Source organism: Haliotis rufescens, unplaced genomic scaffold (assembly GCF_023055435.1).
Source record: "Haliotis rufescens isolate VD_foot unplaced genomic scaffold, xgHalRufe1.0.p SCAF_29, whole genome shotgun sequence".
In the NCBI taxonomy this organism is placed as follows: Eukaryota; Metazoa; Mollusca; class Gastropoda; order Lepetellida; family Haliotidae; genus Haliotis; species Haliotis rufescens.
The window spans coordinates 706,632-778,720 of NW_025963990.1; the positions used below are offsets into that span (position 1 = coordinate 706,632).

Sequence of the window (72,089 nt, forward strand, 5' to 3'; positions counted from 1 at the left end):
CCACCTACATCAGCAGGAACACCACCTACATCAGCTGGAACACCACATACATCATCAGGAACGCCACATACATCAGCTGGAACACCACATACATCAGCAGGAACTCCACATACATCAGCAGGAACACCACATACATCAGCTGGAACACCACCTACATCAGCAGGAGCGCCACATACATCAGCTGGAACACCACTTACATCAGCTGGAACACCACATACATCAGCAGGAACACCACATACATCAGCTGGAACACCACCTTCATCAGCTGGAACACCACCTACAACAGCTTGACACCACCTACATCAGCTGAAACACCACATACATCAGCTGGAACACCACATACATCAGCTGGAACACCACATACATCAGCTGGAACGCCACCTACATCAGCAGGAACGCCACATACATCAGCTGGAACACCACCTACATCAGCAGGAACACCACATACATCAGCTGGAACACCACATACATCAGCAGGAACACCACATACATCAGCTGGAACACCACATACATCAGCTGGAACACCACCTACAACAGCGTGAACACCACCTACATCAGCTGGAACACCACATACATCAGATGGAACACCACCTACATCAGCAGGAACGCCACATACATCAGCAGGAACGCCACATACATCAGCAGGAACACCACATACATCAGCAGGAACACCACATACATCAGCTGGAACACCACCTACATCAGCTGGAACACCACCTACAACAGCTGGAACACCACATACATCATCTGGAACACCACCTACATCAGCAGGAACACCACATACATCAGATGGAACACCACATACATCAGCAGGAACGCCACATACATCAGCAGGAACGCCACATACATCAGCAGGAACACCACATACATCAGCAGGAACGCCACATACATCAGCTGGAACACCACATACATCAGCTGGAACACCACCTACATCAGCAGGAACACCACCTACATCAGCTGGAACACCACATACAACAGCTGGAACACCACCTACATCAGCTGGAACACCACCTTCATCAGCTGGAACACCACCTACATCAGCAGGAACGCCACATACATCAGCTGGAACACCACATACATCAGCTGGAACACCACCTACATCAGCAGGAACGCCACATACATCAGCTGGAACACCACATACATCAGCAGGAACACCACATACATCAGCAGCAGTTTGGGGTATACGTTAAAGACACAATTTAGTAAATCCCAGTACTAGCATCTGGTCATAATACAAGAACAACACTATCTATCAGACGTGTCACAAGGTCACGCCAATCCTAGAGTTTAGTTCTCAACACCTACGCACGAAACAAACATTAATGGCATTGTGTGGCGGATCTCCGGGTTCCATTGACGAGACATGGTGTCGCAGTCTGTAAATCCATCAAATAAAGACAGAACAGGATGTCTTTGTCAACAATAAAAACATATGGTGTGTCTTTGGAAATATTCATAATAGTTGAGTATTGTTTTTTATTGTATATTGCATTTATAATTCTTATCCTACTCAATGGCTAATTATTACCAGAAAGGTCCACTTTACAATCTCAGGTCACATGTACCCACTGCACCCCCGTGGAGAATGTCAGACCTATTGAGAGTAGTAATGAAATGATGGATAGTGTTGGCTATCACAGGAACCCTGTCCAGTCGTTCAGCGAGCGACATATGTGGGTGATCCTAAAAAGCAGCTTAGTACACTTACTGGACCTCAGCCTTGCTGGTCCAGCCGTCATGTACCCAATGACAACTCTCCTGATCCATATGAAGTAAATATTTTGACACAGCTGTCTAACTCTGTATCAAATCTGTCCTAAAGAGTTAACTCTATGCCCGTCAGACAGTTAACCCTCTGGAGCGCGTATTTCTCTGCAGTTACCTAATTTTAATGACAAGTGAGATTCTGCTGCTTTTGAAGCACAGTTTAAGATAATGACTTCTCAGTCAAACTGGGGTGATTACCAATCAGCTCCAAAAGCTGTGCCATGGAGGGCGTTGCACAGCCATGTTATGCACGTCTGCCTCAACAGGAGCGCGTGAATTATGCTTGGCTCAATTCAACTTTAAAAAAAACCCGGTATGGTTCCGCACGTCCTGATGTGGGAAAGCTGCTACACTAATCCAGGTCAGAAGATTGCTGATCTTCGCAATAATCTTTGGATATTTGCTCAGGAAGCATACCCTGATCTGATTTACCTTCTGCACGAGCGTATATGGCTCTCGATGCTCTTAACCCTCATGGCGCCTGCCCGTCAGCTGGCGTTGCATGCTGCTCAGTAGCCCTGCACCATGACCGTGGAATATATTTATTTTATGAATAAATAATAATCTAGAAATGCATACAAAAGCAAGTCTAGCCAGCTCAAGCTAGCTCTATTCCACATAGGGATTTTTTAAAATATTTTTAGAGTCAAGAAGGATATTGTGTAATATAAGATTTCAGAGACTAAACGTGAGTCTGGCCGCTCAGTGCCCAGTGTGATGACACCGCGCGTATACATTGTATAACAAGTGTTACAACGTTCTTATTGCTGCACACAGTGTAACCAAATAGCATACCTTCAACTAGAGTTGATTGTCTCTCCAAAAGTATCTGAAGTCACCAAATCCCAAAGGCATATGCACTGCGTAACTAACGATGAATGTGGCGGTATTCTTAGTTTGCTATGTATATTACATACTGTAATATTGAAGCGCATGAATGAGGCTGTTTCAAAGACAATGTTACAATCCGACCAACAGTTTGGATTATATATCTTGGAGAACCAGAAATGTTTCAGTGTCAGAGCTCTTTCATTAGTGAGAAAAGAAACTTCGGGGTTAACATCGGACATTTTCAAAGGACAAAACATGAAACATAACTCAACAGCTAAAACAATCCTCAAATTGACATTGCTCAAAATAGGACATCATTATCATTTCTTAATAATTAACAAGATTATACTAATGTACTATCACCCAAGAGTAAGTATACGTATATTTCATCAATATCATTGAAACGTTTTCATTAGACTACATTGGCAGCAAATATTTTCAACAAACTAGTTTTCAATCACTCGTAACACGGGCACCATGTCATAGAAGCATCAATTCCTTGTGCAATGATGCAGACTGCTTATTTATACTTCGGGTGTTATGATGTGTTGTTATGGGTTAAAACCTAATTTATAAATAACTTGAAACGTAAAATAATTGGACAGTTTAAATACTTAAATTTGAAAGCTCAAGAACTGTGGACTAATACAAGGAAACGATAGCCTAACCTTTGCAGGAAATAATATTGTATTTACAGTACAATTATAAGTAACATCTAGATTAAGTAAAAGAGAACATTACGGAAATGTGAATTACCTCGATTAATTTATTGTTATTTTTTTTCTTTAATTCATATTATTGTTTGTTTAATATTGGTAAATTTACACCTTGATAATTATATGCATATTACATTTAAAGATGTTACGTTTATTTTAAGTTTCCCATTTCATCCCATTCTACAGAAGGAAAAGTTTGAAATCGATAGTGATAGTTGATCAATGAAACTAATTGAATTATTGGTCATAAAAAAGGAAGCAGAATATGAAACTGAATTACGAAAACAAGATTAGCAACATCGTTAATATAACTCGTTTTTGATAATTATATCTTTCCCCTTTTTCCTTTGCCCTAGCGACAGCAAGTAGGGAACCTATATGATTTAAACTTGAATTATGATTTAAACTAAAACAACAACAATCTAAATAAAACACAAGAATGCATCTTGCTTCTAGGCAAGATGTCTCTTTTACACATTCATTATTGTATTAAGGATACAAAATAAACAAGAAAACAGCGTTATCACTATCCCACACCACGGGGCACAGAGGTTTGTTCGTATAGTAGTGACCAACAAGAACGTTAATGTTAACTAAAAAACCCAGTCTTATAAATCGGAACTGGGGTCTCTTTACGTTGTCAGAATAAATGATGACAGGTGAAATTAATACACACGAAATACCCCTTCTCTGGGAAAATAATTGATGGTACCAATTTTCGAACTCAATCTTGACAAGTATCTCTTATAGGAGCATGCAAGCTTTCATTCATGTAACCTCAGTATTTTATGAGAAATCTTTTTCCTATGTGACATAGTATGCACTTAGCTGTATGCAAGGGCCCTATGTCTGTAGAAACTTCATTTAGGACACCGTGTTTTGAACTCATTTGAGATCGTGAATAGTTAAACCAGTGTGTAAAATGTCATTTCTCTAACTCAAATAGTTTTAGAGAAAATTGGTCCCTAGAGGGAAGGGGTGAAAGAACGAACCCAGTTCCAATATCCACCACCCGACTTCGTGGCGGGGGTAACTAAATATCACAGAAAACGTATGTAAATCACATGGCATTGATGGAAGTATCTGATAATTTAGATAATGCAGGATAAAAAATATATAATGAAAACTGTTTCAAACATCAAAACGAAATCATATTTACAATTTACAAATTTTGTCAGTCAGAAATAGATTATCTATAAGTTTTGTGTAATTATTGTAGCTGTTTGTTTATTAATTCAACCATTTGTGTTGTGTATGGATAAAATATTAAAAAGGCTGTTTAACCTTGGGTCCATGTTGACAGCATTCTCTCTGTAAAAGACTCTGTTCTGTTTTCAATTATATGCTCATTATTCTTTTTGGAATATCACGCCTTGGTGTGAAAAGCACATGTCAAAATACCAATATTAGTAAACTGCGCCAAATTCTGATGTGTTAGTCAAGCGTCACATTTACTCGATGGTCGCTGTGGAAATCTTCCCAATCATGCTGTGCTAGATCTGCGTTCTAGTTCAGATCAGTTCTGTCAAAGAGAATATTATTATTTAGGAACTGAAAACACCCGCATATGACCATCATGTGACCACAACATTACATCAGCTGTTTGACGTGACGTCATCCACAACACCACACTCGAGGTCAAGCCACTTGCACCTGCCCAGCCGAATCACCGACCGTCTGTTAGCCTACACAAATATAACTGCAGAGAGCAATATCGTTGAACGAAAAATCAAAGTGTTTACTCATTGCTGACATTACAGATAACATATCAATTAAAAGTTAAAGACTTGTGATTGACTATCATTATCAACCATAGACATAAATAAACATAAATCTAAAATTAATTAGATCTCAAATCTATTGTAGAATGTTGGAAATACGAAACCTATCCTGTTATGATAATCCTTTCAATTTCTGAAGAGATTTATTATGTGTATTTGATAATATTTATATAGACATACATAATTATAGCTATCTATTATCTTGTACAATCACAGCATGTACCCTGTACATTAGACTCACGGAAAATACAATTTCAGCAAACCAGTCATTGTGCCATTATTACAGTTTCAATGAAGAAAAAATAATCGAACTCGAATCAGTCATTTGTCATACTGACTGACACATTTGCGACAAAACTGTGTTATGCTCCTTGGTCTATGGAAAGCCAGTTAATGGGGGTTATTCGTATATTTTATGATATTCGTATCTTTACTGTATGGGAGCTGTAAACTGCAGACTTGCCATATTATCTACCAGATCATGCACTTTGTGTTTCACAAAAGGAAAGTCCCTACATGATCCCTTGATCTCACTTTGAACATTTTGTAAATCTTTGTTTTTGAAAGAATGTTTATTATAAGCAGACCATCCTTGCAGACCATCCTTGTATTCAGGTCACATATCCATTTTCACAACAGTCCCACTCATCATATCATCATAATTAACAGAACCGAAAAGATGACACTATTTTGGAGAGTGTATAGAATAAAAGCCATCAGTAGGATCTCATTGGGCATCTTTTGTTATGGGATTTAATATTGTTATAGAAGTCCAATATAAACAGTAATTGTAATCAGAGTACATTAAGTAAACCTTGTCCATCATAAGTGTCACCTATTTTCGTTACATCACGATCTATCTGCAAATGTCGATTCACAATTTTCACAGTCATAGATTCATGATAAAATATTTTTCTGCAGTCTAATCTAGATTTGCAATATTCAGACACATAGAGGACAACATATACGTTCCCATATTTCTTGCATTTGTACCTGCAATATGACAGTCGTTCTGTGTTATGACATTTCATTGCCGACAGTTCAAGGCAATATTGACCATCTGTTTGTCTGTTTCCCTGTTAATATTTGCCAAGTATTTAAATGAATCGTGTTACTGTTCGAATTATTAAAGGACTTATAGGACAACATCAATACTTGGAATGAGGGCATATTTTCTCCTATAGGCCTATATTTGTGAATGGTCTTAGCGTACGTTTGACGTCTGTCAAACTGTCCTCCCAGTCTGAATCTATCCTTGTCCTAAATATCATTGTATCAGATATTTTCACAAATTCTGTTTGTTCAACATGTTAGATCTATTCGAACACTTTGTACAGTATAAGGACAATACCAATTGATAAAAGAAACTGATTGTTTGTAAATGTCACTTGTAACGGAGATGACCACCAACCAAGATGGCGGCCACTGACGCAACGTTGGCGTAAAGATATTGTCCATTTATTTATAACAAATTGTCTCCATGTCCTGATTATTTCTACTGTGTCCTAATTGTATTCGGGCAAATAGGACAAAACAAGGACATTTTGTAATCACTTACTTGTGTTGGAAATGACATTACCTATGCCATGCTTGTGATATGAAAGGCATCCAACTTGTGTTCTGATTGGCTAAGAAAGGTCACATGACATGTTAATTATGCCTATAAATACGATCACGGGTCAAGGTGTAGGACTTCTACTTATCATTCACTACCACTAGGTACATATTTTGATACATTTTTAGGCCAAATTTGGAAGAAATCTCTTGACATTTTATTACTTAAAATAACATTTGCTCAAAACAATAAAGCTAATATAACTTAATATTATTACTTCTTTGGAGACTGAGCCCTGTTAATAAAATCTAATAGACTTAATAGTAGCTGATCAAAACTGGGGGTATTTATTGGCATCATTTGTTTATCACATTGTTAATAATTTGTGTCCACATTGTTGACATTTAAAACCAAAATTAAACATAAAGTTTGTGAACGCCATTACAAACTTGGACTGCCAAACTTCATCTTTGCTCGTGTTATTTGTGCTTTCACTATATAGCTAGCACCCTAAGGGTGTTACAATATAGAACATCCAGCTGTAATATCTAACAATGGTTATCTTGATACCATGTATGTAATGTTCAACATTGTCGAACATTATCAAGAGCAAAACGTCAATTCGTCCTTCCCAGCCCATACGATATGAGTTTTATTCACCTCTACCATAAATATAACTTGTAAACTTGAAAAACCTGTTTCAATGTTGTTGCATTGTCAGAAGGTGTTGAATTTGTCTCTTATTATCTGTAAGTAACCTATTAATTGTTAAAACAGGTTTATGGCCATGGGGGACTTTCAACGTCAGTGAGTGAGAAACAACCTTGTACTTCTCTGTAAGAAAGATCATACTCCACTAGTGTTACATAATTTTCACATTATGTGAAATGACATTTTCATGTCGGTTTCATATTTACGTTCATTTAAGTTCATATTTACGTTCATTTAAGTTCATGTTAGTTAATTGGGGAATAAACGTGCGCTTTTCGACATATAGCGAAAACGTATTTCGCACACAGTGTACGCCATGTAAAGCCATTTTTTATTGATAGTTAAAATAGTGCGCTGAGAATTGGTTGAGTTTATATGAATATAACATACCATCCAACGAATAGGTATGCTCTTTACTTTTTCGAATCTATCAAACGTAATTGTCTTTGTGGTTTAGGATTCTTTTGTGTATATACAAAACTTGAAATAATATGAAATGTGTGGATTTCATTTTAGGCCCTGGGGAGAAAATCTGGTAGGTAAATAAAGGGAATTGAGAGCCCATAACCAGATATTTCAAGTACGAATATTGTGTGTCTATTATTCAGTGTCCTTTCAAGGCAAGTCATACACAACGCATACGCAACAGCACTATAACGCGAAAGGCTTTCTCCCGTGGAAATAAGTGTATTGTATACATACTTACCCAAATGATATTATGATGGATTCTCAGGAGATATCCCAAGTACAAATATTGTGTGTCTATTATTACACGTCTTTTGTAAATCACCAAACGAGACAATTCTGTGCCTTTTCAAGGCAAGTCGTACACAGCGCATACGCAACAGCACTATAACGTGAAAGGCTTTTTCTCCCGTGGAAATAAGTGTATCGTATACATACTTATCCAAATGATAGTATGGTGGTTTCTCAGGAGATATTCCAAGTACGAATATTGTGTGTCTATTATTACGCGTCTTTCGTAACTCACCAAACGAGACAATTATATGCCATTTCAAGGCAAGTCGTACACAGCGCATACACAACAGCACTATAAAGTGAAAGGCTATTTCTCCTGTGTTAATAAGTGTATTGTATACATACTTACCCAAATGAAAGTATAATGGCTTCTTAGGTGATATTCCAAGTACGAATATTGTGTGTCTATTATTACGCGTCTTTCGTAAATCATCAAACGAGACAATTCTATGCCATTTCAAGGCAAGTTGTACACAGCGCATACACAACAGCGCTATAAAGTGAAAGGCTATTTCTCCAGTGGAAATAAGTGTATCTTATACATACGTACCCAAATGATAGTATGATGGCTTCTCAGGAGATATCCCAAGTACAAATATTGTGTGTCTATTATTACGCGTCTTTCGTAAATCACCAAACGAGACAATTCTACGCCATTTTAAGGCAAGTCGTACACATCGCAAACGCAACAGCACTATAAAGTGAAAGGCTATTTCTCCCGTGGAAATAAGTGTATCGTATACATACTTACCCAAATGATAGTATGATGGCTTCTCAGGAGATATTCCAAGTACAAATATTGTGTGTCTATTATTACGCGTCCTTCGTAAATCTCCAAACGAGACAATTCTACGCCATTTCAAGGCAAGTCGTACACAGCGCATACACAGCGCATACACAACAGCACTATAACGCGAAAGGCTATTTCTCCCGTGGAAATAAGTGTATCGTAAACATACTTACCCAAATGATAGTATGATGGCTTCTTAGGAGATATTCCAAGTACGAATATTGTGTGTCTATTATTACGCGTCTTTCGTAAATCACCAAACGAGACAATTCTACGCCATTTTAAGGCAAGTCGTACACATCGCAAACGCAACAGCACTATAAAGTGAAAGGCTATTTCTCCCGTGGAAATAAGTGTATCGTATACATACTTACCCAAATGATAGTATGATGGCTTCTCAGGAGATATTCCAAGTACAAATATTGTGTGTCTATTATTACGCGTCCTTCGTAAATCTCCAAACGAGACAATTCTACGCCATTTCAAGGCAAGTCGTACACAGCGCATACACAGCGCATACACAACAGCACTATAACGTGAAAGGCTATTTCTCCCGTGGAAATAAGTGTATCGTAAACATACTTACCCAAATGATAGTATGATGGCTTCTTAGGAGATATTCCAAGTACGAATATTGTGTGTCTATTATTACGCGTCCTTCGTAAATCTCCAAACGAGACAATTCTACGCCATTTCAAGGCAAGTCGTACAAATGCAACAGTAGTATAGCTGGAAAGGCTATTTATTATAGACTTTAAACAGCGTGAAAGAATGAGTTTCTGAAGTTGAGAAAAGTGATATTTTCACTCGCCTAGCCCTCACCACCATGAATCTGTACCCGACCACCCCTCACCACCGTGTATCTGTACCCGACCATCCCACACCACCATGTATCTGTACCCGCCCACCCCTCACCACCATGAATCTGCACCCGCCCACCCCACACCACCATGAATCTGTACCCGCCCACCCCACACCACCGTGTATCTGTACCCGACCACCCCTCACCACCATGAATCTGCACCCGCCCACCCCACACCACCATGAATCTGTACCCGCCCACCCCACACCACCGTGTATCTGTACCCACCCACCCAAGACCACCGTGTATCTGTACCCGCCCACCGCTCACCACCATGAATCTGTACCCGCCCACCCCACACTGCCGTGTATCTGTACCCACCCACCCACCCACCCCTCACCACCATGAATCTGTACCCACCCACCCCACACCACCGTGTATCTGTACCCGACCACCCCTCACCACCATGTATCTGGACCCACCCACCCCACACCACCGTGTATCTGTACCCACCCACCCCTCACCACCATGAATCTGTACCCACCCACCCCACACCACCGTGTATCTGTACCAGACCACCCCTCACCACCATGTATCTGTACCCACCCACCCCAGACCACCGTGTATCTGTACCCGACCACCGCTCACCACCATGAATCTGTACCCGCCCACCCAACACTGCCGTGTATCTGTACACGCCCACCCCTCACCACCATGAATCTGCACCCGCCCACCCCACACCACCATGAATCTGTACCCGCCCACCCCACACCACCGTGTATCTGTACCCGACCACCCCTCACCACCATGTATCTGGACCCACCCACCCCAGACCACCGTGTATCTGTACCCGCCCACCCCAGACCACCATGAATCTGTACCCGCCCACCCCACACTGCCGTGTATCTGTACCCACCCACCCACCCACCCACCCACCCACCCACCAACCCACCATGAATCTGTACCCACCCACCCCACACCACCGTGTATCTGTACCCACCCACCCCTCACCACCATGAATCTGTACCCACCCACCCCACACCGCCATGAATCTGTACCCACCCACCCATCCACCCACCCCACACCGCCATTAATCTGTACCCACCCGGCCCTCACCACCATGAATCTGTACCCACCCGGCCCTCACCACCATGAATCTGTACCCACCCGGCCCTCACCACCATGCATCTGTAAATACACCACCATGAATCTGTACCCACCCGGCCCTCACCACCATGAATCTGTACCCACCCGGCCCTCAACACCATGAATCTGTACCGACCCACCCCTCACCACCATGCATCTGTACCCGCCCACCCACCCTACACCACCATGAATCTGTACCCACCCGGCCCTCACCACCATGAATCTGTACCCACCCGGCCCTCACCACCATGAATCTGTACCCACCCATCCCTCACCACAATGAATCTGTACCCGGCCAACCCACACCGCCATGAATCTGTATCCAACCACCCCTCACCACCATGTATCTGTACCTACCCACCCACCCCTCCCCAGCATGTATCTGTAAATATTTTCCATCAACAAAATTGACGGAAACGTTTTTTTAACGCATTTCAGTGACTCGATAGGTTTATTAAAAAAAACCCAACAGTTTACCAAAATTTGACTTTGGGAAACACCCAAAATAGGTCCAATCCAAGATGGCCACCATCAAAACAAACGAAAATCGAAAAAGTGAAAACATTGAATCAATCAAAATCTTAACATGGATGATGAGTCTATTTATAATCAACTTGCTAGGATCAACACAGAGGAATGTTTATTTAACAAATTGTTTGAAGTGAAATCTTTCACAGAAATAAATTATGGCTGCCTGAAAAGTGAAACAAATGCAACTGTTCCATATCGGACTATAAAATACTTAACACAGGCCTATAAAGAGTGAATAACCCTGCAATACTAAAGTTTACAAGTCAAACTTAGTATCAATTTAAATGTCTAAAGTTCAAGATAGTCTTTATATTCACACTCATATACTGGACATGAAGAGACGATTATTCAGTAATGTCAGAACAGTCATGACTGGGTCCATTTAAACATGTCACCCCTTTGCATTGTCCACATGCTTCAAAACACTGTCTGCTCGGCCGCCATTTTGAAGAAGGGGATACTTTGGGATTTTTATTTTCTAACTTGATTATTTATGTGAAGACAATACACTGTATGCTTATATATGTAAAACGTCAACATTATAATAAATCGGTTCATCTTCTGCAAGAATTACTGATATTAACACATTTGTGTACTTTTTCGTCATTTTGAGGCATTATTTTAACTTTCTATGTGAATTTTCAGTTCAACATTGATAAATATACATTCCTTTGCATTTATCCTGTCAAGCTGATATAGAAAGAATCATCATAAATGTTTTTATTGCTATTGGTTCCATTTTTATGACTATAATTACTTTTGTTGGCGGCCATCTTGGATTTGACCTATTTTCAGATAGTTCCCCACGTCCGATTTTGGTAAACTATTTTTGTTTTAATGTATAGGTGTCAAGGCACCAAAATCCAGCAATAAACCTTTCCGACAATTTTGTTGAACCTTGACCTTTTAATTACTGGACTATAAGGGCGTTAGAACCTGTACTGAAACGTCAATCCTTATTCCATATATCTTATCCTTACTCATGAGAACACCGTTTCGTACGGACAATAGTTCTCAATTATCCTGACGGGGATGGCAATTGTCTTGATACACTCAGTTCATTGTCAAACAAGTTAAAGGACAGTTCTTCACATCCAAGTTTAACATTGGACTCCAAGCATTCTGTAAATCAGTTTCCTGCATGAGTCAATGTATGTGGGAGATCTGGTGCAGGTCCAGTTAGGAGCTGGTATAGCGTCTCCATGGCGACGTTTAGATTTGTCACCGAGCCATCTGATTGATTGACAGATTATAGCACGGAAACTTTGAAACAGACATACACTTGGTAGCCTCTGGTGAGAGGCTCCCGTATCCAACAGTTTGCTCATGAGGCCACAACAAATGATTTACTTGTTGGTCGGATATATTTTGTTTGGTAAATGTATAATTATACCTGTGGCCACGGGTGTATTTAACAAACCATTGCAGCACATTATAAAGCAACGTGTGATGTAATTAATGACACCCAAATCACTAAATATTTTACAAACTTGCAAGTTAATTGTATCTTGTTTGTTTGATGTTTAACGCCACATTCAGCAATTTTCTAATTATAATTGTATCTTAATTTAACTGAGTGTATTTTAGACAATAATTGGGACATTTTAAATCATGAATATTTACAATCGGTTCTCCAGGCATGTTTTGGGGCCATGGAGTATTTAATCAGTGTTATCACATTAGGTGTTGATTGTTTTGTTTGGGTATCAAATATGTTATTTTATTCTTGGGCTAAGTCTATATCATGCTTTTGTAAGCCAATGGGCAGACCTTTAAAAAGAATACTGCTGAAAAGGCTTTTATGTGACTTCTAATGTGCATCATGCGCTTCCTAAAGCGTGTCACGTGTCAAGCTCACAACTATATCCAACACTATAAGCAAGACGTACATAGCCGGGGTAGAATAGGTCTTCAGCAACCCATACTTGCTGTAAAAGGCGACTATGCTTGTTGTTAGAGGCAACTAACGGGATCGGGTGGTCAGGCTCGCTGACTTGGTTGATACATGTGATCGTAAAACAGTTGCATAGATCGATGCTCATGATGTCAATCACTGGATTGTCTGGTTCAGACTCGATTATTTACAGACCGCCGTCATATAGCTGGGATATTGCTGAGTGCGGCGTTGCACAACAAACAAACAAACAAACAAACAAACAAACAGACATGTATATAGTTGCCTACAGTTTCCAGTTCTTTTTCCCAAATGTAGAATAAAATCTTTGTGAGTGAGTGAGTGAGTGAGTGAGTGAGGGAGGGAGGAAGCAAGAAGTAGCAAGCAGCATCTATATCCACCTCTTTGTATCTGACTTTGTCTAAATCTATCTGCATCCTTGGCTGCCAGTGATGAGGCCAGGATATGGCCAGTGGAATGGGACACGTGAATGTCATGTACCAGTGTCACTTTAGTTTCAACAGAGCCTGTCTCTTATCATGGCTGCTCGGAACGTAAAAACACGAGGCATGGTTCACAGTGGCTGACCCTGTCAATGTCAGATAAACCCACGCATTGATAACCTGTGTAACACTGTATGCATTTGAACAAAATCTTGAAACTGTCCAAATTACGATGGGGTTGTCTTTTGATATTGTATGTGTAAGCTACATGTATATAAAGAGTTACATTTTGATATATATCAACTACCGGTAGCCCTACCCGTCTGGGTTCCGGATAGGAATATAGGTCAGGCTCAGTGACTTGGTTGATTGTCTGTCCTGGAATCTCATTTAAGTGGATCGATGATCATAGTGTTGATCACAAGATTGTCTGATCCAAAATCGATTATTTACAGATGGCCGTCATGTAGCTGGAATATTACTAAGTGTGGCGTTCAACAACAACACCAACCTGAAATAGCTATAAAAAGATAACATTCGGTATATGTCTACAAAACACATATCATCGAATGTATAAATGATTTACTTCTTATTATAGATAAAAGTGTTCATTATTTGTGAGTCTTACTTTATTAAAATAGATTGTGCTTTCCTTGTGGGAGGGAGGTGTGTGTGTGTGTGTGTGTGTGTGGGGGGGGGGGGGGGGGGGGGGATGTTTGGGGGTGTTTGGGGTGGGGTGGGGTGTTTGGGGGTGGGGGTGGGGTGGGGTGGGGTGTTTGGGGGTGGGGGTGGGGTGGGGTGGGGTGGGGTGTTTGGGGGTGGGGGTGGGGTGGGGTGGGGTGGGGTGGGTGAGGTTGGGTGGGGTGGTGTTGGGGTGGGGTGGGGGGGTGTTTGGGGTCGGGGTGGGGGGGAGGTGGGGGGGGGGGGGGTGTTTGGGGGTGTTTGGGGTGGGGGTGGGGGGGTGTTTGGGGGTGCGGGTGGTGGTTGTACTCGGTACTCAGGGGTAGAATTGATCCCCATCAACCTGTGCCAGTGGCAGTGGAAGGAGGCACGTCAATGGATGGGTTGGTCTGCAGGCTCAGTGAGTAGGCTGACAGCCTGTTACTCGTTACACCAATCACTGGATTGTCTGGTCCAAATATGATTGTTTACACACAGTGCAGATTTTCTTAAACTATAGAGTCGACACCAGTAGGTAATTCCGCTTACTTCCGGACGCCACGTGACAGGCAGTCGGAACGAGCAGAAGGGAGTGAGTGAGTGAGTGAGTTAGTTAAAGTTTAACGTCACATCGGCAGTATTTCTGCCATATAGTGACGAAACAAAATTTGACATTAACAATAGACCAGAAGGGAATAGAATAGCCATTTGACATTAGCCAATTACAGACGGGAAATTATTCAACGTCACCAGTCCTTCGTCATAAAACGTCAACAATAATAGCTATAAAAGGACAGGTAATCCAGCTGGTCGTGTTACTGGCAATGCTTCAGTTTCTACAAATTCCGCTCACCTTGGCGTGTAATTCCCCTCATACTTGTAATAATAAATTGTGATTTGATCACCTCGACACAAGCCTAATAATTAAAATATGTGAATTGTTTGGCATGACATATATTTCACCATAGCTTAAATATTTCATTTTACCATACTTATATTTTACGTTCAAAAGAATTTACAAAATCTATGTTAGATTTTGTGATTTGAAAGTGTGTTGCTGGAGTATGGTAGAAAATGTGGATTATAAAGTTTAAAAGCTTTTACAAAATGAAGTTCCAGGATCTTATATGGAGAGTATGGGGACGTGCAAGAGTATTTTATCCCCAATTCCCCTGGCTGTTTGCATTATATACAGACAACAGGAGTTTATATTGCCAAGTTTCTGCTGTTCAGTGTACCCCCAACTGTGTCATGTCAAGCACGTTTCAACCACGTGCAATACAGTCGCTCCAACTCACGGTGGACGAGAAGTCTATGGTGAATCTGCCCTAGCCACGTTATAACACTTGGACAGACTGTAGACAGGTGCGTGAGCCTGTATGGATGTAATACCCATGTGGATTGAAAGGTTTGACAAGCAATATACGAATTTGACTACCGGGTGTTTTGGGTGTATGGGGTAGTGGATTGTGGATTGTGGATTTGCCTTTGGAAGTTTAATCCAGGTGACCATGCAGGTTCACAATATTCTTTGTGCCTACAGCCAATGGGAACAGTTATGGGCGTCAGTCATTTTATCCACCAATAATGACCACTGTCCACGTGGTCATTGATTCATTCCAGGCTCTACACTGTGTAAAATGTGTTTGGAACAAATGTTCCTTGTCCCATAATTTTGACATGTTTAGGCCTAACTTAACAATGTTTAGTGCCTATTGCGGTAAGCAGGTATAACTTCATTGCCACCAGAGAGAAGTGTCGTTAGTTATAGCCAACAAGACACTGATGGAATATGTTTAATAATAGTTTTACATACGGACCTGCAAGCTCTTGGTTGGTAGTCCTTCTTACTACCTGTGCTACGGAGACTGTTGTCGTTGTTGTTGTTGTCGTTGTTGTTTATAGATCTAAACATGTCTTGTGTGTTTACATTCTAAACACAGTTTTTACAGTGTAATGTAATTATCTGTTACAGTACTCTACACCATTTCGTCACTTACAGGACCCTCATATTGTCTGCAAGGACCCTTAAAATTCATTATTAGGGGTCCCCTTGGCCCCCACTTTTGTAAGTCAAGGTAAAACCTGACTATAAGGTATATGATCAACTGTACAAGGCCTCACCAAGTTGGTATGTAAGATGTAGGCTGTAGATTGCACGTAGCTGAAAGCCTGACAAAGTAAAAATGTATCTACAATATTAAGCTAAACTTTGTTGTAACTACTGAGTCACTGTCAAAGTCAAACAAAAGAATCAACTCAAATAATTGAAGTAAAAGTAACACTGTAAGTTGACTAACGTTTACTCTAAACACGACAAATGACGTGAATTTATTGATTCATCTCATTGTATCCCAGTTACCTAGACCGATGTTCATTATGTCAATCACTGGATTGTCTGGTCCAGACTCGATTATTTACAGAACGCCATCCTATCGCTAGAATATTGCTGAGTTTGGCGTTAAACAACAAACACCCCCCACCGCCACCCCCACCCCACCCCACCCCAAATAAAAAAAATAAAATAAATTAGCAGCCAAGTAAATGGGAAGGATGCATTCAGATTTAGTCAGAAATCGATCATTTTGCTTTTGAAGCCACGCTCTTTACCCAAGGTCATGCTATCCTTGGGGCATCAATTAGGAAAGTTGTGTATGGCAATTTAATGATAACAATAGTAGGTCAGTGTGACTTTCTTCCAGTATCTGTCGATCGCCTGTTACTGTAACTGTCTGGTGACATGACATTGTGTCTCACCCTGGAGACCAGATCCATGGGATGGGATGACACCCCCAACCCACCCCAGGTGACAGAAACGACCGCTCCCCCTCTCCCTCCTCTACCAAACCCCCTCCCCTTCCTGCTCCTTTGTGGAACTTGTGAGTCCTGGTATCTTCATAGGGTACATACTGGATACATGTAATGCCTATTGCTATTGTTTTCACTATACACTGTGCGAGGTGAGCTGGGTGTGCCTGCCTGCCTGCCTGCCTGCCTGCCTGCATTCCACTTCCATTGTGCCTGATGTCCGGTTCCAGTGTGCCTGATTTCCAGTTCCGGTTTGGCTTATTTCTGGTTCCGGTGTCAGGGCATGGGTTGGGCTCCATTTTGTGTCTTAGGGTTAGGGAACCAGGGCATGGGTTGGGCTCCATTTTGTGTCTTAGGGTTAGGGAACCAGGGCAAGGGTTGGGGTCCATTTTGTGTCTTAGGGTTAGGGAACCAGGGCAAGGGTTGGGCTCCATTTTGTGTCTTAGGGTTAGGGAACCAGGGCATGGGTTGGGCTCCATTTTGTGTCTTAGGGTTAGGGAACCAGGGCATGGGTTGGGCTCCATTTTGTGTCTTAGGGTTAGGGAACCAGGGCATTTGTTGGGTTCCATTTTGTGTCTTAGGGTTAGGGAACCAGGGCAAGGGTTGGGTTCCATTTTGTGTCTTAGGGTTAGGGAACCAGGGCAAGGTTGGGCTCCATTTTGTGTCTTAGGGTTAGGGAACCAGGGCATTTGTTGGGCTCCATTTTGTGTCTTAGGGTTAGGGAACCAGGGCAAGGGTTGGGCTCCATTTAGTGTCTTAGGGTTAGGGAGCCAGGGCAAGGGTTGGGCTCCATTTTGTGTCTTAGGGTTAGGGAACCAGGGCATGGGTTGGGCTCCATTTTGTGTCTTAGGGTTAGGGAACCAGGGCATGGGTTGGGTTTCATTTTGTGTCTTAGGGTTAGGGAACCAGGGCAAGGGTTGGGTTCCATTTTGTGTCTTAGGGTTAGGGAACCAGGGCAAGGGTTGGGCTCCATTTTGTGTCTTAGGGTTAGGGAACCAGGGCATGGGTTGGGCTCCATTTTGTGTCTTAGGGTTAGGGAACCAGGGCATGGGTTGGGCTCCATTTTGTGTCTTAGGGTTAGGGAACCAGGGCAAGGGTTGGGCTCCATTTTGTGTCTTAGGGTTAGGGAACCAGGGCATGGGTTGGGCTCCATTTTGTGTCTTAGGGTTAGGGAACCAGGGCATGGGTTGGGCTCCATTTTGTGTCTTAGGGTTAGGGAACCAGGGCAAGGGTTGGGCTCCATTTTGAGTGTGCTTGGGAACTATGGCTAATTTGGCTACCCCTTTTGGCATCCTTTGACCAAATGTTCCAAAAAATCTTCTTAGGTTAGCTGTTGTTTGGGTGATGTGATCCTTAGAATCAGAACAAACATCACATGCGCATGCTTGCAAAGTGTGACACAGGTACTGAGTCATTCTCGATGGATTATTAGGATTTAGTCCTGTTTTGAACTATATATTTATGAACTATAGACACACTCAGCACCACAGACCAGCTGCCCTGGCAAGGCTTCGTATCCTGCACAGCTGGACACTTCAGACCTGTGAACCATTGGGCCAACACAGAATGTGTTATTTTATCCTCTTTATGAAAACCTGCAAACAGGATAGAATGTTGATAGAAACTTTAAATGCCTTGATACATTGAACATGAACAAAGTTGGCACTTCAAAACACATTTAAATTTGATTCAGAAATCAAATCAAAATCATGAATTTAAATTATTTGTTGTTAGGGTGTCTACAAGGCCACTATTGGCATCACTCTCACAGTTTAAACTTATATACACACGAACCTTTGTAATAAAGATTCTACTTGAATCCAGGCCGTCGATGTTAACAATAGTTATTCAATTATTAATACGTGTAAAAGAGGAGAAAACATATGGCCCTTCTTCAATTCCGAAACAACTTACACATAATGACGCATTGGGCACCAAACGTCCCCTCAAACTGACCAGTTGCCTGGCCGAAATCAGGATCAGGCACGACGGAACCGGAAATCAAGCAAACCGGAACCGGAACCGGAAATAAGCCACACCGGAAATAGGCCACACCGGAACTGGAAATAGGGCAAACCGGAACCAGAAATCAGGCAAACCGGATCCGAAAATAATGCCCCTTGAACCACGGGAACCACGGGAACCAGAAATCAGGGAAACCGGATCCGGAAGTCCGACAGACCGGAACCGGAAATAATGCACACCGGAACCGGAAATCAGGCAAACCTGAACCGGAAATAGCCACACCGGAACCGAAAATCATGCACACCGGAACAGGAAATAAGGCACACGAGAACAAGAAATCAGGCAAACCGGAACCGGAAATAAGCCACACCGGAACCGGAAATCATGCACACCGGAACAGGAAATAAGGCACACGAGAACAAGAAATCAGGCAAACCGGAACCGGAAATAAGCCACACCGGAACCGGAAATAATGCACACCGGAACCGGAAATCAGGCAAACCGTATGCGGAAATCAGACACACGGGAACCAGAATTCAGGCAAACCGGAACCGGAAATCAGACAAACCGGAACAGGAAATCAGGCAAACCGGAACCGGAAATCAGACAAACCGGACAAACCGGAACAGGAAATCAGGCAAACCGTATGCGGAAATCAGACACACGGGAACCAGAATTCAGGCAAACCGGAACCGGAAATCAGACAAACCGGAACAGGAAATCAGGCAAACCGTATCCGGAAATCAGGCAAACCGTATCTGGAAATAAGCCACACCGGAACCATAAATAAGGCAAACCGGAAGTCGACATCAGCCAAACCGAAGTAATTATTTGCTTGCTTGCTTGCTTTCTTGCTTGCTTGCTAGACTTCAAATCTAGGATTAGGCTTGAAGCCGCAGTATTCAAGTTGGTTTCGGTGAACGGCTTTTTCAGATATTTTTCTGCCGCTTCACTCAGTTCAGTCCTATCCACAACCCCTGTTACGACAAGGACAGGCCCGGGCCATTTTTAGTATTGTCTGTCTACAAAAGGTCTCTCAGACACAGGAGAGACGCCGCACAAGCACCTGTCTCGTGTGGACGTGTGTATGGATGTTCCGGGCCAGTACACTTATGCCTTTCCCAGCTGACAATCATCTGACAACAGATGAAACTTTAGTAGCTATGATGAATATCATGTGCAACATTGTGCAACATTGTGCAACATTATCCAGCAAAAGCCATTCAGTCTCCCTAACTGATACTGTATGAGTTTTAGTCACCTCTTTCTTTAACACAAGTTCACAAGGCAACTGTGGCCTGAAGCCACAACGTGGAACCACTGCACAGCAAGGTGTTTCAATGTTACGTTCTCAGAGGAAACTGTCTTTAATCAGTAACACGCTATTTCAACATCATGGTAGGGCCATCCGTAACATCCAACAGCTTTCCTGTAGCAAATGCAGCACATAGTCAAGCACTGTCCACATGTTTCATGGCTTTCGCATTATATCAAACAACAGTTGTCATGACATCAACGAAACGTATTTTTTTTATTTATACTTCATAAAGTGCCCTGAGATGTGGTAAGGCCTATGTAAATATAACATATACCATTCCATAAAAATTACTCATATCCAGCAAACAGTGTTGCTCTTTCTGCTTTCAAATCAATCGATAGCATCTGTCTTTGTGGTTTAGGCATCTTTGGCGTATTTAAAAAACTTGAAATATCATGCAACGTGCATCGTACCTGTGCTATTCAATTGGAGGCCCCAGGACGCAAACCTGCACCGGTGGTTAAGAGAGCATGCTGCGAGGTTATAACCTCCAAGGAAATTATTCCATGGCCAGACAAACGATCCTGTGGCACATAAGCCAGAACGTGTTGTTTCACAGCCCTAATGTCGCCACCAGTCATCTTATTAATCTCGCGTTATATCCGAACGTTTATTAATAGAAAGGGTGTTTTCCAGACATTTCACACCCGTCTGGAAATCAACTTCGGGCTCCTTTTCGGTCCTTTCGGAAGTGCTTGTGCCTCCAGGTTTAGTCGTCGGTCTCTTGGCACCGCTTGCTTTGGCTCGGGGACACCCTGACTGGGTGCAAACCCCCTTTTTAATAGGAACTCTTTTTTCAAGGGACTTCTTACATACTACATGAACCCCGTACTCAACTCTCAACCCTCAACCCGAGCCAATCGAATCGCTCTCTTTTCATCGGCCGACTAATCGCTTTTCTCCCTTTCCCTTCTTTCGGCTCCATTACCCGGGCCCCGCTTTTACCCCGCTCCGGCCCCGCTTTTACGCCCATGGTTACCGCTTCGCTTTCGAACAGAACACGATATAGTTACAAATATTCTCACTTCACTTCACTTCACTTCACTTCACTTCACTTCACTTCACTTCACTTCACTTCACTTGAGTTTCATCACATTTTTAAAAAAAAAATCTCCACAACCAAAATATATTTTTTTTTAGCAACTATTTTACAGTGTTTCAGAACGAAGTCAGTATATTGAGTCTACTTTCATTTTACTTCTTGGACGTTCGTGGCATACTTATTTCTTGTCTTTCTTGCCTTTCCTGTTTTTCGGGCTATTTCGGCTTTTTGCTATTCAATGCAGCTTTAACTCTCTTTCCAATTGTCACCATTTATTTTACACCTCGTCTTCAGGTTTTATACTCTGCATTATTTTACCTTCACATCTTCAATTCGGTTGTCTGTAAAACAAATTATTGCATAATCATACTTTATTTTTCCCAACATAGGAAATATCTTTTATTCATCGTACATGTAGATCCACTTTTGTCGACTTCTTTCCATTTTTGACCACTTCTTTCCACTTTTCGCGCAAATCCACCACGTGGCCACACCGGCTACACTAAGAGCATCTCGGCACTGCACCGACCGCCAAAAAACGCAGTTTAGCCAGCCGGTACCAAGCCACTCAAAGGCCACCGGCTACGCCGAGAGCATCTGGGCACTGCACCGACCGCCAAAAAACGCAGTTTAGACAGCCGGCACCAAGCCACCCGGAAGGAAGCGGCAAAGCACCAATCACAGTCGAGATCACTAATGTCAAGGCCGTCATTTCCTCCGTCAGCTGGCAATGGCGACACACGGAATTTCTCTCTGGCTGGCATCGTCAAACACACGCGTGCTCCCTCGGTCTTGTCGCGTCTCCATCGACGGAGGGAACGATTATGCACATGCATCTGAAGGTAAGTTCATTCATATATTTCACTCAACGTCTTTATTTCCCGCACAGAGCGGCCATTCTGTCAAAACAGGGACGAAGCATGCATCATTGCATGTTCCAAACCTTGTCCTTCCTTTGGCCGTTTGCAACTTCTTAACTTTCATCACAGAAAGTGTCACCTGTTTCTGCCGCTCTCTGGTGCACGTTGCAAGTGTTTTCGTTGCGAAGAAGCAGGCAGTGTGCTTCCTGTATTCTTGTATGGATGGATGATCAATGCCTACCTTCACACACTGACCGCGCCCTATAACAGTTTAAACAATATTATTAACGTATTTCATCCGACATAAGAACGGCACTCTGCTATCATTAATCAACATGCACCATTCATCACGCCCTTCAGTGTAAACAAACCTAAGTGTTCAACTACCGTATTTCTGACAAAAACACGACCCTTTATAATGAGTATGTGTTGTATAAAGTACTTTTCTTCTGTTGGAAATGTATTTGTTCAAGGCCCCTACCCCTCACATTCAAACTAACACTGGTGTCTCATACTGGTGTCCCATTGCTGGAAATCTTGCCCAGAGTAATTCTTTAAGCATGTATCATTTGTCTTGGCAATGGGCTAAGGGGAACAACTCTGTCAGTCTTCCAGGTTCATGCAACTTAATTAGCGTCACATCACGACCAAATGTGTTTACCTCATTGGCTGATGCAGCTTTGTCAGCCATGTTCTTAACAATACAAAGATACTGACCCAGATTTCTTCATTGTTTTCTGGCTTGTATTACAATTTATGGTCGAAATAAGGCTGCACTATAAGTAATAAAGTACCTAATAATATAATAAGGTAACCTAGATTTGAAAATACTATATTTGTAAACACTGGAAAATGGTTAGTTCGAATAATTTCATTATTTCATGTTCGCACTACCCGCACGGTATGTAGGCGTTGACAGACGACATGGTAGAGAAGGTTCTTCATGGTAAAGACCCTAGTTTTAGGGCTCCAGTTATGCATATAGGATGATTATGTTGCCTAACCTGTATAAACTTTCTGTTTGGCAATATGTTCTAAGTTAGTGTAGGATGCAAGCAGTATTTTGTCCAAAGACAGGTGTTTGTGGGTTACTCAGGTCACGTGACTTTCCACCATGTCACGTACACATCTAGTAGATATTGAAGCTTGAAGAATCAAAGTATAAACTATGTCCCTGGCTAGTGTACATGTTGTTAGTTTTCCCCTCTATGTCATTTGGTATATCTATCTGTCCCAGGGGTATGGGAGACAACTCTGGTTGTCTTGTTTAAGTAATGATTTGCAGGGCGCTTCAATTGTACTGTAATGTTATAATGTTATGTTCTTCACTCAAAATCCATTTATTATAATTCATGTGTAATGTCTTGATATCCATAATTAATCATAGTACATTTTGGGGTATTATTCTGTAGTATATTTCCATGTAAAACACTTGATATTTAAAGAAGAGTTTCTGTCAAACTCATTTCCAAGTGCATGCTGCTTGAAGTATAGCTACTTTTCTTGTACTGTAAATAATGGATAATATATAATAATGATAGGATTTATGGTTCTGATGTTTATTGAAAGTTAATGTTGATCCTGTTAACCATTCTGTTGATCAATAACTATTGTAAAAGGGGTTCATGTCATCTAGACCAGTGTTGCTATACATAACAGAGAGAACTAAGTAGGTACATAGACACTTTACTGAAACTATCCCTTTAATAGTCGATGAGTTGTATGCTATATCGTTGCACCATGCCAAGTTGTAAACTTGATGACAATACAAGTTTTGTGAGCCATGTTCTTACGAATACAAAGATACTGACCCAGATGCCTTCATTGTTTTCAGTCAGTCTGAGTGATTGTGAGCTGGGTAACATATGCATTCATTATGCTCCATTCATGATATCAATCACTGGATTGTCTGGGACTCGATTATTTACAGACCGCCGTCATATAGCTGGATTATTGCTGAGTGCGGCGTTAAACAACAAACCAAACCAAACCAAACCAAACCAAACCATTATGCTCCATTCATTGATCAAGTTCTTTGTCTTTAGTCCATTGCTGCTGTACAGGCCTGCCGAACTGATGTCACACAACCTCGTCCCTCTCCCCCCTGGTTCCCCTCCCGCCCTCCCTCTCCCAATCCTGTCCTGTTCGTTGTATCATGGATTATTACTTTAACATCTGTTTTTTTTCTAAAAACCTTATGTAAAAGTCAATAATATTGTTGACATTAGTCTCTTTGTGTTACCACTTGATTGTAACCATGGTAACAGTTCTGTAATTATTCCAGTTTCATGAACCAGGAAAAGTGACGTCTTTATTAAGACCTTTATATCTAAATTTCCAAGAAATTGATGTTTTGGTTGGTTACCAAGGTATCAGAGCATGAAGAGTGGTGGAGTAATTATGTTTCAACTTGTTTTGGCCGTGAATCACTTGTGCTCATTTTGTTGGACATTCTTGCAGACCCAAGATGGCTGAGCGGCGCCGACACAATCTCCTGACACAACTTACCACAGCCCTGATATTTTCTTCTTTATGGAAGATTGTGAAAGGTAGGCGATTTTATACTTTGGTCTCCTTGTACTCAATAGTATTTTTCATGAGGTATACTGTATTTGTGGTATTAAGCATCCCGCTCTACTAAAAGCAAGGATTTATCTGGAATTCCAAACAAGGTTCTGTTTGTTCCCTTGGCAATCCAATTGGGAAAGAAATTGTAAGATTGTTCCAATTTGGGAATTTGTACTGTCTTTTGCTGCGGACTTGGGGTCGAATATAGATAATCCTGAAATAGATTTACATAACAGGTCCTTTTTAGCTTGTGTATATTACAGCAATGGTGAAGGAGTAACTGTTATTGTCAAGAATGCAGTTTACTGGGCCCAGCTTAATTAGCGCTAATTGGCTCAGGCTCTTGATTGTAGCTCTTAGTTCACAGGTTTCGTAGTGTTCGGGTAGGGTGGGCTACCTACAACCCTTTCCTATCAAGCACCCCTTTACGATCATTGGTTAGGCACCCCTTTACGATCATGTACCCCTTTACAATCATTACGGTTAGGTACCCCTTTACGATCAATTTCCCCTATACGATCATTAGGGTTAGGTACCCCTTTACGATCAAGTAACCCTTTACAATTAGGGTTAGGCACCCCTTTACGATCATGTACCCCTTTACAATCATTAGGGTTAGGTACCCCTTTACGATCAATTTCCCCTATACGATCATTAGGGTTAGGTACCCCTTTCCGATTAAGCACCCCTTTACGATCATTAGGGTTAGGTACCCCTTTACGATCAAGCACCCCTATACGATCCTTAGGGTTAGGTACCTCTTTCTGATCAAGCACCCCTTTACGATCCTTAGGGTTAGGTACCTCTTTCCGATCAAGCACCCCTATACGATCCTTAGGGTTAGGTATGTGGTAGGGCATGGGTTAGCTATCTCTTTTTTTTTATCCAAAGTCATTTATCTAAAATCCATACCATTTCTTTAAAGTTTCGGGTGTCTCGATGTCTCTGGCAACAAATGTAACTTGTGGTTTCAATAAGCGCCCCCCTACCTTTGTCAATTTGCCAATCAGCCGGGGTGCTTACTACCGCTGACATTTAGGTCTATATTGATGTTTTTTGTTTTTTCAATTGTCTTGCAACCATGGCAACATATGAGACAAAGGATTCCAGAAAATCTCTTCTTTTTCAGGAGAAATCTAGATTTGCCATAGTTTTGTACACTTGCTTGGGAGCTTTCTGATATTTCAGTCAATGTCTGTCAGAGGGACAAGTGCTGTTGTGCCTGACAAAGTATGACAGCAACATCTGAAGTGTTTCATCACTACATGTCCATATACCATGTCCATATACCTGTCCATATACCATGTCCATATACCATGCCCATATACCATGTCCATATACCATGCCCATATACCATGTCCAAGACTCGTTTATGTACTGCCGTGGTAATGCTGGAATATTGCTGACTTCAGTGTTCAACTTTCACTCACTCACTCACTCACTCACTCACTCACTCACTCACTCACTCATGTGCTTATAAGACTGGGAGAGTAGAAGGTCGGTGGTTCGATCCCCGGGTGGGACAGTAAAGGATGGTGCTTGTTGTTACCCTGTCTGGGGCTGGGCATTGAGGAGCAAAACCAAGTACTGGCCTAGTACTATAACATGGGTTTGTTCATGGGTTTGAATCCTGGTTCGACCCGATTACGTTTCTAGGTTTTTCCCCACCATACCCAAGCTCATGGTTTTTGACAAAGTGGTGAACATCTTAGACCCACCTACATCACATCGGGATTACCGAGGACTGATTTCTTCCCTCAATGAACTAAACTGCACTCCTTCATAAGATGGGATAACAGTATGAATGTCCTGTTAATGATGTAATTTCAGTAACATTTGACAGAAAAATGGGGCACTTATTACGGCGAATACGGTGCTAACCTTTTTTCTTTGACATGAAAGTGTGTTTATATTTTTTGCTTGAATTGCCTTGTGATGTATCATACAAAGGAATCCATAGAATCTCAACATTTTCAGGAGAAACCTACATTTGGCAAAGCATTATAGACTTGCTTTGGACATTTTTCATACCAATATTTTTATTTCAGTGCAGTGTCTTACTATCCCTGTTGTACATGTGAAAGTAGGTGTGGGTCTTTGCATCTGTTTCAGTATTACTTGTCCGTATACCATGTATACCCATGTGTATATTCCTATATCAAACCATTGCTGTTGGGGTGAATATAGCCTTGCTCCAAGTCTGTACTGAATGATAAGTCCATGTATGTATAGTCATTCTTTACTTTTGATAGGCAAGTCTAGATAAGCGTACAGTAATCTTAGGAACAGCTTGTTTATATTATGTTTATAATCTAGGAATTATCATTTAGACTAATAATCATTTCCTTGTAGACTTGTGCAAGACAGTGTTGTCAGTGTGTATACACGGGTGATAATACCGTACATCCTGTGATTAACTGACTGGCACATAAAGAGTCCTGTTTATGTCTTGAACCTTGGAGTATTTTCAAGTACTTTTGCCATCTTATGCCAAACACAATAGCTTGGCTGTGAACACAACTGATTTCATTCTATAATATAACATACAAAATACTTTGGACCAGTCCACAATTAATGTAAGGGGTGCATCTTTCATTGTGTAGGCAAAGTGCACTGATAACAGCTTTAACTGTAGGTGATCGGCACTGTAGGCTTAATGCTCTGTTGGAGAATAGAGATGGAACTGTCAGTGATGTTATCAGTATGGACTAGTTTGTCTGCATCAGACAACACAAGGGATCAAAGTGAGTGTGTGTGTGTTGGGGGGGGGGGGGGGGGAGATGTGTGTGTGTGTGTGGGATATGTGTGTGGGGGGGGGGGGATGTGTGTGTGTGTGTGTGTTATTGATTGTGACTTGGAGTGAGATGTACATTTCTGTATTAATCCTATCAATGTTAATGTGTGTTTGGTTTGTCATCTTTACTGAACACAAAGGTCATTATCTGGGGTTGCTGGGTGAGAACTGGTCCCTAGCAACCTGTGCTGGTCCCTAGCAACATGTGCTTGTCCCTAGCAACCTGTGCTGGTCATAAGAGGCCACCACACGGGATGGGTGGGCAGGCTTGGTGACTTGGATGATTGTGTTTCATTGTACACCGGCGATGTGGATCACTGCTTACAATATCAATCACTGGTTTGTCTGGTCTAGATTATCTTTAGGATGTAGTCATGGAGCTGAGTGTGGTGTAAACAAACAAATCAGAAATAAGGACACAGGCTGAGGTCAGTGGGTGCACGATGCAGTACAGCAGGTGGCCAAGCATGGGTCGGGTGGTCAGGCTCGCTGACTTGGGGGATGCAGGTCATTGTATCCCAGTTGCATAGATCGATTATTCATATCAGTCACAGGATTGTCCGGTCCAGATGCGACTGTTTCAAAGGCATGGGTCATTATTCATATCAGTCACTGGATTGTCTGGACCAGATGCGACTGTTTCAAAGGATGCTGTCATACAGTGGAATACTGCTGAGTGTGGCGTTAAACAACAAACAATGATGGCATGGGTCATTATTCATATCAGTCACTGGATCTGATCTGATGTGTTTGTAGCAGCTTTTTAAATCTAATGGAGGCATTATAGTTTTTCTACGAGAAAAGATTCTAATTGGAATGGACAGTGTTATGATATTGTCAAGAATAAAATTCCAATATGGATCATAATTTACAATACATGTGTCATATGGAAATAAAGTTTCTCTTAAAATTCATTCTATTTTATTGGAATCAACAGTGTTATGATATTGTCAAGAATAGACATGATGGAACACAAAAATGTACAATACATACTGTGTCCATATGGAAATAAGATTCTTTGAGCTGAATCAGTGTTCAAAACTCAGCATTGATGTTAAGACCTTAGTGGTTCTTGTCTTAACCCTGATCAGGATAATTCTGTTGAATGTAGGAGATTGAGGGGACCATCCACCTCCCTTAGCTTGGCACTAAATAGTAATCAAGGGAGGACTTTGTGACTTTAACAATGACAATTTGTTTTCAGGAGATAGCATCTGTGCTGATAGCATTCGATCGTCACAAAGAATGGCAGATCAGAGAACTCAAAATCAGGTATTTTCAATGTGTGCTATTTGGTGCAGTGAAATAGTTCTATCTATGATGCACAATTTATTAGAAAAAATGTTAATAATAATTGTCTATATGTGAATTCCTCATAACAGTGTATAATCTGCATGCAATATGGCTTGCCAGAGGCTCATGTTTATTTGATGTCGTATTAAATGTCACGGTGAAGAGATGGAATTTCAGTATGAATGGAAAGTAGAGAGTTTGTGGTTGGAATTGACATGTCCCTTGATACTAAAACATAGACATTATATATTTTCAATATTCATTTATTTAATGGAATTGATGAAAGGATTCCAGTAAACTGACCATTAACCTGAGGCCAGTGATTAACATGATTAATGTTACAAGTTGACACTAGTCTGCTAGTCTGAGGCAAGTTCAAATTAAAAGGGCAAGTCAATAATGTTGGACATTAACCCTCATCGTCTTGTCGAAAGTAAATGAAGTTTGTTACAGCTAGCTGGGTTTGAACTAAATGCTAAAATGCTTTCCAGGGTTTGCATCATTAGCATTAGAAATTAACACTGGTTTGCAAACCTGATGCAAATTAACATTTTTTGGAAGGGCATTAGAAATTAACACTGGTTTGCAAATCTGATGCAAATTAACATTTTTTGGAAGGGCATTAGAAATTACACTGCTCTGCTAGCCAGAGCCAAAAAGAAGTTTGAATGGGCCAGTGATTAGAAAATCAACACTGGCATGCTAGGTTGAAACAGTGAAATTTTGGAAGGGCCTGGCAATAATTAGTGTTAGAAATGGTGTGGCAACTTTAGATTAGTGAAATTTAGAAGGCCCAGTGATTAGTGTTAGAGATTGTGTGCCAACTTCAGACACGTTAAATGTTTGAAGAGCCAGGTATTAGTGTTAAAAATGGTATGCCAACTTGAGACAGGTGAAATTTTGGAAGGGCCATTGATTAGCATTAGAAGGGCCAATTTTGATTAGTGTTACATTAACGCTGGACTGCTAGCATGAGTCAAGTGAAGTGTGGGAAGGGGAAATGGAACGTGGATGGTTGTTCAGCATTGGTTCATGGTTTCAGGCCTCCGAGTGGCTCCATGCTGCTGTACAGTCGGAACAAGGTGAGGTACCGCAAGGACGGCTACTGCTGGAAGAAGCGGCGCGATGGCAAAACCATCAGGGAGGATCACATGAAGCTCAAAGTGCAGGGGGTGGAGGTGAGGGGAACTACTGGGGCGTTGTGCTGTCACTCTGGCTTCACGCCCCACTCTGTAATAGTCTATCTGTATGACAGGTGTCCGATACATCAGGGTTGGAAATAATACTAGCCCACTTTCCCACTAACCAGGGGCTACTACAAATGCCTCTGGGCTAGTACAAATTCCTGTGTGCTTGTACAAATTTCCTAATTTCCCCTTTGTTTTGATCCCACCACTCTGCTGGTTGTAAGCGTTGACCAGAATTGATCAGGGGGTCAGGCTCAGACGTGTCATTGTGCCCAGCTGGCATGGTTCGGTACTCGCAACATCATCACCGGATTGTCTGACCCAGACAGGATCATTTGGCCATTGATCTCCCCTCTAAAAAACATATGACCTCCCGTTCATGAACAATATGGGTTCCTGACCCTATGTATCTGATACCCACCAACCCTTTTGACAGGTAATTGGGACCCATGAAGATCTGGGGTAGAATAGGTCTTCAGCAAACCATGCTTGTCATAACAGGCAACTATGCTTGTCTGAAGAGGCAACTAACGGCAACAGGTGGTCAGGTTCGCTGGCTTGGTTGATGCATGTCTTTGTATTTCCATTGCGTAGATCGATGCTCATGATGTCAATCACTGGATTATCTGGTCCAGACTCGATTATTTACAGACTGCCGTCATGCATTAATCAACAAGCGAACAATTAAATGTTGGTGGACACATGAATAATTTGTTGATATTCAATTGATTGAGTCCTGATTGTGTTTGTTTTCAGTGTATCTATGGCTCATATGTGCACTCGGCGATCCTCCCTACTTTCCATAGACGCTGTTATTGGTTGCTCCAGGTGGGTGTAATGTGTAGTTTCTTACTGTTCAGTAAATAATAGTGACAGGTCCCTTTCCATGTTCACCTGAAATTCACCAAAAGCAGAGTCGGTTGTACGATTCCGACAATGTCACGAGCATGTGTATATGAATCACTATCAAATAGTGATGATACCATGTTTCGCAAAAAGGTGAGTGTATTTTGTTTCACAGGTGGCACCCGTCACCAATACATGCAAAGACAAGTCAAGTGTTTACCTGAAAAAACACAGGAAGATATGGTGTAAGTCAAAATAGGTAATTGCATCAGACACCATTTTTGTCACTGATGTGTCACATTTTTAAAACATTTTGAAAGCTTTACGGAGGCCTTGAATGTTGTAACCTTGATCAAACAACTTCTGACCAAGAGTCGTATGACGCTCTTTGAAATCTTGGAAGAAAGGGCATGCTCGATTGTAGCTCAAAGACATAAGGGAAAGTTGACTATTGGAAAGACACTCACATTACATTATGTTTCGCAACCCACACACCTGTATTAGTTTAAATAATGTTGAAATGGACAATTTGCGATATATTGTACCTGTGTACCTGTATGGCCTGACCTGTTTCAGAATCCTGACATCGTTCTTGTCCACTACCTGAATGTCCCCTACCCTGACAACACCAAACTGAGCATTCCTGTTTTATCTTACGACATGGAGAAGAAAGAATGGACCAAGGAGGAACTTGTTGATCAGCTCAGGCCGATGTGTGAGTTGACAGAGGGCTTCGGAATTAGCTTTCTTGTTTAACGCCACACTCATCAATGTTCCAGCTGTATGATGTCAAACTGAAAATAATCGAATCTGGACCAGACAATCCAGTGTTTGACATCATGAGCATCAATCTAAGCATTTGGGATATGGTGACATGAATCAAGCAAGTCAGCGAGTCGGAGCACCTGTTAACCTGGGTTGCTGAAGACCGATTCTAATTGAAATGTTATCTCTTAGTCCAAGACTGATAAACTTCAGGAAGGACTCATTTCCTATCGTTGACTGCCGTGGTTACCATGGCAATTGTGGAGTGGTTGGGTAGCCTATTGGTTAAAGCGTTCGCTCGTCACACCGAAGACCCGGGTTCGAATCCTGACATGGGTACAATGTGTGAAGCCCATTTCTGGTGTCCCCCGCCGTGATATTGCTGGAATATTGCTAAAAGCGGCGTAAAACCAAACTCACTCACTCACTCACTCACTATGGCAATTGTAAAGCAGATCATTTGTACAGACTAGTAGAAACAAAGATTAGTTAATTACCCTGGACTATGTTTTGAAGCAGTGAAAGAGTGTATTGTTTATTTGTGTGTTCATTGCAAGACACTGAAAAACAACTTGTTTTATATAGGGTAAGATCCAAACTGAGGCACGACGCCTAGCGTATATGCCAATAAACATAGTTACAAATTCTGATACATATTCTATGAAGCTACGTCATAATACTAAAAGAATTAAAAGACAAAATACCTGTATCCCAGGAACCATTCCCATCTTTGTGAAACTGGGAGATACTAAGGGAGATAATTTGGGCAGTTAATATGCAACCCACTGGTGACACAATGTCAGACATTGTCTGATGTTGAAAGCTTACATGAGTTCAATTGTTGATGTCAGAAACTGACAGAAAGAATTAAAAGCTTAAGACATTGTTGTATTCCTTGTATAGATGTTGATATTGTAACAACAGTCATACTCCTTGAAATGAATCTGTAACTGTGTTTCTTGTAGTGGCGTGTGGCAGGAGAGTGGATCTTGGTCCTGAGCAAGAACACATGGTGAGAGCATTCATCTTGATGACGAGAGTAATTACTGTCAGGACTTGACTGATTCCCAGAAATACTGATTAACATCACAGGCATTGGTGGTCCAGTAGTCCAAGGCACTAAATATACCGTGCAGAGTTGCATCCCTTAGGGTTGCCAGGAACCTATGATCGTTGGTTTGAATCCTGGATTCACTCTGATTATGTTTCTAGGTTTGTCCACACGTTTATAGCTTTCACTAAAGTGGTGAACATCTAAGACCTGCATCGGGGCGGCCGGGGAGTCTAGTGGTTAAAGCATTCGCTCGTCACACCGAAGACCCAGGTTCGATTCCCGACATGTGTACAATGTGTGAAGCCCATCGTCGTGATAGTGCTGGAATATTGCTAAACGCGGCGTAATACCATATTCACTAAGACCTGCATCACTTTGGGTTTTCCTCCCACATTAAGGTGACAAGCCGTAATATAACTGAAATACTGTTGAACGAGGTGTTAAACCCAACTGAGTGATTCTCCCTAAGTTCCAGTCTACGACTTTACCACTCACTGTGCACTTCCTCTGTGGTGTAGTGGATGGAGCACCTGCAAAGAGAGGAGAAGGTTCTGGCCACGTTTTACCAAAAGTGTTACCAGAGTGTTACCAGAGTGTTACCCTGCCTGGCACTCGGCATCAAAGGAATGAAACATTGATTGGTGGGCTCAGAGTCAGTATGCTGTATCTGAGTGTACTTGAAATGGTACTTGTTGTTACCCTGCCTGGCACTCGGCATCAAAGGAATGAAACAAGGACTGGTGGGCTCAGAGTCAGTATGCTGTATCTGAGTGTACTTGAGATGGTACTTGTTGTTACCCTGCCTGGCGCTCTGCATCAAAGGAATGAAACAAGGACTGGTGGGCTCAGAGTCAGTATGCTGTATCTGAGTGTACTTGAGATGGTACTTGTTGTTACCCTGCCTGGCGCTCTGCATCAAAGGAATGAAACAAGGACTGGTGGGCTCAGAGTCAGTATGCTGTATCTGAGTGTACTTGAGATGGTACTTGTTGTTACCTTGCCTGGTGATTGGCATTAAGGGGATGAAACAAGAACTAGTCAGATATTCAGTTTGCCAGTAACAAACTGACGTCTAATCACTATTGTTGTGTTGATGTTGTGTTAATATCACTTAGGGTTGATATTCCTAGAAAAGGTTTTGTTGCACGGTTACAATATTGTTCCTTTTCTTGCAGGTTGAAGAAACAATTGAAGACTTTGTTCAACAGTTGATTAACCTTCGGCAGGACAAATCAGGAAAAGCCAAACCCCACAAATGCACTCCTTCCTGTGACAAAAACTTTCCTCATTCCAAATGCACCAAGGACTCATCACCTCCTAACACAGCCAGCCTGGCACACAATCGCCTAGTGTCCATGTTGCAGCGCCACACCCAACGCAGCGCCACCCAGTCGGTAGCCCCGCCCACTCCCGAGCTTCACACCAGCCAGGTGGTGATCACGCCCACTACGGCCCCCTCGTCCAACTCCACTCAAGACTTGAACCACACAGCTGCAGCTCCTGCTCCTCTCATTCTAAACCTAGCAAGTCTCCACGGCAGTAACGGTCTGATCTTTGTCAGCGGACATAACACATCACCCATCTCCATCATCAACAACTCTCTCACCACGCCCATTCACACCATCACCGCGGCAACCCTGGACACGCAGGGCCGTTTCCCTCAGCCTCAGATACTCCAAACCATTCCCCAAGTGCTTGCTGGTGTCAAGCAGGATGATAAATTGTCACAACATATTCACAATCTCCATGCGCATGACTCGAACAGAAAGTCTCCCGTTCCGATGAATATTGCAAGTGATGCTTTGTTGGAGCTGGCAGGCACCCAGCAGGATTCGAAGGATCTTTTTCTCGATCAAATGTCAGCTACAATCTCAGATACTCAGCGAAATCTCCACAATACATTAGACTCGCTCATTCGCGGGGACTGCTCGCACACTGTGGGAACACTAGTGAAAGATAATTCGGGGACTGATAATTGTGATACTCTTGATGGCAGCTTTTCCTCATTTCCCAGTACTGATCTCAATCTTGATTATCTTCTCGACTTGCCCGAACTTTATGACTGTCCTGATTTGCCCGACACAAATGCAAGTCTCGGGACGTCAAGTGGCGGAATGCCGACTTCTGTCCCGCTCATCAATTGTGCTAACTGCCTCAGCAACCAACAAGCTCAACAATCACAGCAGCAACGGGCAGAGTCGCATCAATCTTCAACATCGACGTCTGCTACGTCAGACACGCAGACAGCAGACAACACTCACTCACAGACTGACACAGACAGCAGCTTCTCTCAGGGCGTCATCACAGACTTCTCCCCTGACTGGTGCTACACAGATGTGAGGGGCATAGAGTTTCACATTTCCACCCAAACCAAGCTGCCTCTCTGTGATAATATTGAAATACTGTTCCAAGCGGTGTAAAAACCAAACTCACTCGCTGACAGATATGATAAATCCACTTCTGAGTAATCTTATCGGGATGTGTTCTAGTTTATGATTTGAGAGCAAGTACATTGAGGTAGCTGTGAGGTGTGCAGTAAACGACGGTTATAACAAACTCAAAGGGGCCACTGATTTTAGTTCCTTATAACCTATTCGTTATAAACATATTTTACTGTACCTCCAAAATGTTGTTAAATTATCTATCATCAATAATCAATAATCAGCATGATTAGGGTAGACATGCCTGTGATAGTGTTGGCAGTGGCTGATGAGATGTTATTGAGTGTTGTTGTATGTTGGAAGGGTGGCACAAAGATCCTGGTGACAGGCCCATGGTTCTCCACGTCCACGTCCTACTCTGTTGTGTTCAACAGTAAGACGGTGCCTGCTACACTTGTACAGGCAGGGGTTCTCCGGTGCTTCACTCCAGGTCAGTATCTCACACTTCTAAAGGGGGATTGTGGGCCCAGACTTGATTGTTTACAGGCAGCAGTCGTACAGCTGGAATATTGCTGAGTGTGGTGTTAAACCACACACACACACACACACACACACACACACACACACACACACACACACACACACACACACACACACACACACACACACACACACACACACACGTCTTGCAGCACATGACGCCGGCCTGGTGACGCTGCAGGTGGACAGACATTGAATTGGTTGTTTGCGTGTTAATATACCCTGATTGCGTGGAACGTTGATGTCATATGATGATGATGTCTTGCAGCACATGACGCCGGCCTGGTAACGCTGCAGGTGGCCAATGATGGGTTTGTCATCTCCAACAGTGAGGTGTTCGAGTACAAGGCTCGGGAGAAGCACAGCACGCAGTCAGCTCACAACGAATGGTTCTCAATGGATTGTGAGTAGTTGTACCTCAGTATATTTTGCAGTGTTGGAAATTAAGCTTGACAGTCAAGGGGACTTTTGATTTTCCTCATATTAGAAGTCAAAAGATTCAAGTACCAGAGGCCCCCCTTTTGTTTTGAACACTGATTTTGGAACACGGGTGGTTCATTTGTCGAAGGTGTCACAGTTCACTTTGCAATGTGGCAATAAAGGGCTGCTTTAAAGCGTTTGCTCAGTAATCAGAAGCCCAAGGTTTGTTCCCCAGCTTGGTACAATGTGTCCAACCCATTGCTGATATCGCCCTTATATTGCTGGAATAATGCCAGTTGTGGTGTAAACTCCAACTAACTCACTCAGTTTGCAGAGTTGTGTCCCCTCAGCTGATTCAAGGTTCCAGTCCTAGATTCAGCCAAATTATTCTGCCTGTGCTCATGGTGTTCCACTAATGCCTTGTGTCTGTGACCTGCCTCACTTTGGGCTTTGAGTGAGTGAGTGAGTTGGGTTTTACACCGCTTCCAGCAATATTCCGTCGGGGGACACCAGAAATGGGCTTCATGTGGGGAATCAAACCTGGGTCTTAGTGTGACGAGCAACACTTTAACCACTAGGCTACCCCAGCGCCCCCTGGCATCTTTGAAGGAACTGAATACCAGTAACTAGAAAGTGGCATCAAACCCAACCCACTCGCTGTTTGTGTGCCATTATGATACTGCTGCAACATCGCGTATTGCCTCACAATCTCGGTACATGTGTAGAAGTGTGTAAATGTTTGCTATGTTTTTGTTTCAGCGACGGAGATGAAACTGCTGCTGGTGGAGAGGTTGGAACAACTGGAGAAGAGGCTCATGCCAGCTGACAAGAACACAACTTTCCTTGACAAGCAGGTGAGCTTTCCTTGACAAACGGGTGAGCTTTCCTTGACAAGCAGGTGAGCTTTCCTTGAGAAACAGGTGAGCTTTCCTTGACAAGCAGTTGAGCCTTCTTGAGAAACAGGTGAGCTTTCCTTGAGAAACAGGTGAGCTTTCCTTGACAACCAGGTGAGCTTTCCTTGAGAAACAGGTGAGCTTTTCTTGAGAAACAGGTGAGCTTTTCTTGACAAGCAGGTGAGCTTTCCTTGACAAACAGGAGAGCTTTCCTTGAGAAACAGGTGAGCTTTCCTTGAGAAACAGGTGAGCTTTTCTTGACAAGCAGGTGAGCTTTCCTTGACAAACAGGTGAGCTTTCCTTGACAAACAGGTGAGCTTTTCTTGACAAGCAGGTGAGCTTTCCTTGACAAGCAGGTGAGCTTTCCTTGACAAACAGGTGAGCTTTTCTTGACAAGCAGGTGAGCTTTCCTTGACAAGCAGGTGAGCTTTCCTTGACAAACCCTGTCTATGACACTGCCAACTGTAAATCATCAGTGTGCCAGGTATTTGGCCTTCCACTCTTTGAAAGAGATGGCTTAAGCATGATAGATGAGAGTGCATGCAAGTATCGTGGTATGTATCGGATCGTGAGCAAAGTATCATGGTATGTATCGGATCGTGAGCAAAGTATCATGGTATGTATCAGATCGTGAGCAAAGTATCATGGTATGTATGGGATCGAGAGCAAAGTATCATGGTATGTATCGGATCATGAGCAAAGTATCATGGTATGTATCCGATCGTGAGCAAAGTATCGTGGTATGTATCGGGTCGTGAGCAAAGTATCATGGTATGTATCGGATCGTGAGCAAAGTATCGTGGTATGTATGGGATCGTGAGCAAAGTATCATGGTATGTATCAGATCGTGAGCAAAGTATCATGGTATGTATGGGATCGAGAGCAAAGTATTGTGGTATGTATCGGATCGTGAGCAAAGTATCGTGGTATGTATTGGATCGTGAGCAAAGTATCGTGGTATGTATCAGATCGTGAGCAAAGTATCATGGTATGTATCGGATCGTGAGCAAAGTATCGTGGTATGTATCGGGTCGTGAGCAAAGTATCATGGTATGTATTGGATCGTGAGCAAAGTATTGTGGTATGTATCGGATCGTGAGCAAAGTATCATGGTATGTATTGGATCGTGAGCAAAGTATCGTGGTATGTATCAGATCGTGAGCAAAGTATCATGGTATGTATTGGATTGTGAGCAAAGTATCGTGGTATGTATCGGGTCGTGAGCAAAGTATCATGGTATGTATTGGATCGTGAGCAAAGTATCGTGGTATGTATTGGATCGTGAGCAAAGTATCATGGTATGTATTGGATCGTGAGCAAAGTATCGTGGTATGTATCGGATCGTGAGCAAAGTATCGTGGTATGTATCAGATCGTAAGCAAGGTATTGTGGTATATATCGGATCGTGAGCAAAGTATCGTGGTATGTATCGGATCGTGAGCAAGGTATTGTGGTATATATCGGATCGTGAGCAAAGTATCATGGTATATATCGGATCGTGAGCAAGGTATCATGGTATATATCGGATCGTGAGCAAAGTATCATGGTATATATCGGATCGTGAGCAAGGTATCATGGTATATATCGGATCGTGAGCAAAGCATCATGGTATGTATTTGATCACACAGTTGTGTATCATCCCAGCCCTACAACAGTGTACCCTGAACTTAATCGAGTTTGCTGGGACTGACCATTGTCTCGAGCCTTGGCTCCCTTTAAGATGGGAACAAGTTCAATCCTTTCTTCACACAGCTATTTAACAGTATCAGAATAAATGTAGATACAAGTTTGAAACGAGAATCTGTCCGGGAGTGAGACGAGTCTTGTGACTTTGTTTGTTGTGCACTATTCCAGCATGCCCTGAATGTTGACCATGAGAACACCGAGTGTCGTCTTGTGCAGTATGTGGAGCACCTGGCTGGTCGACCCTGGCAGAAACTGGAGACTTACCCCAAGGCTGGCCATGGTGGACTGACTTTACTTCATCTTGCGGCGGCCCTTGGCTACGCCAAACTCATCAGCTCACTTGTTAGGTGGAGGTGGGTAGCACCAGTACAGGAATCAGTGATGGAAATTAATGGGAGCCCTGGTGTCCTTGAGGTTTGCTTCCATAGTGTTTGAATCCTGGCTCTCCTTAAAGCTTTAACTTGGCAGTAGTTATGACTGGGACCCCTTTTCTTCCATGCTTAATTTCCAACAGGGAGATTGAATAGTTGAATGAAAATAACAAACATGTATTTAGAATTGGTTCTTTGAAAGTCCCCAGAACATAATTCCGCAAATAATGGGTGCCTCGTACCCTTCCTTGTTGTAAGAGACGACTTCAATGAGGGTCTGGTAGTTACAGCGTGCGAGCTGACTGATTGTGTTCTGTCATAACCCGATGCTGTGGGTTGTTGGTTGTGCTACTGGCCTCCGGTAAGCTGGGCCAAGACACGAATATTCCCAGGCTGCCATGATATAGTGAGAACATTGCTGTTTTATGTGTCCTTGGTTCTGTGATGTTTGATGCTGCTGTGAACAATGTCCAGCTATGTCGTTGTTGCCTGCGACTGATTAAGTCTGGGCCAGACAAACTGGTGGTTGATATTATGAGCAACACCCAACGTCTTTGGTGAACAACGACATGCAATCAACCAGGTCACTGAGCCTGAACACCCAAAGAAAGTTGGGGAGCCTCTTAGGAGCCTCTGCTGCTGTTGCTGCTGCTGCTGCTGCCGCTGATGATGATGATGTGCTGGGGACCTATTCTTACCCAGGGCCCCACAAGGATTGATTGATTGATTGATTGATTGATTGATTGATTGCAGAGTGATAATACTGTTTTCTCTTTCTTTGACAGATCTGACATCTCTAATTTAGTTTTAGAATATGAAGTTGATGCTCACAGTGTGGACAACCATGCCTGTACACCATTGGTGAGAAGCTAATTACTGCAGCATTATCTTGATCATAGGCAGGAATTGATCTAGACCTGCTCACTATGAACAAAGAAGCTAATTACTGCAGCATTATCTTGATCATAGGCAGGAATTGATCTAGACCTGCTCACAATGAACAAAGAAGCTGATTACTGCAGCATTATCTTGATCATAGGCAGGAATTGATCTAGACCTGCTCACAATGAACAAAGAAGCTGATTACTGCAGCATTATCTTGATCATAGGCAGGAATTGATCTAGACCTGCTCACAATGAACAAAGAAGCTGATTACTGCAGCATTATCTTGATCATTGATCTAGACCTGCTCACAGGTCGATATTTGGCACCAAGTTGGCAGCAACTGTAAACATTACCGAATGAGAATACAAACTTTCCCAGTTCATGTTGATTTGGTTATAGGTCGTGGTTAGAGTGTTTGCTCGTCAACCCGAAGGCCCTGATTCGATTCCTCACATGGGTACAATGTTAGAAGCCCATTTCTGGTGTCCCCCGCCGTGATATTGCTGAAATATTGCTAAAAGCGGCATAAAACCATACTCACTCACTCACTCATTGTTCTAAAGATACAATTGCACCTACGATTACTTACGATTGTGAAAGGCTACCAGATGTGGGAGTTGTTTGGCAAGGCAATCTCACATAGCCTAGTTTGTTCCTGATGTCAGTGTTGAATGCTTTGGGCCTCAGCTTGTCTGCTAAAGTTTGATGGTACTTTGCAAGTTGTAATCATGGTATTGATACATGGCTGACCATATAGATGTACTCACTGGTAGTTTGTTGAAATGAATGACGGGAGGGTGGAATGTTTCAGTTGTCTTCTGTAATCAGTGTAGGAATCCTACAGTCTTTAAACTTTAACATGATGGCTTTGCCACCAACAATCTTAGCTCTGCAACTGTCGTAAGCCTGTATGGGAGGTACGATCACCTGAGTGCTTAGATCGCTTTGTGGAACGGGACCTAAACCACTTTAATTTCTTGCTTACCTTCACACTGGTCTATTTCAGATGTGGGCATGTGCAAGAGGAAATATTGATGCTTCACTGACGCTGTATCATATCAACACGGGGCCACTCAGCATCTGTAACAAGGATGGACGTCTCCCGCTCACCGTTGCCCGAAGCAAGGGACATCACAACCTTGCCAATCAAATCGAGCAGTTGGAGCAAGCTCGTCTGCAAGCCCCGCCCCCTTTCCCCCCATGCACATCCACAGCATCATTTGCTGGCGCAACTTCTTCTTTCACAACCTCGGACTCTATCACTGCGTGTGACCTGTCACCAACTCCTTGCCATATATTCCCCAGTTCTCACAAAAACATTTGTGATGAGAAGCAGGAAAACCTTCACATCGACATACCTCCTCCCCCTCCCTACCCAGGGGATTCCAAGCTCGTCCGGCGACTCAGTGAACAAGTCATTGGCACCTGTCATCGCCAACTTAGCAAACGCTATTCGGTGGATATATTGCCGAGTGGGGCAACAAACGACCAGACCTCGCCCCAACATGACGCTTTTCAGAAGCCAATTCGGGAGGCCAATTCTGAGCCACATCTGTCATTGGTTGGTGATCATCCAATCAGTGCAGTGACGGACTCTGCCTTGCTACCAGTTGCTCAACGTGATCTGGCATCGCCAGATATTCTCATGCAGACCGAGTCTTTGCTCAACACCATAGCGACGGAGTCTGGGAAGGAGACGGATGGTCTCCTCATGCAGATGGACACAGGTCAGTTGAATAGGAGTATGACAGTGTTGCAATGTTGCAGATATTGATCAGCTTGAAAATTAACCAGGGATCATGATTTTGCCAGTTTTTGTTTTTCTGTTTGTTGTTTAATGCCTCACTCAGCAATATACCAGCCGTATGGCGGTGGTCTGTAAGTAATCATTGGACCAGACACACCAGTGATTGACATAATGAACTTCAATCAATGCAGTTGGGATATGAGGACGTGCCACAACCAAGTCAGCAAGTCTGATTCTGTCGGTCGCTTCTGTCGACAAACATTGGTTGCTGAAGACCATTTCTAACCCGGATCTTATGGGTGTAACAGGATTTAAAAGCTTGATAATGATCGAATTTGTGTGTCATTTCAACAATACCTTAAACAAGGCCTCAAAAAGGTCTTGGAAGTTTGTATTGGTGATTTTCAATGGTACATGTCATGGTTATAGTATAAATATATCTACTATTATTTCAGCAAGAGCTGATGAAACATGTTGTGCATGGAAGAGACCCATCATTGATTCCTCATGTTGTCAATCACTGGATTGTCTGGTCCAGACTCGATTATTTATAGACTGTTGTCATAACGCTGGAATATTGCTGAGTGCAGCGTTAAACAACAAACCAACCAACCAACCTCATTGATTCTTAACATTTCTTGTGGATGAATGTTTCATTTGCCATGTTTGAATTTGCAATTTGATCTGCTCTTTAGTCGTGTAATAAGTGTTGAGTGTCTGTATGAGTAATGTCTATAATGCAAGCTCCGTACCTCTGTAGATGAGGTATCATCGGTGCGGAGTGACAGCCCTTTCATTGATGTAGAAAAGATCTCATCTGACGAGGAGGCGGAACACAAGGCAGCTGTTGCTGCTGCTGCTGCTGCCGCCGCCGCTGCTGTAGCATCTGGTGAAGGTTAGACACCATAACACACACATAAACACCATGCTTTAATGAGTTGCTTTTGAATCTAAAAATGTTACGCATTAAAGGAAGACTGTATTGTTTAAGCTTAACTCTGTTGTGGGTTTGAATCCTGGTTTGCCCTATTATGTTTCTGGGTTTGTCAGCACCTTAACAATGCTCCTGGGTTTCACCGACGTGGTCAACATCTATGACCTTTGTCACCTGGGGCTCCCTCCCACATCAAGCTGACACTCCCTGGTATGACTGAAATGCTGTTCAAAGCAGTGTTAAACTCAAGCAGTATTAGCTGAACTTGTTTGAGATGTGAAAAATTAGAAGATAAAAATCATGTGTTTTCATATTTGTAGGTGTTGTTGAGTATAGGCTAAAGCCTTTGTTTCCAAATGTAAAAACTTCTGGCTAAAAACACACAAATACATATACCTGGAGTATTGCTGAGTGTGGCGTTATACAAATTCTGTACCAAATTGTTCCAGGTGGGGATCATGAAGGCAAGAACCAAATGGTAACCCTCGCCAACCAGATCATCGCAGCCATGCCGGAGCGTATCAAGCTGTCTCCTGCCAAGGAGGAAGAGTGTGGAGTGAGCAGTCGAGCTCGGAGTGAGTCCTACAGCTCGGCCCCGTCTCAAGGCTCACCTCCCACCTCATCCTTTGGGGATGATTCTGGAATCTCAACACCCATGACAGATAGTCTGGCCTTTGATGAGTACAGGTATACACTTTTGTAGGCCAGATACATCATGATACATGGACTGGATGTGACTTGAATGATGACAAAGCAACCCAAAACTCCCATCACTGTATTCCCGACTTTTGTATTGCAGGTACACAGACCTGGGCACCCCTGCCTCGTCCCTGAGCCCGGACTCTACCTGTCTGCCCAGCCCCTACAGCCCCTACAGTTCCTACAGTTTCACTCTGGACTCCCCGCCCCCCACCACTGCTGACTTCACCGAGTACTTCAACGCGCCAGCCACGTACATGGAGAAGGACTTTTCCCAACTCACACTCTCAGGTAGGGTCCACACTTCCCTATACACGGTTGCCAACCCCTGTGGAGATTCCAGGACAGAGAAGGTCCACAGCCTCCCATGTTTGTCATTCTGACCCGTGAAGATCCAGGGTAGAATAGGTCTTCAGCAACCCATGCTTGCTGTGAAAGGCGACTATGGTTGTCGGTCGTAAGAGGCGACTAACGTGATCAGGTGGTCAGACTCGCTGACTTGGTTGATGCATGTCATCGATCCCAATTGCGTGGATCGATGTTCATGTCAATCACTGGATTGTCTGGTCCAGACATGATTATTTACAGACCGCAGTCTTATGGCTGGAATATTGCTGAGTGCAGTGTTAAACGACATGAAACTGAAACTGTTTGTCTTTCTGTAGAGATTCCAGGATAGAGTAGTTCCATATTATGATTGGGTGGTTACGATGTACCCTGAATATATAATGATCCTATTATCAACCACTGACTTAGTCATTCAGACTTGGTTGTCAAGAGATCGCACTGATAAGGCTGGAATTATTTAACAATAATCTTCTTCTACCACTTCATAAGTATCCTTCTCTCTATTCAGATCAGGAACAGAGAAAGCTGTACGAGGCTGCCAAAGTGATCCAGAATGCGTATCGGCTGTATCGGGATAAACAACAACTGCAGCAGCAGCGACAGAAGGAGATAGAAGCCGCCATCTTGATCCAGAGCTACTATCGGCGATACAAACAGGTACTGGCGGACTCCTGGCACAAAGTATTGCTCTGCCATGAACCTTCGGTGAATTTGTCAGTTCTAGTTATCACTCCTGTATCAGAGTATATTGTTAGAAAATTATCTGACACTCTTTCATGTTGGTAAGGACTGATGACATGGTCTAGTGGATCGAGCATCTGCCCGGAGACTGCCTATGTGGTCTAGTGGATAGAGCATCTGCCCGGACACTGCCTACGTGGTCTAGTGGATAGAGCATCTGCCCGGAGACTGCCTGAGTGGTCTAATGGATAGAGCATCTGCCCGGACACTGCCTACGTGGTCTATAGGATAGAGCATCTGCCCGGAGACCGCCTACGTGGTTTGATTTTTTCTGCCATGTTAGGCATACTTTCAGTGATACAACTAAAATACTGCACAAAGCAGCGTTAAACCCAACTCACTCACTCACTCACTCTGTATATTTCAGTATGCATACTTCAAGAAGATGACCCAGGCAGCAGTGTTGATCCAGAATCAGTTCCGGAGTTACTACGCACAGAAACGTCTCAAGAAGAACCGAGACCCTGCGGCTGGCCTGCAGCGACAAGGACCGGAGAGACTGAAGAAGGGCCGCAACCAGTCCGTGATCATCCAGCAGAGATACAGGTGTGTCTTCACCTCCAGTAAGGTGGCCCAGTGGTCTAAGGTCCTGTGAAAAGTTGTGTCCCTTGGCATGCCAGGATCTGCTGGTCATGGTTTGAAGCCCAGATTGTTATGGTAGCCCAGTGGTCTAAGGTCCTGTGAAAAGTTGTGTCCCTTGGCATGCCAGGATCTTATTATTATTATTATTATTATTACTACTACTACCATGCTGCTGTGCCTTGTTTCAGGTCTCACTATCAGAGGAAGACGGAGAAGGAGGGTCGACAGTTGTCCGCTGATGCAGCAGATAGGTAGGTTGTTTACGTCAGCCCATGCCAGGCATGGGAATGGAGTGTACCCTTTACTGACATAACATACCCTTGGAACCTAATGTATTCCCCGTAATGAGCTCCGTGGTGCTTAGAAAATGGACAAAGGTGGTGGGTGCTTAGTAAGACAACACAAAAGGTTACTGAGATCGAGCAGTAGTTCAAATGTTGATGAAACTAAATCTTTGTCAATAATAATCCCATTGTAATTATAAAGCCCTTCTGAGCTGCTGTTGTCTGTTGGGTATCATGTCATATACACCAGAAAATAGGCACTGTCACTTTTGGTCTTCTTGGGGTGCTTGTAAAGCTTACTAACAGATAGGTCTAGGAGTTGGTCAGGGGCTTACTATGGCGAATACGGTAGTTGGAACCTTACTTTAGTAGGAAGTACCCCAGGCTAACAAAATAAACACAATTGGTTCTCATGGCAACTGAATGTCGACTTGATCAGAGCCAAACATAAATAAGTTGAACTGATTGAAGTTCTACAGGACACAACTGCTTGCCGTAATGTGTTACATTGATTTGCACTGTTGTACATTGTAATATGATCTTGTGTAGGGACATCTTTGAATTTGAAATCTGGTGTCAAAAGGATTATAACCAATTGAAATCTGAACCTAAAGTCCTGTTTGAATTTAACCATGTTCTACAATGTATCTGTTTTCTTCACTTCATGCTAACAGAGATATATGGCAGCTTGTGCATGCAATTAGGGTAGGTAACTGGTGTGCCAAGCTGTCATTCATTGATGCCTGCTATTGATGGGTGTGCATTTCACCGTCGTCACAGTTTGATGTGGTTTTGTGAACTGTATTGTGCTCTGTAATTTCCTGCCTTTATTTTCGGTGCATACTGTGTCATAAATATTGTCTTAGACATGGTAGTCTGTTGCACAGCTAAAACCTTTCCTGAGCATTTCAACATAATGTACCCCTGAATGTTTGCTAGGACCAGTATGTTGTAAGTTTTCTCTGTTTGATGTGTGAAATATAACCAAGTCGGACATTTCTTTCAGATTTTATTCCTTCAAACCATGGGTCAGTGGTCAAAATAAAATTAAAAGAAAGTTCGAATTAAAGCCATAATTAGATGGAGGAATCAGGTAACTCTTAAACCTTTTGGCTCCAGTTCTTAATCCTACTTGCTCAAGCTGTTGGTTGGGACGAAGGGTATGAAAATACAAATAAATGCCTTCAGACATACGTTTTGTAATCAGTGTTTGGAGAAAGTGACATCAAGGCCTCGTAGAATTCACACATGATTGGCCTGTCTTCCGGGTCTATTCCAAACATTCAACACTGAAGTCCTTAAGAACCTGTGTCAGGAAATATAGAATAGTAAGTTTTGGCCTTTTTAGAAAATCGATCAATTAGCATTTGAACCCTTGAACAATAATTGTAATGATTGTTTGTTCTTTGTAGTGGTCTGTTCAGTTAAGGGAGTGCACCTTCTAGATTCTTAACAGTCTCACCTGCACTTGTGAGCCTAGACACGTTACCAGAGATGCTGCGATCCACTGAATGAGTGTCCTGTGTTAGTGGTACAGTCTTGTACATTAACAGTCTCACCTGCACTTGTGAGCCTTGACACGTTACCAGATGTGCTGTGATCCACTGAATGAGTGTCCTGTGTTAGTGATACAGTCTTGTACATTCACAGTCTCACCTGCACTTGTGAGCCTAGACACGTTACCAGAGATGCTGTGATCCACTGAATGAGTGTCCTGTGTTAGTGGTACAGTCTTGTACATTAACAGTCTCACCTGCACTTGTGAGCCTTGACACGTTACCAGAGATGCTGTGATCCACTGAATGAGTGTCCTGTGTTAGTGATACAGTCTTGTACATTCACAGTCTCACCTGCACTTGTGAGCCTTGACAAGTTACCAGAGATGCTGTGATCCACTGAATGAGTGTCCTGTGTTAGTGGTACAGTCTTGTACATTAACAGTCTCACCTGCACTTGTGAGCCTTGACACGTTACCAGAGATGCTGTGATCAACTGAATGAGTGTCCTGTGTTAGTGGTACAGTCTTGTACATTAACAGTCTCACCTGCACTTGTGAGCCTTGACACGTTACCAGAGATGCTGTGATCCACTGAATGAGTGTCCTGTGTTAGTGATACAGTCTTGTACATTAACAGTCTCACCTGCACTTGTGAGCCTTGACACGTTACCAGAGATGCTGTGATCCACTGAATGAGTGTCCTGTGTTAGTGATACAGTCTTGTACATTAACAGTCTCACCTGCACTTGTGAGCCTTGACACGTTACCAGAGATGCTGTGATCCACTGAATGAGTGTCCTGTGTTAGTGATACAGTCTTGTACATTAACAGTCTCACCTGCACTTGTGAGCCTTGACAAGTTACCAGAGATGCTGTGATCCACTGAATGATTGTCCTGTGTTAGTGATACAGTCTTGTACATTCACAGTCTCACCTGCACTTGTGAGCCTTGACAAGTTACCAGAGATGCTGTGATCCACTGAATGAGTGTCCTGTGTTAGTGGTACAGTCTTGTACATTAACAGTCTCACCTGCACTTGTGAGCCTTGACACGTTACCAGAGATGCTGTGATCCACTGAATGAGTGTCCTGTGTTAGTGATACAGTCTTGTACATTAACAGTCTCACCTGCACTTGTGAGCCTTGACACGTTACCAGAGATGCTGTGATCCACTGAATGAGTGTCCTGTGTTAGTGATACAGTCTTGTACATTAACAGTCTCACCTGCACTTGTGAGCCTTGACACGTTACCAGAGATGCTGTGATACACTGAATGAGTGTCCTGTGTTAGTGATACAGTCTTGTACATTAACAGTCTCACCTGCACTTGTGAGCCTTGACACGTTACCAGATGTGCTGTGATCCACTGAATGAGTGTCCTGTGTTAGTGATACAGTCTTGTACATTAACAGTCTCGTACATTAACAGTCTCACCTGCACTTGTGAGCCTTGACACGTTACCAGATGTGCTGTGATCCACTGAATGAGTGTCCTGTGTTAGTGATGCAGTCTTGTACATTAACAGTCTCACTCGCACTTGTGAGCCTTGACACGTTACAGAGATGCTGTGATCCACTGAATGAGTGTCCTGTGTTTGTGATACAGTCTTGTTCATTGACAGTCTCACCTGCACTTGTGAGCCTTGACACGTTACCAGAGATGCTGTGATCCACTGAATGAGTGTCCTGTGTTAGTGATACAGTCTTGTACATTAACAGTCTCACCTGCACTTGTGAGCCTTGACACGTTACAGAGATGCCATCCATTATGATTTCGATGGATTCTTTAGGATGTTTTTGACCAAATTCTGCCAATACTCCAAGTGACATGTATTACAAATTTTGTAAGACAAAACAACCAGTAATTTAGCCTGGTTCTTGACCTCACTGCATTGTCACATATACAACCATGTTATAATCACACATAATCACCAGTTTTAACTTGGGTTTGGGTGATAAATGCAATACAAAAGATGTTGAAATCATCAAAGCGTAACAGTTTATTTCACACCCCAGTTGTCCCAGGTACTCCGAATTTCTTCAATTTCTGGGTGGCATCTCCGCATTTGATTTTGTTTAGAACTAAATTGTATGCTGTGACTGACTCTAGAATGTGATTTCTGCTTGTTGTCTTGTGATTCTGGCATGCTGTGATTGGTGCTTTCAGAGATCCAACCATTGTGTCAATGCTAATGAGATGAAGGTACATCCTGCATATACAACATGTAGCCTGGCTTGTTTCATGCCTTTCTCCTAGTGTAGATCTCTGTAGCCTTCTACTAATATTACATCCTCATGAAGATATGGGTAGAGAATAGGTCTTTAGCAATCTATGCTTGTTGTAAGAGTCGAATAACGGGATCGGGTGGTCAGACTCGCTGACTTGGTTGATGCATGTCATCGGATCCCAATTGTGTGATCTCCTTCTCCTTCTACTAACAGTACCCCAGTAACTTGTAAAGATTCCGGGTTAGAATAGGGCCCCAGCAACCGATGCTGGTCGTCAGAGTGGATTTAGTGGATGGGAGGACAAGCTCGATGATTTGGCTTGTGTGTTGTAATCCCAGATTTACCCATGATAATCAGATTATGATCCTTGGGTTGTCAGTACCATATCCTTGATTCCTACATTCACTAAAGGGCTTCCGTTTATGACCTGTGTCACTTTCGGCCTTCTCCCAACGTTAAGCTGATACACCATGATGATGATGATGATGATGATGATGTGACTAAAAAACTGCTCAAGTCAGCTTTGGGCCTCAGTTCACTCACTCACTATACTTACTTAGTTTTGAGGCCCCAGTCGTTAAAGGCGCCGCAGTTTGCTGTGCGGTCGTAGTGCTGAGATGACTATGTTGAATGTAGCCCTGGGATAGGTTACACAAACCAATCTTAGCGCTAAGATGATTGTAACTCCCATGCTTTAACATCAGCTTACGACAGTTGTAGCACTATGATCGCTTGGTGGAATGTGGGCCTGTATGCTAAACCCACGATGCTGTGTTTCCTGTTCTCTGTGTCATGTATTTTTTCACAAGTGTGACGTTAGTTGTCTGCAGCACCTTCGCTTATACAATCTACTCTACATACGTCAGCTAAATGTCATATTGCTTATAGTGGATTCTTTTGCTTAGTCACATCAACTTTGCCCATATGCTTTGTTCCCCATCTTTGTGTAAGTTGCCTCTTTCCATCTCTGTCATAAGAGGCAGAGACTGCCTCCCTGGTCTCATGGTAGAGTGTCTGCCCGGAGAGCGGAAGGTCGTGGGTTCGATCCCCGGTTGTGTCATACCAAAATACATTAAAAGATTAAAAGTACTTGTTGTTACCCTGCCTTGCGCTTGGCATTAAGGGACAAGGACTGGTCAGCTTGGAGTCAGTATTCTGTGTCTGAGTGGGGTAATATTGTTAAACTGTAGCATGGTATCTCAGTGGGCTAGCACTATGAAATCAGCATTAGTCCAGACTAGTACAAGCAGCCACACACACACACACACACACACACACACACACACAAACACACACACACACGTGCATGCACATTGTTACATAAGTGCAATAATCTTTGATGTGACATTAAACCCCATTTCACCTCCCATAAGAGGCAGTGACAATAGGAATCAGTTTCTTACAATCGTCATACAGCGACCTTAGTAATGTCACTTAGTCTGTGGGAGTTGGGATCACCTTAGCATTAAGATCACTTAAGATACATCTATGGCAAGTTTATGTTAAATGACGGGAGTTATGATCACCTTAGTGCTGAAATCACTTTGTTAAATGGGCTTCTGATTGGCTTGACATGCAATTGTTATTTGGGTATTCATTTTGAGTCTTCATGTCATCAACCACTGGGGTATCTGCTCCAGCCTTGGACCTCTTCCACAAGGCAGTCATAACACCATGGTGGTCGTAAGTCTGTGTTAGAGTATGGGAGTTGGGATAGTCTTAGTGCTAAGATTGCAGTCATAACACCATGGTGGTCGTAAGTCTGTGTTAGAGTATGGGAGTTGTGATAGTCTTAGTGCTAAGATTGCAGTCATAACACCATGGTGGTCGTAAGTCTGTGTTAGAGTATGGGAGTTGGCATAGTCTTAGTGCTAAGATTGCAGTCATAACACCATGGTGGTCGTAAGTCTGTGTTAGAGTATGGGAGTTATGGTGGTCTTAGTGCTAAGATTGCAGTCGTAACACCATGGTGGTCGTAAGTCTGTGTTAGAGTATGGGAGTTGGGATAGTCTTAGTGCTAAGATTGCAGTCATAACACCATGGTGGTCGTAAGTCTGTGTTAGAGTATGGGAGTTGGGATAGTCTTAGTGCTAAGATTGCAGTCATAACACCATGGTGGTCGTAAGTCTGTGTTAGAGTATGGGAGTTGGGATAGTCTTAGTGCTAAGATTGCAGTCATAACACTATGGTGGTCGTAAGTCTGTGTTAGAGTATGGGAGTTATGGTGGTCTTAGTGCTAAGATTGCAGTCATAACACCATGGTGGTCGTAAGTCTGTGTTAGAGTATGGGAGTTGGCATAGTCTTAGTGCTAAGATTGCGTAGTGGTACAAGGCAGTGTGGCGTAAAACAACATTCACTCAGTCTCCTGATATGAATTTATTAGAAAATGTTGGAAGAGACCTCAGTTATTGTGTTTTGAAAAACGTAATTCATAAATAAAATTCACTTATCTCTTTGTCATAATATTTTTTTATTTATTGTTTAACAGTTATTGTGATTATTTTGTAATACAAATTTTAGTTCAAGACCCTTCTAGGTTCAACTGGTCAGTATCAAGTTCATTTATTAACCACTGATCTCCGACCTCTATTGCAGCTCCCCACCCCCCGAGCAAAGCAGCACATCCAGAGACGGAACCCCACCAGTCGATGCTGAGCCAGATATCCCCTACCCAGAAGAAGAGGATGGGTGAGCCACCGTCAGGGACAGACACGCCCACCCACTGCTGGATCTGTGACTGGGCATGGCTGTTCATCTTGGTGACACCCTCGGGAGGACAACCTCTGTCTGAACCACAATGCCCATGTCACGCTGTGTTCAACTGCTTAGGTAGCAATGGCCTCCGGAGGACTTGTGAAGGAACAAGCTGTCGTTGTTGTCAGGTTGAGCCGTGTCGTTCTTTGACATGCCTCGTCAGTATGGGTTGGGACGTGATGTAAAAGGGTGTGTAGCCTATGTATGTGTGACACCGGCGTTGTGAACAAGCTGTGGAAATAGGCTTGCTGTGAAATACCCACAGTTTCAACCCTTTGCTGTTTCAAGTTTGTCATGGCTCGTCGTGGACTTTCAGGTTTGATTCGTGACAAATAGCTGCCAACTGTCCCATTTTTTTAATGTTTTTGTTACGAATTTGCAACTTTTGTCCTTAATTCCTGTTAAGAATATGCCAATCTACATAAAAATATCACAAGGTTTCAATTTTCATAGACACTGATAAAGAGAGGGTCATTATTTAGCCTTACACCGTCAGCTATAAATGCTTCATGTTTATCGACTGGTATATCATCATATTTATAGGGTTGCATTTGTTCAATTGAGACACTCCACGGTATTATTGAAAGTTGCTTAAGTCGAGATAGAAACAAACTTTAAAATTATGAACTGAGTTTCGGAATCACATGGCTGTATTGTATTGTAGTCGATTCATATCGTCTGGCTTTGTTGTCAGTTAAAGAAGATTGTTGGAAAATACTAAACTGGGAAAATTGGCAGCTATGGTGACAGATCCTGCCATTTAAGTTCATGTTTGTCAGCCAATGTATCAGTGACAAGCATGAGCCACATTGATATGAACAGGTCTTCAATTTTCCAATGGTGAAAACGTGCAGCTGATTGACTCTGGACACGCCCATCCTCCACTGGACTCTCCGCCTAGTGGCCCCGCCTTCTCCTCAAGGGTGCCCCGCCCTCTTCTCTACCCCTGCTGTGATTGTTTCTTCAAGCTGCACCTCGCAGACACTGCTCAACACTGGACTACTCTCTGTTCTCAATTGTTTCCGCAACTTGAGATGACTCATCAACGTATTCAACAACAAGTGGTTTACCTCAACAGAGAATCAGTGGGCGTGGTGGGTAAATGACATTTCAGCAGTTTGACAAGTTGACAGGTAAACCTGCAACAATGAGATATGATTTGACATAATATTGTTATGTAGAAACATTAACTATATCATATTCATAAAAGGTATATTTTCCTGCTTGTGTGTTTCAGCAAATGGTATTATTTCAGTCCAGATATTTCTTAGTTCCAAATAATTTGATAATTATTTTATGAAATTATCGGTGAACAGAATTCTATGAAATGATTGTTTGGGAAATTCCATCAAGACAGAATATGAACTGTTTGATAGGTATAACTTTGAAGTTGACGGATGACAAAGTAGAGATAACATATGGATAACTTCTTTATTAACTGTAAAGGCGATGTTTGCAATGACAACGGTATAAGAACAATACCGAAACATTGCCTTTACAGTAAATAAAGGCATTAATTAACTCTACTTTGTCAAGACAGAATGTATCTAAATTATTCCCCTAAGAACTTTATTCAGTGAACGAAATATTGTTGGGAAATGTTTCTGAAGAACATTGTATTAGCAGTCCAAATGTCAAGATATCAGGACATGCATGTCACAGTGTTGTAGTAGTAGAGTATTGGAATCCATTGGACGAGGTAGAATACAGGTACTAATGGCTCACTGAAAAAGTCAAATTGTAAGGTTCTATGGAAGTTTGAAATCCTGAGACAACACAGCTGACAACTAGCCTTTGAATAGCCTAGTAGTTTAATTAGGATTTGACTTCAAGAGAAAACTGCTTTAGGTGGCATCCTGTTGGTGACAATTGCCATGATCTTACCTCCTCCTCTGACTTCCTATCTATTGCACAACACGTGTCCGTCTTGGGCATCTCTGTGTTTCATTGACCCTACTGTCCTGTCCACTAGTTACGACTGGAGTGTTGCTAGCTGTGGTATTAACCAGAGCAGTGTTCTTAACCAACATCCACAAGATGGCCCTTTTGATTTTTCAAGGTCAAACATGGTTGATTGTTTGTGGCTCCTGACATTGGTGGGTATCGACGTGATATAATTAACCCAAACCATGATGAGAGAAGATTGGGAAGAGTGGCGCCATATTGAAACAAATAGGCCGAACAAACCCTGGAGATAGTTGCCTTTGTTCCAACCGGAACCTTTTCTGGTCAGAACCAAGGTGTGATACAGTTCTCTGTTGGTAACCGAAGACATTTGGGTTGTACAGCCGATGAAACGCTCATGTTAAGTCAGCTGTTGATGGCTCACAGACATATCATGATGTTGCATTCAGCATTGTCTATTTCCTGTTTCTGTGATAATTCCCCATGTCCTACTTACGCTGTTAAACTGGTCTTTCATTTCTCCACTTGTTGATGACATCAGTTCCTAGGTATTAAAGATGTTTCTTGCATGTTACTTAACTGTTAATAGCCTTGCTACTGACTCGTTATGTTTGTAATTAAACTGTACAGCCAGTTGTTGTCAAACTTTGAAATTATTCCAATTTAATCCCAATTTCTAGTTAATGCAAAGAAATATGCATGTTGAAATATTTATATTTTAAGGTCATCTTTGCACATGAATATAAGAATCACCACGCAACATATATGGCCACAATGTGTGTTATGAGCATGTCAGGAAAAGAAAATAGCAACTGTTACGACTGAGCTTCTAAAACTGTTTAAAAACAAACCTATAATATTTGGATTAGAAACTCAGTTATGTTTTATGTTTTCATATTTGCTTTTGTTTGTACAATGATTAAATGCTTAAGTAGCATGAATTCATTAAAGGAGCACTAGGCTCTGGCTTCTGTGCTGACACTGCCCCCATGGGCTCATCAGCTGCTTGGAGCTGATTGGCTGGCTGAGGCAACTGAGAGGACGTGACACTGCCCCCATGGGCTCATCAGCTGCTTGGAGCTGTTTGGCTGGCTGAGGCATCTGAGAGGACGTGACACTGCCCCCATGGGCTCATCGGCTGCTTGGAGCTGATTGGCTGGCTGAGGCAACTGAGAGGACGTGACACTGCCCCCATGGGCTCATCAGCTGCTTGGAGTTGATTGGCTGGCTGAAGTAACTGAGAGGACGTGACACTGCCCCCATGGGCTCATCAGCTGCTTGGAGCTGTTTGGCTGGCTGAGGCAACTGAGAGGATGTGACACTGCCCCCATGGGCTCATCAGCTGCTTGGAGCTGATTGGCTGGCTGAGGCAACTGAGAGGACGTGACACTGCCCCCGTGGGCTCATCAGCTGCTTGGAGCTGATTGGCTGGCTGAAGCAACTGAGAGGATGTGACACTGCCCCCATGGGCTCATCAGCTGAGTTGATTGGCTGGCTGAAGCAACTGAGAGGACGTGACACTGCCCCCATGGGCTCATCAGCTGCTTGGAGCTGATTGGCTGGCTGAAGCAACTGAGAGGACGTGACACTGCCCCCATGAGCTCATCAGCTGCTTGGAGCTGATTGGCTGGCTGAAGCAACTGAGAGGACGTGACACTGCCCCCATGGGCTCATCAGCTGCTTGGAGCTGATTGGCTGGCTGAAGCAACTGAGAGGACGTGACACTGCCCCCATGAGCTCATCAGCTGCTTGGAGCTGATTGGCTGGCTGAGGCAACTGAGAGGACGTGACACTGTAGGAGGAGTGGACATGCTGTGTCATGTTTAGGACAGTCAGCCTGCCCACTGCTCAACATGAAACACCTTGAAAAAGCCAGCCAATTCTGAAGGCTTGAGCCTAGTGACCCTTTCAATTCTAAAACTACCATAGATGCAATGTTCATGAATTTGTAATTTTTGATTGGCTCTAATCATGACACACATGACCTTGAATCATTTCTTGACAGAAATAGTTTCCTAAATAATATTGTTATCACTGACCTGAGCAACATGAACAATGGTTTATGCAGCATATTGTGTTGGTAGAGATTATGCGTGCCTGTTACTCAGTGTCCACACCAGAGCTTTGTATGACAGTAAGAAGGGGTTCACGCAGGTGGATCACCTGCTTTAACACTGAGTGTCCACACCAGAGCTTCGTATGACAGTAAGAAGGGGTTCACTCGGGTGGATCACCTGCTTTAACACTGAGTGTCCACACCAGAGCTTCGTATGACAGTAAGAAGGGGTTCACTCGGGTGGATCACCTGCTTTAACACTGAGTGTCCACACCAGAGCTTCGTATGACAGTAAGAAGGGGTTCACTCGGGTGGATCACTTGGGTGGATCACCTGCTTTAACACTGAGTGCTCAGCTTCACAAATTGCCAGTGTTGTTGTAGGGAGGAGAGAATTTCATGTTTTCCTAAATCTAGTTTTTTATATTTGGAGACTTTGTTTCTCATCGTCATCAGTTGAACGTTGAATGTGGATGTTTATCAAGTCCCCTTGTTGTGTGTAGTGATGGATGGAGAATGTTGAATGTTTACTTTGATTTACTTGAACAAATCTTTGACATGAAGCGGATCTACATGAGTGTTAGTATGTAGGGCTGTTATCCAAGGCATATGTTAAAATTCTCTTACAGTCTTGTGTGTGCACTGATCATGTAGATTAGGTTTTTCGTCCTATTTTTCGTCTGTCTAAATAGTTTTTTGGATGATGACAAAATTAGAATTAAAACAAATGTGAAAAGCTGTGTTCCCTACAACCTTCCTTTAACCTTTAACCTTTAACCTCTAACCTGATTTTTGTTTTAACATTTAAGCTAAGGCCCTTTTTGTGGTCAATAATACATTTGACCTTTTGTCAGCAACTTTTTGCTGTTTAAGACATCAAAATCACTTGGATCAAAGACTTGCTCCTGATCAAATATTAGAAAATTCTTCTTGAAAACCATGTAGACATCTTGTATAGCATTTTGCATCTGAAGATATTGTCCCAGAGACTCTGTAACACAAGACAGAGAGTGTTACACTTTGCTGGTCAGTAAGATCCTGTTGTCTCAAGCACAAGCTATTTCTCTCCCTCCAGCTCTAGGGTCTTGTGTCCATCATTTCTTATAGAGATATTACTTTAAAGAGATGAAGAATGCTATGTCAGACTTGTTGTAGGGGGTCTAGTCTCTCCTGTTGTGGGGGCTGTCGGGTAGCCTAGTGGTTAAAGCGTTCGCTCGTCACGCCGAAGACCCGGTTCGAATCCCGACATGGGTACAATGTGTGAAGCCCATTTTCTGGTATCCCCCGCCGTGATATTGCTGGAATATTGCTAAAAGCGGCGTAAAACCATACTCACTCACTCACTCACTCTCCTGTTGTGCAGGTATGCTTGTTTCTTCAATGAGCTATTAAAGGGGTACTCCGCTCCAGGGTTTGTGTCCATTCCAGTGTAGATGTTGTAATGCTGGAGTTTCTGCTCTTAGTGGTGATCATGTGACAAGGACACGCTATAGGATGCACTGGGTCACAGTTTGAAATATACATCGGCTGGCCCGTAGGTCCGAGACCGACAGATTTGTTCTCAGGCTGATAGTTTTAAATTTCAGCAAGCCCTTATGGCCTGCAGTTTGTTCAAGTAATTATTTATTAAGCATTATTTAAGAAATGTGATAAACATAACTTTCATGTTTATAAGTGGTAGGATTAGACCTTTCTAATGGTGTTTGACATGTAGTCGCAAAGATGTTTTACAAGCTAATGATTTCCTGATAAATGTAGGCTTCATCTATCACAACTGCGTCTGTGGGAACTCGGTGTGATAGCTGTCAAGGCTTCTGGTTGACTGATTGTGTTTTGTAATTTAAATTGCAAGTGTATGTCTCCCTGTTTCAGCTAAAATGTTTGGGCCTACAGTTTTTCCACAGGGCCTACAGTTTTTCAAATGGGCCTACAGTTTTTCAACTGGGCCTACAGTTTTTCCACAGGGCCTAGTTTTTCAACTGGGCCTACAGTTTTTGAAATGTGCTGGCCCTTAAGGCTCTGAGTTTACTCTGCTAGTTTCAGATCCAGTGATCTAGATATGTAACGTATCCACAGGTCCTTACATCATGGTGACTTCTCCTGAGTATACAGAGTGTCCATCCCCCGATAACCAGCTGGTTGCTGACATCAATCTTTAGACGTATAGCATGTCCCTTGTCACATGATTGGCCTAAGTTAGAATTGCGAGAGATCTCGTTGACTGGACTAGGACTAGGAGTGTCCTGTGTCACATGATTGGCCTAAGTTAGAATTGCGAAAGATCTTGTTGACTGGACTAGGACTAGGAGTGTCCTGTGTCACATGATTGGCCTAAGTTAGAATGGCGAGAGATCTCGTTGACCAGACTAGGACTAGGAGTGTCCTGTGTCACATGATTGGCCTAAGTTAGAATTGCGAGAGATCTCGTTGACTGGACTAGGACTAGGAGTGTCCTTTGTCACATGATTGGCCTAAGTTAGAATGGCGAGAGATCTCGTTGACTGGACTAGGACTAGGAGTGTCCTTTGTCACATGATTGGCCTAAGTTAGAATGGCGAGAGATCTCGTTGACTGGACTAGGACGAGGAGTGTCCTTTGTCACATGATTGGCCTAAGTTAGAATTGCGAAAGATCTCGTTGACTGGACTAGGACTAGGAGTGTCCTGTGTCACATGATTGGCCTAAGTTAGAATGGAGAGAGATCTCGTTGACTGGACTAGGACTAGGACTAGGAGTGTCCTTTGTCACATGATTGGCCTAAGTTAGAATGGCAAGAGATATACATAATAAAATTTGACTTGACGGATAACTGAAACAGAATCAAACTTGCTGGGACTGCCATTTGCTTCAGCAAAGTACCCCTTTAAAGAGCAAATGTTGATTTTCAATGCAAGGTTAGGACACTTAGTCATTTGTCTTGCAGGTTATTGTGTCTTTCTAACACTGAAGCTCTTTGCTGCACAGATAAGGTTCCCATTGAAGTATTTGCTTGTTAAACTGTTATTATTTGAAAACGTAAGTCATAATGGTTGAAGGTACATAGTGTCAGGAGAAGGAACAGAATCTGCCCCTCACCAACGGTGTTTACTAGTTTGTCATTTAGCTATGTTCCTGTATGAGTGCATCCTCTGCTTCCACTATCATCTCAACACACTTTCACAGGCGCCATCTACTTCCTGTAGTAGCCTCATTCTGGACAAATACCACAGAACAGGAAGTGATGCCCTGCCCTCCTCGCTGAGCCTTAGCAGGGTGTTGGTACGATTCATCCTACGTACTTAGTTCTTCCCAGGGTCTTGAGATTGAAGCATGCATGTCAGTTGACATTGTTTATTCGTATCATTTGGGTTTTTTGTTTTTGTTTTCAACATTGTGCACCCCTATTGATGCCTTTGTGAAATGTTTTATTTATTGATGCCACTATTGTTACTGTGATATGTATTTATGTTATCTAGTTGTGCTTTAGTTTTCAGTTAACAGAACTAGAATCTATTGGTTTCATGGTGCAGACCAAAACCTGAACACCGTAGCATTGTCAGAACTGTTACATCAGTATATTAAGCAGCATTAGCACGACATTCAACAATATATCTCGCATAGGATTTCTATAAACTTGGAATCTTTGACCAAATATGCTTTAATTCATAATTTGTAGTTATTATCTGCATAACTCTGTATGATTATTTGAGACTAATATGGATGGTTTTGGTAAGCACGTACCAGGGGTATTTGAATTCTAATTTTAAAAACCCGACTTTTAAAACCCCGCTAGCACGTCCACTGAAACAACTAGGGCTGACCACCACACATTTTTAAGATTGTAAAAAAGATCTGTAGTATGCACAAGAAAACACAGATACACATACATTTTCAAGCAAAGTACTGGTCACTTATGAAGCTTACTCACAGATTTGTTTCTGAAAATTTTCAGGGGTGCTTAATATGGCAGAATGGAAGAAAATGATCAACATTTAAGCAAAATGTTTCTAAACATTTACGGAAGAGAATTGACATTGGGTAATAATGATGTTTTGGAAAGAGTGGTTGAAGCGTTCGCTCGTTACGCAAAGACCTTGGTTCGATTCCCCACGTGGGTACAATGTGTGAAGCCCATTTCTGGTGTCCCACGCCATGATATTGCTGGAATATTGCTGGAATATTGCTAAAAGCAGTGTAAGACCCAACTCACTCACTCATTCACTCACTCCACACACGGCCCAAGAGCGATCAGTTCGCCCTTTGTTGATAAGCCTGAAAATAGAAAAGCCTGATGCAGGGGTTGAAAATGACGACAGGAAACAGAAACATAATATATTTTGGGGCCTCATCGGGAATGACTGGAAAAAAAATGTTCTAAAAATCTTTGGTTGGCGTTTCAGAAATTTAAAATTTAGAAAAATAGAAAAATGAGCATGATGTAGTAGATTCTGTTCCATATCACATATCTAGTGTTAAACAGGGCTTGACTATAGGCTTGAACTGTATTATAATACACTGAATAGTTTTTATTCCAAACTGAAGACATATACTAAGTAATTATGAATTTTACCCATAGAGGAAACTTGAAGGCAAGCCATGTTGCCGCATAATATAAATAATGGCTTCTCATGTAACCCTTTCAATATGACACTAACTTCAGTTGGCAATGTAGAATCCATGAAATACATAAATAAATGTACAGGTTACCATAAAATATTATATTGTGATAATATAACCCTAGAAAATAGGCGAACATGTGCATATTGATGATATAATACAGGTATTGCCAGCATATGTTAATAATAATAATAACCCTCAGACTAAACAGGCCACCTTAACTGAATGAATAGTTCTATGTTAAGCCACTGTTCCCTTCACCAATCCATCTTATATTTGAATTGTCCAGTGCTCTGATAGAACCGATTGTGCTGCTGTGCGGCCACAAACCTGTGATGATGGGTTCGTCAGCACCAGAGTGATAAAGGTCAAAGACCTGCGTTACCTTGACCTTTCTTCCCACATCAAGCTGACATGCTGTGATATAACTGGAATACTGTCCAAACAGCATTAGATCCAACTCGCTGTGAAAAAAGGTAGTCATTGACAAATAAAAAGGGTCCTGTCTTGATTTTCATTGGATTAAGTGTGTGGGAGGATTGTAATATTTATTGTTTTTGAATGAAAGAATTGCCTTCCTAATGACTTTTAAGGAGGAATTCTTTGTCTGTCTACTGAATTCAGGACAGTTTACTAGTAAGACGGGAAATCCAGTCCAATCTGCCAGAAGTCCAAGCCATCCATCATCTCCACTGCCCTTAGTGCTTGTGTGATGTCTGCATACTTTAGTGTTGACTGGTAGCTGCAAGAAATTGTATATGGTTGTATTTGACTTTTTATATTGTTTGCCTGTAATTGTTGTTTACTTATCCACTTATCCTATAAATAGGGCTTCAGAGGCGCAGTCAGGATGGTAAACAAGATTACCCACTATTCCATGAAATGTGATTACGTGACTCATTCGTAGCCATGCTCTGATGGCATTGATCTGCAATGTAAGCTTGTGCCTGTCAAGATGTTGACGTGTGATTGGTAGAGATACATTGGGTTAATATAGCTTCTCTGTATCTGAATCATTATTCAAATATTCAAATAACAACCGATAGAATATAATTGTCTGCGGTCCATTTGTTTTTTCAGGTTAATGATTTTTAGCATTTGATTATGCATGGTGCTACCCAATTTTGTTTTTTAAATTTTTTGTTTAAGTTATCTACTGGTAGGTAAATGAGTGATATTTCAATGTCTCACGTTCAGTTTTAAAAGAAATCATTACAAATTACAAGCAAGTCAATGAAATGAAATATTGACCTTTCTTTCATTTTAATTTTTGAAAATAAGTTTGCATTTTCAAGTTTTGTATATGGAGACGGGGGGAGGTTGTGTGTTGCACAGACATGGTAGATTCTTGTAATAGATGCTCCCTGATGTGGAACTGCCTGGGATTGCAAGCATGACTGCCTTGCTAGTGCTTGTCATTGTACATATATTTGTCAGTTCTTCAATTCTATTTTTATTGTGCAATATAGCCACATTGTTTGTCTTTGAAACAAATCTTGCACAATCCATTCAAGATGAAACTACCATTAATGTCGTGTTACACTGAACATGTTTCACGGTTGATGCACATCTGGTAAGTCAACCGAAGACAAGGATCATTCGTAATGATGTCAGGTCCGTGTGAGTTGTAAGATCACTTTCATGTCAGGGGTCAATGCAATGTCAAGGTCATTGTCAAATGTCGGTTTGATGTCATTGTCACTGCAATGATCTCCGAGGTCATGTTTTATCAGGTATTTGTTCGAGGTCATTTTGACGCCGTCAGTGGTCACTTCCTATTCTTGTAACCCTTGTGATACATCCTTCATATTTTTTCCCAAATGTTGCCATGGCAACACAGCACCAGCCATATTGAACCTGATTTATGCACATCCTTCTGCCTGGTATAATTCAATCACCATTGCTATTCAGGAGTGTTTTGCATAGTTTTTGATAGTAGTTTTACATGTTGTGAAATGTCCTTTAGATATATTACAAAATTGAAGTTTTACGAACAATTTTTAAGCTCCTTTCATCTTTATCAAAGCTCCATGCCACAGTCATTTGAGCGGCTTCATTCATCATGGTCTAATAAGTTATTAATTATTTTTTCAATACATTTTTTCTAACATTAAGACAATTTGTTGAATTAACTCGAGGCAAGTGAAATCATATTTAAATTTACTTCCACCACTTTTCATTCACAACACCATGTAAGACTCCCTGTGTTAATGATACATCTGCATTCTCTTTCAATGTACGTTTGTTACAGTATCATGTATCATGTATAAGCTGTTGTTTACTTTTGAAATTATTTCCGATTTATGATATCTTTTTATTTGTAATAAACTGTTTGCAGTTAAAATTGTACATGTTGTTTTTGGTATGTTTGTATGATGGTGGCGAAGTGGATGATGGTGGCGATGTGGTCGATAGTGGCGATGTTGTTGATGGTGGCGAAGTGGTCGATGGTGGTGATGTGTTCGATGGCAATGTGGTTGATGATGGCGATATGGTGGATGGTGGTGTGATGTGGTGGATGGTGTGGATGTGGTTGATGGTGGCAATGTTGTCCATGGTGGTGATGTGGTTGATGGTGGTGATACTCATGGATCGTAATGGGATGTCCTCAGATCTTTGTTTAGCAGGAGCGAGAACTAAGTTCTAATTTTGATTTTAATTTTACTCTCTCGTGCATGAAACAAGATTGCAAAACAAAGTTAGGCGACTCAGGCAGAGCCTTTGAGTGTGTCACTTTTGTTTGTTGTTTAGCGCCACACTCAGCAATATTCCAGCCATGTGACTGCAGTCTGTGAATAGTCTAGTCTGGACCAGACAATCCAGTGATTGACATGAGCATCGATCACTTTGTCAGTTGTGTGTCCTAGTTGACATTGTCTTTCATGGGAACTTAGGGTGTACTGTTAGAGTTTGCAGTTTCCTAAGCAACTGATACAAGCAAAATACAGATTTGCGTTTGTTTGTTTGTTTGAAGCCACCACTCAACAATATTCCAACTGTATGACAGTGGTCTGTAAATAATCGAGTCTGGACCAGACAATCCAGTGATTGATATCATGAGCATTGATCCACACAATTGGCATACAATGACAAGCATCTACCAAGTGAGCGAGCCTGACCACCCGATCCTGTTAGTCACCTCTTATGACAAGCATGGGTTACTGAAGACCCATTGTAACCCGGATCTTCGTGGGTCATATTTGTCGTGAATGTCATATCAATTTACATGACGGAAGGATACCATCAGTCAATAATGCAAAGACCGCCTCCGTGGTCTAGTGGTAGAACGTCCACCCGGAGAACGGAAGGTCAGGGATTTGATCCCCAGCTGCGTCATATCAAAAGACATTAAAATATGGTACTTGCTGTTACCCTGCCTGGTGCTCAGCATTAAGGGGTTCAAACCAGAACTGGACAGCTTGGAGTCAATGTTTGTTCTTACTTGTTACTTAACGATGTGAGAATTGGCAGGGATGATGATACAGTTTCACCTGATGAAATAATGGGCCTAAAATAAATATATATATCATCCCACACATTATGCTTGCTTCATTAGTTCATGTCAATATCTTAAAGGTAGATCTGAAAAAGCACTGTATTCTCGTAACCCAATACAACAACCCTTGCACAACAAATACTGGAAAATATGAAAGAACATCTTCTTGAGGTAAGGGAGTTAACTGACTGTAAAAGTCCAGTTTCCACCCTTGATAAACAGGGCTATCAATGGGAAAATGTATTAGGTATTATGTGCAGCGATATCCACTTTTCAGTCACGAACCCACATGACATATTACTTCAAAATCCCAAGACAATATGCGGGGTGATGGCCAAGTAGGGCATGTCTCGACTGTTGGACCACCTAAAACATATCATTCTCAGACCAATGTCAGAGTCTTAATTGAGGGCTCCTTGATACTAGAGGTTCCCTTGTACAGGTAGCAGCAGTTTAACTGGGAGAAGTGTAGTTTACCAGGCACTTTTTGGGGTTTCAATGAGAGCTGGCTGAGGATCAAACTCACAAAGCCAGCTTGTAGCTAAGCTAGGCTAATGAGTTCATCACATCAGCCAGCACCATGGGACCATGTGCGCTATGACCAATGAGAAGTGCTCGTTGACCAAGTCATCAGCATCCGGGTGTTTACCATTACACACATGCTCAGCTCCAATTATCTCAGCAAAACTCAAAACTTCATACAAATTGTACAGTGTTTCCTCAAACTACACTGGATTAATTCGTTAAAAGTGATATCTATCCCATACCCTACCCAACAACTAACCCTAAGGATCGTAAGTGGGTGTTTGATTCCGAATGGTGCCGAACCCTAAGGATCGTAAGTGGGTGTTTGATTCGCAAGTGATGCTGAACCCTAAGGATCGTAAGTGGGTGTTTGATTCGCAAGTGATGCTGAACCCTAAGGATCGTAAGTGGGTGTTTGATTCGCAAGTGATGCTGAACCCCAAGGATACAAAAGTGGATGTTTGATTCCGAATGGTGCTGAACCCTAAGGATCGTAGGTGGGTGTTTGATCGGACAGGGGTATAAACCCCAAAGATCGTAAAGGATGCTTGATCGGAAAGGGTTCGGTGAGGTGAGGTGAAATGGGGTTTAAAATTGCGTTCAAGATTATTGCACTAATATAGCAACGTGCATGGCACATGACGTGTATGGGGCTACTTGTACTAGTCCGGACTGATGCCGATTTACATAGTGCTAGCCCACTGAGCTACCATGCCGCAGTTTAAGAGGAATACCCCACTCAGACACAGTATACTGACTCCGAGCCAACCAGTCCTTGCTTTAGCCCCTTAGTGCCGAGCACCAGGCAGAGTAACAACAAGTACCATCTTTTAACATCTTTAGGTTTGACACGACCGGGGATCGAACCCACGACCTTCCACTCTCCAGGCTAACCCTCTATCGACTGGGCCACGGAGGTGGTTGATTAGAAAAGGGATCCAAGGGCAAAGGATCGAGTTTGGGGTAACATACTCTAACCAGATAGCCCCAACATAAATAACCCTAACGATCGAAGAGGCACGAGATCTGTGAAGCAATTAAGAAACAGCCTACACACAGCTGGACGTATCCTCTGTGCGTTTTCCGCTAGGAGAGAGTATCGGTGGCAATGCTCGCTGACTTGGTTGATGCATGTCACTAAGGGCTGGGACGGGTAACTAGGGTACCCGGGTCGGGTTGGTACTGAGTAGGACCCGGGTACCCACAGGACTACCCGGTCCCGTGGTTAGTCACGTGATTTATTGTTTAATGACAAAAATTATTTAGAACTCTATGGTTGTCACTAATGTTCGCATTTCTTTCTGACTATGCAACCATTCCTTCTGTCTTTTCACATGGTTGAATAAAGATATAACTTAAGTCAACTTCAGTGAATGTATGACCAGATTGTTTAATATTTGTATCTAAATACGTTTGGCAGGGCTATGGTAAAAAAATTCCCAATCGGACATTTTGTACCTATCTCTTGAGACTTAAATTGGGAACCCGGGTAGGTTCGGGTTATAGGGGGTAGGTACCCGGCCGGGTAGTAAATTTGGACTCGTCCCAGCACTAAGTATTGTCATTGTATCTCAATATTGCGTTGATCGATGTTCATCATATCAGTCACTGGATTGTCTAGTCCAGACTCGAATATTTTCAGATCGCCGCCATATAGCTGAATACTGCTGACTGCCGCGTTAAACAACAAACAAACCACCTCCCCACGCCAGCCCGCCACCCACCATCCCCACCCACGGGATTCGCCCCTGACATAGTGTTTGTGTCAGCACTTTTCCGCTCATTGCTTGTGCTTGAAATAAAAGACAAGGCAATAACAACGTACTTTGTACCCCATGCCAATCTTCTAAACTGGAAGAGAACCTAAAACGGTCCCCTAATAATATTTTTGTCACTATGGCCTCGCCTCGCCTCGCCTCGCCTCTGGGTCTAGCTTCCGACCAGTATGGCGGTGGTCACGTGACGTTATAGATAATTTATCAACGTAATATGTCTTTTTTTACTCTAACTCTTTTTAAAAAGCATTCCGTGGCTTTATAAATACATATCAATTAGGAGTGAAATTATGACGTTTCTTGAAATCAAAATCTGGCCTCATACACTGACGCACTGGGCAGCAAACGTCATCTGAAGTTGACCCGGTATTTGGCCGAATTCAACAGAAATTTGACCACATAAAGCGTCATTGTCAGCTGCCTCAGGACCAAGGTCACAGGGTTCAAGTACAGAGTGTGACGTCATCATCGCCAGTTCTGACGTCACAGGTTTCAAGTCGGCTGTGGGTAGTCTAGTGTGGAGTAAGCTGGGCCCCGTCTCTAATATCACGAATGAGCAATCGAGTCACAATTTATAAATTCCTGTACATATTCATGTTAAATCTGGCATGTTCAATTCCTTTCAATTTTGTGTTTGTAGCGCAGTCGATAGCGAGTCATTTTTTTTTTTAAACAGAGATTGTGAGTTGGAATCCTTGCGTGTAAGATTCTTTTTTCATTATCTTTTGTTGATAATATACATGCATAGCTGAATGAATCTTTTAAGGTGGCGTTAAATTGTATAAGACATCATTAGAGCACTGCATTGCACTTCACTTCCCGCCTCGCCACCCCACACAGCGCCTCTCACGACAAGCACAGGCTCTGTCCTTGAAAATGTTTAGGCATGACTAGGAAAATTACATATTTCTTCACGTGTGTGTTTGTGGCACAGTTGGTCGCGTGTTCCCAATGCTTCTGCCTCCCTTGTGTCTCCTTTGGGCGACCAACAGCGTGCATTGAACGATGACTGTGGCGACCGCCGTGCCTCCATTCGGCGACCATGGCGACCCTTGAGACACCATGACAATGCTTCTGCCTCTTTTCTGCCTCCTTTGAGCTACCTGTAGTGCCTCCTCAGCCTGCCTTAAATGGAGGGCTTAACGTACCTGCAGTGTTCCATTGTGGTTAAAAACGCTGAACAACTCGAGCAGTTGCTGCTGAACACCTGCTGAAGCAGTTACACAGAAACATGATTTTCTGGGTTTAGGCGACCATTGAGCGTCCTGGCCAGTTTTTGATCGCAGCTAGGTGGCACAAAGGTCGCAGCCCTGTGTAAAGGGGGACAGCGGTCTGTAAATAATCGAGCCTGGACCAGACAATCCAGTGTTTGAAATAATGAACATCGATGATGATATGCATCAACCAAGTGAGCGAGCCTGACCCCCCGATCCCGTTAGTCGCCTTTTACAGCAAGCAATGGTTGCCGAAGGCCTATTCTAACCGACGGGTCAGTGAGACAATGATTTAATACACCCGCCATGTGCAATAGCATCGGCCCAACCCAACGCAAAGCAAGCAAACCAACAAGCAAATCAATCATTTACATGTACATAATGCGTGCAGTCAAGGAAGACAAACAGGTGGTCGATAGCATGAGTCTATACCACCAGGATGCACAACACAGCACAGCACAGCACAGCATTGCACAGCATTGCACAGCACAGTCTTATCCCTGCAAAACATTGCGACATTTGAGTGTCACGTGATGTGAGTATCATGTCATGTGAGTGTCATGTGATGCGAGTGTCATGTGATGTGATGTGAGTGTCATGTGATTGTAATGTGATGTGAGTGTTTTGTTTGTTTGTTTGTTTGTTGTTTAACGCCGTACTCAGCAATGTTCCAGCTATATGACGGCGGTCTGTAAAATAATCTGAACCAGACAATCCAGTGATTAATATCATGAGCATCGATCCACGCAATTGGGATCGATGACATGCATCAACCATGTCAGCGAGCCTGACCACCCGATCCCGTTAGTCGCCTTTTACGACAAGCATAGTCGCTACTTACAGCATGCATGTGTCATGTGAGTGTCATGTGAGTGTGTGAGGGTCATGTGATGTTAGTTTCATGTGATGTAAGTGTCATGTGATGTGGATGTCATGTGATGTGATGTGAATGTCATGTGAGTGTCATGTGATGTGATGTGTTGTGAGTGTCATATGTGATGTGAGTGTCATGTGATGTGGATGTGATGTGATGTGATGTGAGTGTCATGTGATGTGATGTGAGTGTCATGTGATGTGTGTCATGTGAGTATCATGTCATGTTTGTTTCATGTGAGTGTCACATGACTGTCATATGATGCGAGTGTCATGTGATGTGGATGTCATGTGATGTGAATGTCATATCATGTGAGTGTCATGTCATGTGAGTGTCATGTGATGTGATGTGAGTGTCATTTGATGTGAGTGTCATGTCATGTGGATGTGATGTGATGTGATGTGATGTGAGTGTCATATGATGCGAGTGTCATTTGATGTGAGTGTCATGTCATGTGGATGTGATGTTATGTGATGTGAGTGTCATTTGATGTGAGTGTCATTTGATGTGAGTGTCATGTCATGTGGATGTGATGTGATGTGATGTGAATGTCATATGAGTGTCATGTGATGTGAGTGTCATGTGATGTGGATGTCATGTGATGTGATGTGAATGTCATGTGATATGACTGCCATGTGATGTGAGTGTCATGTGATGTGAGTGTCATGTGATGTGTGTCATGTGAGTATCATGTCATGTGTGTTTCATGTGAGTGTCATATGACTGTCATGTGATGTGAATGTCATATGAGTGTCATGTGATGTGATGTGAATGTCATGTAATTGCCATGGGATGTGATTCTCATGTGATTTGATGTGATTGTAATGTGATGTGAGTGTCATGTGATGTGACTGTCATATGACTGTCATGTGATGTCATGTGAGTGTCATATGATGTGTGTCATGTGAGTATCATGTCATGTGTGTTTCATGTGAGTGTCATATGACTGTCATATGATGCGAGTGTCATGTGATGTGATGTGATGTGAGTGTCATGTAAGTGTCATGTGATGTAAGTGAACAGCTGGAACACCACATACATCAGCAGGAACACCACAAACATCAGCTGGGACACCACATACATCAGCTGGAACACCACCTACATCAGCTGGAACACCACCTACATCAGCTGGAACACCACATACATCAGCTGGAACACCACGTACATCAGCAGGAACACCACGTACATCAGCTAGAACACCACATACATCAGCAGGAACACCACATAATCAGCGGGAACACCACCTGCATCAGCTGGAACACCACATACATCAGAAGGAACACCACATACATCAGCTGGAACACCACATACATCAGCTGGAAAGCCTCATACATCAGCTGGAACACCACATACATCAGCAGGAACACCACATACATCAGCTGGAACGCCACATACATCAGCTGGAACACCACATACATCAGCAGGAACACCACATACATCAGCTGGAACACCACATACATCAGCACGGGCACACCACATACATCAGCTGGAACACCACCTACATCAACAGGAACACCACATACATCAGCTGGAACACCACCTACATCAGCTGGAACACCACCTACATCAGCTGGAACACCACATACATCAGCAGGAACACCACATACATCAGCAGGAACACCACGTACATCAGCTAGAACACCACATACATCAGCAGGAACACCACATAATCAGCGGGAACACCACCTGCATCAGCTGGAACACCACATACATCAGAAGGAACACCACATACATCAGCTGGAACACCACATACATCAGCTGGAAAGCCTCATACATCAGCTGGAACACCACATACATCAGCTGGAACACCACATACATCAGCAGGAACACCACATACATCAGCTGGAACACCACATACATCAGCGCGGGCACACCACATACATCAGCTGGAACACCACCTACATCAGCAGGAACACCACATACATCAGCTGGAACACCACCTACATCAGCTGGAACACCACCTACATCAGCTGGAACACCACATACATCAGCTGAAACATCACATACATCAGCTGGAACACCACCTACATCAGCAGGAACACCACCTACATCAGCTGGAACACCACATACATCAGCTGGAACACCACATACATCAGCTGGAACACCACATACATCAACAGGAACACCACATAATCTGCGGGAACACCACCTGCATCAGCTGGAACACCACATACATCAGAAGGAACACCACATACATCAGCTGGAACACCACATACATCAGCAGGAACACCACATACATCAGCAGGAACACCACATACATCAGCAGGAACACCACGTACATCAGCTAGAACACCACATACATCAGCAGGAACACCACATAATCAGCGGGAACACCACCTGCATCAGCTGGAACACCACATACATCAGAAGGAACACCACATACATCAGCTGGAACACCACATACATCAGCTGGAAGGCCGCATACATCAGCTGGAACACCACATACATCAGCAGGAACACCACATACATCAGCTGGAACGCCACATACATCAGCTGGAACACCACATACATCAGCAGGAACACCACATACATCAGCTGGAACACCACATACATCAGCGCGGGCACACCACATACATCAGCTGGAACACCACATACATCAGCAGGAACACCACATACATCAGCTGGAACACCACCTACATCAGCTGGAACACCACCTACATCAGCTGGAACACCACATACATCAGCTGAAACACCACATACATCAGCTGGAACACCACATACATCAGCTGGAACACCACATACATCAACAGGAACACCACATAATCAGCGGGAACACCACCTGCATCAGCTGGAACACCACATACATCAGAAGGAACACCACATACATCAGCTGGAACACCACATACATCAGCAGGAACACCACATACATCAGCTGGAACACCACATACATCAACCGGAACACCACATACATCAACAGGAACACCACATAATCAGCGGGAACACCACCTGCATCAGCTGGAACACCACATACATCAACCGGAACACCACATACATCAACAGGAACACCACATAATCAGCGGGAACACCACCTGCATCAGCTGGAACACCACATACATCAGAAGGAACACCACATACATCAGCTGGAACACCACATACATCAGCTGGAACACCACCTACATCAGCTGGAACACCACATACATCAGCAGGAACACCACATACATCAGCTGGAACACCACATACATCAACCGGAACACCACATACATCAACAGGAACACCACATAATCAGCGGGAACACCACCTGCATCAGCTGGAACACCACATACATCAGCTGAAACACCACATACATCAACAGGAACACCACATAATCAGCGGGAACACCACCTGCATCAGCTGGAACACCACATACATCAGAAGGAACACCACATACATCAGCTGAAACACCACATCCATCAGCGGGAACACCACCTGCATCAGCTGGAACACCACATACATCAGCTGGAACACCACCTACATCAGCTGGAACACCACATACATCAGAAGGAACACCACATACATTAGCTGGAACACCACATACATCCGCTGGAACACCACATACATCAACCGGAACACCACATACATCAACAGGAACACCACATACATCAGCAGCAGTTTGGGGTATACGTTAAAGACACAATTTAGTGAATCCCAGTACTAGCATCTGGTCATAATACAAGAACAACACTATCTATCAGACGTGTCACAAGGTCACGCCAATCCTAGAGTTTAGTTCTCAACACCTACGCACGAAACAAACATTAATGGCATTGTGTGACGGATCTCGGGGTTCCAT

At 42.8% G+C, this 72,089-nt stretch overlaps 1 protein-coding gene across 1 annotated transcript; it reads left to right on the top strand.

Annotated features, from left to right (window-relative positions):
- The first annotated feature begins 19,543 nt into the window (after positions 1 to 19,543).
- LOC124124551 (calmodulin-binding transcription activator 2-like) lies at positions 19,544 to 54,420 on the top strand. Its single transcript, XM_048402714.1, has 22 exons — positions 19,544 to 19,884; positions 24,840 to 24,928; positions 26,996 to 27,030; positions 28,946 to 29,013; positions 30,077 to 30,212; positions 30,978 to 31,049; positions 31,644 to 31,782; positions 32,798 to 32,844; positions 34,062 to 35,222; positions 35,631 to 35,757; positions 36,076 to 36,210; positions 36,987 to 37,081; positions 38,975 to 39,159; positions 39,963 to 40,038; positions 41,070 to 41,790; positions 42,571 to 42,705; positions 43,194 to 43,431; positions 43,544 to 43,734; positions 44,300 to 44,448; positions 44,900 to 45,078; positions 45,303 to 45,365; positions 51,722 to 54,420. Exons 1-22 carry the CDS (start codon positions 19,544 to 19,546, stop codon positions 51,816 to 51,818), a joined length of 4,479 nt encoding a protein of 1,492 aa, XP_048258671.1. The 3' UTR covers positions 51,819 to 54,420.
- The last annotated feature ends 17,669 nt before the right edge of the window (positions 54,421 to 72,089 follow it).

Excerpts from the sequence above, each read along its gene's own strand:
- LOC124124551 (XM_048402714.1), top strand. The coding sequence starts at position 19,544 with ATGCACACCGGAACAGGAAATAAGGCACACGAGAACAAGAAATCAGGC. Across the intron at positions 39,160-39,962 it reads AGCTCACTTGTTAGGTGGAG|ATCTGACATCTCTAATTTAG; the intron begins GTGGGTAGCACC and ends TTTCTTTGACAG. Across the intron at positions 44,449-44,899 it reads ACTATCGGCGATACAAACAG|TATGCATACTTCAAGAAGAT; the intron begins GTACTGGCGGAC and ends TGTATATTTCAG.